The 60,948-nt window shown below is 38.6% G+C and overlaps 4 protein-coding genes across 4 annotated transcripts; 1 reads left to right on the forward strand and 3 right to left on the reverse strand.

The window, feature by feature from the left end:
* Positions 1-5,668: 5,668 nt before the first annotated feature.
* On the reverse strand, positions 5,669-9,865 carry LOC147528260 (uncharacterized). Its single transcript, XM_086616902.1, has 6 exons — positions 9,799-9,865; positions 9,401-9,480; positions 7,828-7,942; positions 7,037-7,143; positions 6,693-6,807; positions 5,669-5,856 (listed from the first exon to the last, which is right to left on the reverse strand). The coding sequence occupies exons 1-6, from the start codon at positions 9,863-9,865 to the stop codon at positions 5,669-5,671; spliced, it is 672 nt and encodes a 223-aa protein (XP_086473028.1).
* Positions 9,866-13,573: 3,708 nt separating this feature from the next.
* On the reverse strand, positions 13,574-31,565 carry MAT1A (methionine adenosyltransferase 1A). Its single transcript, XM_086616606.1, is given in 11 exon segments — positions 13,574-14,227; positions 14,671-14,804; positions 15,313-15,495; positions 18,471-18,493; positions 18,496-18,688; positions 19,383-19,526; positions 21,048-21,160; positions 22,889-23,011; positions 23,889-23,966; positions 31,180-31,289; positions 31,395-31,565. Coding segments are annotated over 10 exon segments (1,188 nt in total). The 5' UTR covers positions 31,274-31,289; positions 31,395-31,565; the 3' UTR covers positions 13,574-14,124.
* A 15,513-nt stretch (positions 31,566-47,078) lies between these two features.
* Positions 47,079-52,000, reverse strand: LOC104371516 (DPY30 domain-containing protein 1). The gene is made up of 5 exons (XM_009978282.1): positions 51,854-52,000; positions 51,634-51,756; positions 49,793-49,873; positions 48,763-48,855; positions 47,079-47,132 (listed from the first exon to the last, which is right to left on the reverse strand). The coding sequence occupies exons 1-5, from the start codon at positions 51,998-52,000 to the stop codon at positions 47,079-47,081; spliced, it is 498 nt and encodes a 165-aa protein (XP_009976584.1).
* Positions 52,001-55,505: 3,505 nt separating this feature from the next.
* EXOSC3 (exosome component 3) lies at positions 55,506-59,984 on the forward strand. Its single transcript, XM_086616943.1, has 4 exons — positions 55,506-55,784; positions 55,876-56,025; positions 56,896-57,047; positions 58,514-59,984. The coding sequence occupies exons 1-4, from the start codon at positions 55,506-55,508 to the stop codon at positions 58,713-58,715; spliced, it is 783 nt and encodes a 260-aa protein (XP_086473069.1). The 3' UTR covers positions 58,716-59,984.
* Positions 59,985-60,948: the final 964 nt, after the last annotated feature.

Below are 60,948 nucleotides of genomic sequence, written 5' to 3' on the forward strand. Positions count from 1 at the left end.
GAATTTCCTACGCAAACTATGACTGAATAGCTGCTTGTCCAAACAGGGAAATTGCAACAAACTGAAGAGGGGAACGAGGAAGAGAATGAAATAACAAAGAACAAGAATTGAAATGAAAGCTGGAGAAGGAAGCAAAAGTAGCAGCAGCAAAAGGTTAATAGAAAACGCCCAACAGAAAAAGGCAGGAACAAGAGATCACAAGGTCTGTCACAAATTAAGATATTTAAAGGAATTCATTGATGGACAAAGAAAATTGAATTAGAGGACAAGAGGCCCACTTCCAATATTCCCAGTGCAGCAATGAAGCAGCACAAGGCAGCTCCCTGAGCACCAACATCCCTTCTTCTCCTACAGCCATCTCCTCTGGCTGTGAGCAGCCCCACACTTACCTTCATCCACCAACTGAGGAGAAAGAAGAAAAAAAAATCAGAGCACCACAGGAAAGGTCAGAATATCACACAGCCTGACGAGCTCCATAGCACAGCCCCCACCCGTCAGAGCTGCAAGTCTCAGCAGACCAAAACCGAGCAGCTGTTTGCTCCTTGGAGGACACCCGGCACGGAGCACAGCCGGCTGCGGGGAGCAGACCTGGCAGGCAGCATTCCAGCACCGGCACCCCTCCGGCTGCAGGTATGTGGCTTAGCTGGCGGGCAGGCAGGGGGCCTGAGGACGCTCCAGGCTCTGAGCTAGGGCAGCTTCACCCGTATTCTCCGTACTTTTCCCTGGTTCACAAGACTTGACATTAATCTGAGCTGTAAAACTTGACACAGCCGTGCGAGAGCTGAGGCTCCTGCAAAGGTCTGGGCACTGCTGCAGCGCAGGCATGACTGAGGCTAGAGACAGAGTGTGTCTTCCACTGCCAAAGTCTGTGTCTCTCTCTGAAAAAGAGGCTGATCTGGTACCTCAGCAGCAAGCAGAGAAGGTAAGTGTACGATAAAGTTGGCACCAGAGAGCCAACGTTTGACTGAGTAGCAGAGTCCAGTTAATTCCGCAGCCAAGAGAAACTCCATCTAGAGTCTGCCTAACAGGTTGCTAGCTTTCATTAAGGAATATCATTATCTAAATGCTCCAGGATTTTTTACCAGACATCTGCTGCTTCTCCTCACAGGCCACAGCAAAAAACTCTGAGCTGAGAGCAGTTTTAGCACTATTAAGCCAGGTGCAAAATTGCTGGCAGCTCACTAGCTTCCCAAACATACTCACGTTCTCCTAGTCTCTCTAAATAAGCAATGTTGTACCAACCCTGTTTCGATCTCCTCCTTCACGTAAGGTCAGGATTCAGTGACAAAAGCCCAGCATACCACCCACTCTGAAAAGCAACAGACAAACCTGAGATCTCCTCTGGTGATATCTCTGCCAAATTCCCAGGCTGAAGGCAGCACTGCAGCCCCTCAGGACACCTCCTTAGTGCCAGGGCACAGGGGCAGAGGCTGGGGAGGAAAAAACCCTGCTCAGCCCTGGCCACCGCCTTTTATTCACCTTCCTTATGGCTTCATTATGGCTTTCAGGTGTGTGGCTCCTGTGCTGAAGGAATTGTATTGAGCCCTTAACTAGGACACATCTGTTAACAGTCCTGGCCTGGAGTCACAAAACCAAAATGATTTAACTCCTTCTTAACTGGTCTACTCTTTCTATCTTGCAAAAATAAAGACTTTAGACTTACTAGCTCTGCTTCTGCTCTGCATGTACACCCCACTGCCTGGCTGCTAAACCTCTCTGTATCAGAAGCTCATACTTGTTGGATTAAACCATTTCAAATAGAAATTAGTTTTCAACAGATTTAACAGTTTCATTACAATATATCTGTAGTCATTCGCAAAGCACATAATTCTTTACAGAGCATCCATTGAAGCACTGGCAAGCAAAAAGTTTCTAAAGCCTACATTATAAGTAAAAAAAAAAAACAAACATTCTAACGATGGATGACTTATAGTTCTCCTTTCCATCATATCCTTCTATTCTCAGCTTTAGCTTTGATACATTCCAGTGTATCGTTATTTGGTGTAAGAGGGAGGGACGGCCTTAAAAATCAAAATTTTAAAGAGAAGGTGACAAAGGCTTACCCAACAGTTGGGAGTGGCATTTTGTTGTGGACATAGTGTCTTACACCAGAATCAGCATCTGCAACTGAGCTAAAAGGGAGAGGCAGTCTGGTGCTCCATGGAGGCTCTCGAGGGGACAGAGGGAGAGAGAGCGGGAGCTCTTCTGGGACTTGCAGCTGGGAAACCAGCCCAAAGAGACTGACAGTTGTAAGCTGAGTAAAACAAACACATCTGTGCAATTGTAATACCTCTTTGCAAGAAAATAATGCAGTATATTTTTTCCTTTACAGCTTCAGACTCTTGACATGGAGGAAGTCATGGTGGAGACGATCCTAGCCCCATGGGAAATACTGCTGGTCATTTTTGCTGCGGTGTTGATAATGAGTTTTCTCATGTTTCTGCCCCCGGCTGCAGTGGTGATGTGGAGAATGAAGCGAGTGCCGCAGATCTCACTGCAGGGCTCCGTGTGAGCCAAACCTGGTATGAGCCGTAACAGCACCGATCCCTTTGAAGGATGGTTCAGAACAATAACATCTCTGAGGATGACTGTTACTGCCTAGGATTTATGCAAAAGTGATGGGTTTCCCAGTCGAATGCTGCTAAGTTTCTGTGAGAAAGAGAATGTGTGTAATTTTGTCTTCATGTACTACAGTTCTCAGCACTTTGCCTTCCATTTTTTGGCTACTGTAATAACTGTCGTTGGCTTTCTTCCTAGACTGACTTCTTCTCCTGCATTATAATGGACTAAAAACTAGACTGAAAGAGAAGCCCCGTGCTCAGACATGCCCGGCTAGACACTGAGTCAGAGTTAATGCAAACATACAGCAACTATTTGCCTGAATTACATTATGCAAATTTACTCTGGGAAATAATGCGATCAAGTTTACTTTAGTTTTTAACTGTGTCATATAGGCTTATTGGTGCAACTTCCCTTTCTCATATATAAATAATAACTTGGATGGTGGGAATAGAACAAAACTGCTTCTCTGCAAGTTTATTAAAAAAAATAAACCACAATCTCCATCTCAATGTCAAATTCATGCAACATCAAATTAAAGCTTTCCAGCCTAATTCTTCCACATTATGGAACATACATTAGCAGGATTTCTGATGCACAAATTTAACATTTTAGTTTACAAGAGCAATGAGTTTCTTTTCCTCATAAAATCGAATATTGGGTTTCTTTCTTTTTTTTGGTGGTTTTGGAAAGTCACTAGAATAGTTTAATATAACTGAGAGGAAAATGTTTTTTAGCACAGTAGAAAAATTATAATGGAAAGTGCTCAGTGCTTCAGATATTTTATTTGAGCATCAGCTGGTAATGAACTGGCTAGAAATCAAAGACTCAAAGACACTATAGTTTCATTTGATAGAGATTATATGTTTGCCAGAAATAAACAAACCCACCAGAGACTGGAAAAACGTTCCTTTTCTTTAAGACTACAGCACTTTTGTGTCCAACATGTGACTTAAGTTACTGCCTCATAGTTTATAAGCAGCCAAAGCAGACAACTCATCTTTTGTTGGTGTAATTGTCTGCTAAACTCATAGTCATATAACTGACTGGTTCTGGGCACAAAAGCAACTGATGTTTTTTTTGCTTGTAATAACTGGATTCTAAGTTGGAAAGATACTATGTAATTTTATATATATCAATCATTTAACTGATTAATGAGGTAAAAGTCAATTAGACGTCTTGTGCTGTGTAACTCTACAGTCTGTGTCTGAGAGATTCACAGGAATAGGGAAAAGGTAAAAAAGAGAAAAAAAAACACAAACATATGAGCTGGCTGTCTTCTGATCTATGGCATCAGTGTTTGCTCAACAGAAGAAAGTTAAAACAAAACCCCAAGCATGGATTCCACTGAAAACCAAGCAAGCAGTAACTAAGCTTTTTGTTTAGATTTTATAGTAATTCACATGCACATCTGTTCTGTAGCTACAGCTCCACAAATAAACTGGATCTACAGTGCTATGTTGTCTTTGGTCTTCACTTGCACCAGGTGCCAGGTGGCCAATGGCCTGGGCTTTCTGCTCTTTACACTTCGTACTCTATGGCTTTGGTTTTCCAGAGCACACACGTGCATGGGGGAGCATGTTAAAAAAGGGAGAAGGAAGGGATTTGGAGCAGGAACAAATTTTTGTGTTATTTCATGAGAAGAATCAACAACAAAAAAAATCACTTGCATATTTGTTCGTGTTTAAAGCTGCTACAAATTGAGATGACCAGCTAAATTTTTGCTAACGCAAACAGCCAAACCTGCCCCGACTTATAGCAAGTTTGGAAATAGAATGAAGAAGGAGGGGAAAAAATGGGGAGGACGACTAGCCAGAAGCTGTGGAAGTCTTGGGCTAGGACCAACAGCTGCCCTGGCACTACTGTACTGAGACCAGAGCATCTCAGCAGGTCAGCCCTGCGCTCAGCCCAAAGCCCTGGTCCTCTACCCCAAATATGGCCCATCCCAACTCTTTTACCAACCAGACGTTGTTTGCTTTTGTACTTTCCCTCTGAAGCTAAGCCATAGCTTGTGGTAACCACAACCTCTGCCTAAGGGAGGCCCCACAGGGGGGGTGTGTATGCTGCGTACGCCCAGGTTGTACGAGGAAGTGTGAGTGCCAAAGAGCACTTGCAGCCCTGGACCCTACAGAGTGGGCGCAGCTGCTGTTTGCTCTAGCAAACCAAGAGGCAATAGGACTTTCTTTCCAGAACCACCATAGTTTTGCCTCACAAGGTCTGAACAGAGGAGACCGAAGCTGATCCCTGGCACAATAACCAGAGCTTCTCATGCAGATCCCTCAACACCCTCCTCATTCATTTTTTTGGCAGAGAAGACATGATGCAAATATCTGCCGGTGTAGGCAAATCCCAGTTCTCACATTTTGTACTGGATCAAGACAGTACATTTTTCCTGCCATTTTGCCTGGTTATAGTAAGCATAAAGGGCACTTTTTGACTCCTCGAAGTACGTTGAAGTAACCTAAAGGCTTTGTCTCCCTGAGGGATGTCCTCAAGGTCATAAATAAGGAGAAACATTTGAGTTGTCCCACCAACAAACTGCAGTGCTTCAAATTTGTAGCTCTTGAAAACACAGCACCTTGAACAGCTGTATGTACAGCCTGATTTACCCCCTAATCAAGCAGGTGCATGAATAAAGAATTATACCCCTACAGCCAGTAACTGTTGTGACTTGCATTGCTTTAATGGTCATCAGAGCAACAATTGTGATTAACTGGCAAATGTAAAAGCAACTAAAAGTACAGCCCTTTCTCAGTAAAGATGACCCCTGATAGAAGGTGATTTCTGATAACAATTATTGTGTTTAACTAATGACTGCATCCATTAAACAACTCTAATTCTTACTTCATTCCATCTAGACAAATTTAAGCCATAAAAGTGATCTTCTTTCTTTGAAACATCTCTGCTGTGAGCTATGTGATTAGGTTTAGCCTATATATCTATACCCAAGAGCTGAGGTGAAATGATGACTATACTCTCTAGCACTTTAACAAATAAAAGCTGTATGTTTACATGTCTTAGCAATGATTTCACTTCTCCATTTCTCTTGTCAAAATACCCACGTCAAATTGTGGATGGCTGGTTGGTCTGTGGCATGAGTGTTTTGGTGCTAGTAACCACAGATGATACAATCAGCCTCCTCGTCACGGTTGGAGCTGTCGATGCCATGCTCACGAAGCTCTTTGAGGAAGATGTTTAGCTGCTCTGCCTGAGTTTCAGTGAAGGCTAATGTGTGCAGACAGGTGCTGTTGGTGGGGAAATAGGCAGATTTAGCTCCACTGATTTCCATCTCGGAGGCTGGAAAGATCAAAGATGACAACAAGAAAAGCAGCTGAATTACTTGCTTAGATTTTTCCCAATCTTTAAACAAGTGCCGGCGTGCCCATTTTCCAGACTAAAGACTTCAACTTGAAATAACAGTGCCTAGATGATTGCTTTTGGGAAGCCTTGAGAAGCAACTGCTCTAGCAAGATGGAACTGTCAACAGTAAAATATTTTCCATTAACCATAGGAGAGAGAGGTTGGCCCTTTTGTGTAAGTATATGCACATTTATTTTTAAATTAAGGCAATAACGACAGAATCAGACAGCCTGCTTCAGGTCACAGATTGCCCACTGGCAATGGGAGCAATCTTAAAACTCTTGAGTTGCCACATCAAAAAGGCATCATTGCTGGATGGGGCCCAGCTGCTAGGATTTATTGTATGTATATAAAGTAAATAGTGCAAATGTTGGCCAATTTTGCTGAGGCTCTTCAAGTACTGTTGCAAGATAAACAGCTGTTTTGTGTTCTACTGCTGTCTGTCCAGTGGGTCACACAGCCATTGTGCAACATAGGGTTTGTTTTAAGATGATACCCATTTGCTGTTTTAAGAAAAAAAGGGCATTTTCCCACAAACATTGCGTGCATGTCATATTTGCTATCCCAAGTTGAAATAGCGATGCTCATCAGCTCAGGCTTTCGTGCTAGTTTTAAATCTAATGTAATTGTTCTTTCAGCAGTTTGCCAACCCAACACTAGCTCTCACAATGTCACACATACCAAGAAAAGAGAAACTTTTCTCTCTTCCTTTTTCTAAACCAAACAGACCGAGCGCTCAACCCTGTGAGCAGATGTGTTTGAGAAATACTCACGGTTGCAAACAGCCAGTGCGTTCCCCCCAACAAGCTGCGTTGTCCAGGAAAACCCGGTGGCGTTGCCACATACTTCATACAGCCTACTTCTTCTGAGGAATTGAAAGTCATAACCCTTGGGAAACAAAGATGGGGAAAAACAAACAAACAGTGTCTTAGACTACATCATGGTAACTGTAAGATGAAGAAACATTCAGCCAGTGAAGGGCAAAACAAATGCTACAACCTCTCCCTGCCCTAAGGAAAAAAAAAGTATAAAAAGGAAAATTACTCATTGCACAATAAACACTTGTAAATTAATGAACAGATCCAGTGATAGAATTGCAGAAAAACATGAATATTACCTTGTTGCACATGGGTTTGCAGTACTGAGCATTGTCGATGATGACACACACCAGCCCACCATTTCTAGGGGCTGGTGGGAGTGGGCACGGAGGGAGCTGCTTGCAAACTTCCAAGTGGGTTAAAAAGAAAAAAATAAAGAGAATAAACAACACATCAGAGTGAAGTGAGTATAAAAGTCTCTCCCTTCTCAAGCAAACCATAGGCATACTCATTGACCTGAGCACAAGTGATAACTGACCCCACTAGCTGCCTTTATCAAAGTAAGCATTTTTGTTTAAAAACACTTATTTTTTTCCTGGCAACACTCAATTTTTCCATCACTTGTCACTGTGACAGCAAAGTCCCTGTTAGCCCCAGTTACACTTCAAAAATGGCTCAAAGCAGCACTCACATTCAGTACTACTGTGGCCAAAACTATCCAAATCTTTCTTGGAAAAATATGACTGGCATACCCGTTCCCAGGCACCAGAGGCATGTGCCAGAGGGCAGAGCAGGTCCTGTTGCCTCTGCGACTCTGCACTGCTTTTCAGCATCAGACACTGTGCTGCTGGGATGGCAAGACCCTGTGCATTGATGCTGCCGTGCCTCCCAGATGCCTGCCAGCGCAGTGGCTAAGCACCCTTGCTTTCTGTTTTATTACTGAAATGGTTTTTATCTTATTTTTTTTCCCCTAAAGAAATGCAGACTCTTAGCTCATTCTGGCTGTGGGTAAACTAATTTTCTTAGTACTTTTCCACTACAATTTTGTCCAACACAGCAAAGAAGAGCATCGGCTCAGGAAGGGCCTCACATTTCTCTTGAACAGGGCGCAGGAGATCAAGTGTTTCTTGCAGTGTCCAGGCAAGGAAATTGATTGATGCTTTTTCAGCCTTGGCGATCATTCCATGAAAGCATTTTGAATATTTCTGTGGAGTTGAGAGAGAAAAAGGCCAAGTTGAGAAGGAAAGGTCTTGGAATTAATTTATCAAAGTGCTCAATTTTTTATTTTTCTTTTAATGCAGGACAAGAACCATCTTGAAAATTTTATAGCTTTAAGTGACATTAATTTTCCCCCCAAAGTTTCTGGAAGAAATCCAGTAACTTTTTCTTGAAAACAGTGGCTAGATAGGGTTTTCCCATTATATTGAGTTCAAGAAGCAGGACTGGTATAGGTCAATTTTTTTGCTTATACATGAAAATGTGGCTTTATAAATAACAGTATGTTCCTTCCTTGTATACAAAACATTGGTTTGTTATTCTTGTCTCCTGAATGCTGGCATCTCACAGACTTTCTCTGTGCTTGCATGTGTGTAAAAATATATATTTGTGAATGTGTGTAAGCAAAGAAGTTCCTGCATTTTTTTTCTAGCCAGTGCTCTGTACACATATAAATAGCTTTCAGCCCTTACATGTGTGCCTATGCACATATGCAGATAGTGCAGAGCTGTGGTAAACTCCACAGCCAAAACACAAGTGCATACCAGCATTATAACAAGACATCAAATAATTTGAACTTACAGAGATGCAAGAAAAAGAGTAAGTCCAGTTTTCAGTGGTGGCTGCTGAAGCACTAGCCGGCAATGGCTAACTCTGCTTCTTGGGCTGAAGCTTTCAGAAACATTGTTGAAAGTGATGTTGAAAGTAATACAAAGAAAATAATATATCCAAATCTCTACGGGTAAAAAAAATCTCAAACAGTTGGAAGAATGCCTTCTCAGCAACTGCTGCAGTCTGCCTTTTTTTTTTTATCCCTCTTGTGATGAGAACAATACTCCAGGTAGAGGCTCACAGTATGTACTGATATGTGGAACCCACTCCAGCTATTAGTTCCATGTTATTGTTTTACAAACATGTCTCGACTGTGTGCGAAAAAAAATTTATAGGCTCTGCCCTGGTACTTCTTTAGTTATTTCTGTCATATTTTGCTTCTATTCTAGCCCGTAGAAGACAGAGGCACTAACTCACAAACCATAAGCTTTTACTTGACTGGCTTTACTGGTATTTAAAATATTTAGCACTTCATATTTGAAGGTGGGATTGAAAACAACATTATGCATGTAAGGCAAAAGCCATAATTGTTTATCTTCAAGCCACTTTATACACCTGGAGCAAAGTGAAACTGGAAACTACACCAACAAGTACTTTTTTAGACTAGCAGTAGCAAGATCAAAGACAAAGCAGGTCAAATTAATCTTTTTTTTGCTCATCCATCTCACCCTCGTCCTCACCATGTGCTTTTGTTTTGGGCCAGGCATTGCCAAAGCAATATGCAAGTTGTGCTCGCCCACTGCACAGGCACACGTGACAAGGCCCTGCTCCTCCCACCACCACAGAAGGTGTGCACAAAGCAGGTCCTGGGCTGGCCGATGCAGCCAACCTCTTACCTGAAGACTCTCATTCACATCATCTATGGTTGCACTTTTACATTCACTTGAACTGGCAAAAGCCCTGATTTCTGTAAAATCTAAAAGACAAACAGAAGCAGGTACATAGCTGGTTAATAATCCCTCCCGACACAAGAACAAACCCCAAATACGGCACAACAGTACTTGTTTATGGGAATTGTGCCACTATTCTGCAGTTCTAGTGCTGCCTTGTATACCTGACATGATCAGAGCTCAAATGTGAATAAGCTGTGCAGATACTGATTTATTCTAAACAGCGATCCGATCACCTGTTTGCGGCCATCCAGGGCTGAGTTCCCAAGTGGGATGCTTAATTTCTCTAAGACAGCCACTATTTAAATAATCATTAGTCGTACTCAAGAATGGCAATATCTTACCTGCAAGAAACACTGCTAAACTTATAAAAACCAGTGTTTTCCAGAGCAGGCAGGAGCTGAACAGCATTTTTTCTGCAGGAGAATGAGGACTAGTTACTTGTTGCTTGCAGAATCTAAGAGGTGAAGCACTGGAGTCAGGCACAAAGCTGCATGTCTGTGGGTCGCTAGTTGTTTACAGTGTGCCTCCCTCCGAGGGAGTGCTGTCGTAAGGCCAATTGTATGAAGGTCAACAAGGCTGAGTGCCAGGTCGTGCACTTGGGTCACAACAACCCCATACAATGCTACAGGCTTGGGCAAGAGTGGCTGGAAAGCTGCCCGGTGGAAAAGGACCTGGGGGTATTGGTCGATTGCTGGCTGAATATGAGCCAGCAGTGTGCCCAGGTGGCCAATAGGATCCTGGCTTGTATCAGAAATAGTGTGACCAGCAGGACTGGGGTAGTGATCATCTCCCTGTACTCGGCACTGGTGAGGCTGCACTTCAGATAGTGTGCGTGGTTTTGGGCCCCTCACTACAAAAAAGGCATTGAGGTGCTGGAGTGTGTCCAAAGAAAGGCTATGAAGGTGGTGAAGGGTCTAGAGCACCAGTCTCATGAGGAGCAGCTGAGGGAACTGGGGTTGTTTACCTGGAGAAAAGGAGGCTCAGGGGAAACCTCATCACTCTCTACAGCTATGTAAGAGGCAGTTGTAGTGAGGTGTAGTCAGGCTCTTCTCCTAAATAACATGCAATAAGACAGGACGAAATGACCTCAAGTTGCACAAGGGAAGGTTTAGATCGGATAGTAGGAAAAATTTCCTGACAAGGGCTGTCAAGCATTGGCACAGGCTGCCCCAGGATGTAGTTGAGTCATCATCCCTGGTGTAGATGCAGTGTTTAGGGACATGGTTTAGTGATGGACTTGGCAGTCTTAGGTTAACAGTTGGACTCGATGATCATAAAGGTCTTTTCCAACCTAAACGATTCTTTAAAAAAAAAAAAAATAAAGCATTAGGGGGATGCACATATTGCCCAACTTGCTGGGAAGCCAGAGGAGAGTTTGCCAGCACAGATTAGGGAGGGCAAAGGGGAGGTTTCTCATTACCATACTGAGGCTTCCCTGCTGCTGCCAACCCCACTGGGAAATTTTCAGGTTGACTGGTTTACTGTAAACACGTTTGTGTATGCACTTGCATACACTATGCGCATGCTTTTGCTCTCTTCCCACCCACTCTGTCTGTCTCTCACACACACATACATACATTTAGAAGACATACGTATGCCTTACCTACAGGGTTCAACCCTGTATCTCATGGTCCAAGAGAAAGCTCGGAACATCAGCTGATTGCTAAACTGATTTGGACCAAGGGATGTGCGCTATAGCCTGTAGCATCCAGAGGTTAGCTACTTGTTAAGGACAGCAAGTTATGGTTTCCAATTTCCAGCTTCTGGATTATTAAATACAGATTAAATAAAGCAGCAACAGCAGCAGGGGAAAAAAAAAAAAGGTCTCGAGAACATGAACCTGCTCTCTGTTCATATATTATATCAGCAACTGAATGGTATTTCTATTTGTAGTTTGTGTTTTTTTATTTTTAACAGAGCCATAAATCTCATATGCTTATATGCATTTACAGGAAAAGCTGAATAGCTAGCAAAACTGCCACAAAAGTTCAGTCATTTCTACCTTATACGTTTACTAGCAGATTAATCCAATTATCCAGATAATGCTCACATGCTAGAGGTGTGACTGACTGACCCCCATCTGTAAAATGCAAGTTTCAGTCACGGCCTTTCACCCAAGAGCCTGTTACACACATCCCCCCACTGCCAAGGACCTCACCTGCCCACCAAACCAGATGGACACACAGGCACTCCCTCTCCAACAACTCTGTAACGGTTGTTATCGTCATTGCCGGAGCAGAACTGTTCATTTTGTTTGCAGATGTTTGCTTTTGCTGAGACAGGGACATTCTGCTTTCATGTTATGTTATGCAACATATTTATTTATACAGCACTTTTTCAGGTTTCTTTTTATTTATTTTTCATTCACTTGCTCCTGCTAGTTATAACACATTTTGACTAGGAGATCCTGAAGAAGTGAAGCCAATGGCAAGGCCTCCGTCACGTTAAGAGAGATGTGCCTTCTTATGCCATCTCAGGGATGTCTCGATAAATAGGTGTGTCTAGGACTGTAACACTTCCATAAAACAGTTCTGCAACAGCATGAATGGCAACTTCCTTATCATTAGTAAAATGCCTTTGTACAAACTACTGATAGGTAAAAGTTCATTAGTAATACAAGTCTTTATTAATGAAAGCCAAAGTTTATGTTTCTAGGCAGACCAATAGGACCTGGCTCCAAACAGTTTACATTTTGGAGGCTGACACACACAACAATTTTCCTTGCAAGATGAGCAATACGCAGCTGGGAAAACAGTCCGTGGGAAATTTTCACCAATACATTCTTTAAGATGCAGCTGCACTTTCAGATATTTTCCCACCAAAATGTACCCAGGTATCCAACGAGGGCCATTAATTAATGCTCTTAAGTTCTCGGGAGATTGGGAGCTACACATAAACCTGCTTCTCGTTCCTCTCAGTTTACACAGTACATATAGCACATTGGCATAATTAATAAAGTGGAGAAACTTCTGGCTTGAACAGATAGAAGTTGTGTTTGTGACATACTTAAAGAGAATGAATGGCAGCTTTTCTTTATGATCATCATAGTCAGGTACTCTCTTTCCACCTCAACATCTGTTTGGGAGACACTGTACAAAGGAATTTAGTTAGGAGAAAAAGATGAGGTGGCAGCATTTCTCCAGTGCAGAAGATCTAACAGGATGCTGCTTAAACCACAAAGCTAGGATTAAGTGACTCTTGGGGGCCATACATAGGTAACCCTTGTCTTACAGGATTAAGTTCATCCTTGTTGCCTATTGACAAACAAAACTGATCACAGAGGATAAATCTGATCCCACACTCTCCCAAATTAAACAAACCTGGGATTAATCCACAGTCCTTTGCAAGAAGTAGTTTGTCACTTTATAGGACAATACAGCACATAAGCACAGAAACGTCCTTGTCCGCAGTGCAGATCACGTCCAACCCACCGCACACCCCAGCTACCCTGATCTGTCAGGAGAGGCTGTCACTGTCTCCAGCAGGAAGAACAGGGTAGCGGTGCTCAGACTTAGTAGCTGAGCGCTGGCGCAAACTGGGAAGTGCTTTCTGCACAGACTTGCGCCCGCAGCTGCGGAGGGACACACAGCCATCTAGTGGCTAGCTTTTCGGTGAGAGACTGCTGGGCAGGGTAGTGGTCCAAATTCTAACCTCATGCTATGTGTATTTGTTGATGTTTTGCAGGTATTTCTATGAATTTAATTTTATTCCAAAATTACATCAAGCCTAGTAAGCCATGCAACAAACCTAACATCTAGAAGCAAAAATTGTTAAAGAATACTTATAAGCACAAACCTGAGAGTTAAAAATAAAAATCTAATACTTTTTCACCAAGTTTCTGTTCACTACAAGTTTCACATGTAGTGAAAAATAAATTCATATCACAATTCCAAAATCTAATAACATTCATTTACATTGGTAAACTAAAATCCTACAAGAGTATAAGAGGCTGAGTTGAGATGGATCATTATACTGCAACATTAAAAAAAAACAGAATAAGAGGCGTCTTTACATACATGGTAGGAAAAAGCTTTTTATTCTATGATTGTTGTTTTATAGGAAACCACTTATGTTTCAAAACCACAGGTAATTGAAACACAATAGTAACAGCACATACCCAGTGAAGGTGATTTAAATATTATGTTAACATCTTCTACAAACAAGGCCGAGATACAGTTATGTGATATTCAGCCTTCCCCCATTAAAGCAATCCCCAGCTGTATGCAACACTAACTCCAGTAAGGAAATTGGACCCCAGAATTTCCTGTTGTCTAATTAGAAGCAAGAGATCTACTGATCCTTAGTCAGAATTGGGAAAGTCATTTTTGCCTTTGCCCATGAAAGGTTTGAGGTTCAGCTATTGGTCTGCGTACCTGAGTCATACTTTGCCTTATTAAAAGAACCATCAGAGCAGTAATGAAAAGTAAAGTGTATTTTGTTGTCTTACACTGATTAAAAAAAACAGACTCTGTCCTTTATATCTTAGGTACTGAAAGACACTGAAAGTTAAAAAAATCCATTTTCAAGAAAATATCCTTTTCTTTCTTTCCATTTAAAAGCTAAAATTCCTTTTGTTGAATACAAAGCTGTCAAATTTGATTTTTGGAAGCATCCTCATCATTAATGTACTTCTCTTCCTTTCTCTTTTTAAAGGGTGACTGCTAGTGTCAAAACACAAGTTTTCTGGGCACCTCCCATGAGAATTCATTTCTTCCAAAGTGACCATAACACGCAGTCTTCTGGTAAATGGGCTTTTTTAGGTCCAAATCCCTGTGTGTATAATAAAAAGAAGAGAAAATTCTTCATATTAAGATACTTCATGATAACTACCATTAAAATTCTGATGTTGATATCCATTTAATACCCTTAGTCAAGTAAGCATATTCTGGAGATGCAAGCATACCGGTGTACATGTCCAATGGAGAGCCATAAAAGTTGATAACTATATAAGGCCAAATGCTGAAAGTATATGCTTCATATGAAAATTGAAAAGTACATCTGTTATCTTAAAAGATTTGTCACACTGGTAGATCCATAAAAAGTATCAACTGTGAAGTCTGACAGAATGAGAGAAAGTGTCTTTTGTATTGCGTGGAACAATCCCATATTAGTTCAAGAGGTTGACTCTTACATTGTAACTTCTAATGGTTTTGCAAGAAATCATTTCTAGGATCTGATCACCAAGATATTTTCCTTTTTCTATGTTTCTATACCTGACAATGACTCCAGGCCGAAGATCAAAGTTTTTGTGCACAATGTCCAGCAGCTCTTTCTCGGTTTTTTGGGAAGTTCCGTAAGTGAACAGTGAAATGGACAGTGGATGAGCTACCCCAATGGCATAAGAAACCTATGGCAAGAAAGATGCCATAGTTAGCAAGTAAACATGGCACCTCAGTGGACAACAGTATGAAACAGAAGAAAGCATTCATTTATGAACCAACTTAGGAAAACGAAGGCCTCTCCTTCACTTCCCGTATTTGTGCAATTTGTATTTGTAGAAAAAAAGAGAAAACTTTGAAAATGCTGAGGTCTCTGGATAACTTTCTTCCCCATTATTCAGTCACCCCATGCACATTTCCATGATGGTAAGAGCCAGAGGGTTGAGGGCTCAATAAATGTCCAGGAAAACTGCCAATAAAATGAAAGCTAAATGAAAAGTTCTGGCTTCAAGAAGCTGATAGGCTATTAATGACATTACAGTGGTCTTGAACCAAGCAGATCAAGGTCTTCCTTTCTTCAGCCCCAAGCCATCACCAAGACTGCTTCTACTACAGTGTCTTGTACAAGATGTATTCAAGGTAAAGCTGAAAAGGAAAAATCTTTTTGAGAAAAGTAACATGCATAGCAAACCATACCTGAACCAGAACACGGCGACAGAGCCCAGCTTTCACAAGAGACTTGGCCACCCAACGGGCTGCGTATGCAGCTGATCGATCCACCTTCGTATAGTCCTTGCCAGAAAAGGCACCACCTCCATGGGCTCCCCAGCCACCATAAGTATCCACAATGATCTTTCGACCAGTAACACCAGCATCACCCTGAATCAGTGAAAAAATTTGTCTATTTTACAACCCATTTTAATGTAAGTCTCAAAGGAGGCTATGCATCCTTCAGAAGACTACAACAACATGTAAGTAAGTTCACCATATATGGATTGCTCTGTGTTAGCTTAAGGAATGAACCTGTCTCACTGAGCTACAACAGTGGCTATAAATGTTCTTTAAAGCCAGATTCATAAGATAAACCATTCACAAATAGTGTTTGGTAGTCAAGAAAGCAAATGGGTTTACACCCAGATAGCTAGATCATGCACTGCCTGTTTCAAAAGTAGATATTCCAGACTATATGGGAACTTTGGTTTAAAAGTAACCTATCTCCCACATCCAAACTGAATACAGAATATTGCTAACAAACTACGTGTTATATAGGAAACATTGAGAGATTTTACACTGTTTAAAAAAAAATAAATCAGGCTTTCATATCTTTTGGTCAAAATCATAAGTTGTGTGGATATTAAATAGTAGATGTCTTTTTCGTATTTACCATCATAAGGTATGCCAGGGCTACCTTATACACCACTACATGGAGACTGGCACCCAATGCTTCCAGTGTAGTATCATTACAGAGACGGTCATACAAATATGTACTAAAACCACATTTCCAAGCCCAAAATATTTATAGTCTCATTTAAACTGTACACAACAGTTATGGAGTAGTAGGCAGTTATAGGTAATTGAGAAAGAAGGATTACTTGTTTCTAAGAATAGATACTTCCAGATGAATATTCTAAAATATTAAATAAGGAAGTGCAGATAACCTTCTAGCTGCTTACACCGTTACCCTGATTGCTCCTCACAAGTACTTGATATTTTCATTTGATCTTGGTTAGCTGACTAATTGTCTGACCCATCAATTTACTAAACGCTTAAGCTTTCTGGTGTGAATAGAAACATGGTCAAATTTGAAATTCAATCTCCACCTGTGCAGGTAGGTTTGAAATTCTTTGTCTACAGAATATCATGTCAGTAAAATTCAACAGCTGGAATGTTTGCACAGCAAACACAAGTGGGGAGTCAAAGTTTTTCTTAGAAAGACTGTGCATATACACAGAAGAAAACCTTTGGCACTGTTTGTTCCATTCTGCTACAAAAGCAGTGAGATGTAAATCTGAATTACAGATAGCTGAGCTTGTCTAAAGCATCCTGTCCTCCTGGGGTTGTTCTGCTTGACTCAAATCTTAATTTCTGGTGGCACAGACAATTGCAATGAGAACGCTTTGTGTGCCATCATGACTAGGCTGCTGAACTAAGTGAGAGGAAGAGAATTGGACATGTGAAAGGAAAGAACCCCTTGTTTTAAAGGTGCTGGAAGAGCACGAATGTATTTGTGAAGTGTGTGGAAGTCACTTTTGCGACGAGCTGTAATGTCCTCACAGTACCAGTGGGTGTTGCTGTTAGGAAAACGGTGATAGCAGTAAAATTACTAATTTTGTCATAGCCAGAATTCAAGGAACCACCATGCTCGAAAACATAAGGTGAAAATCCCAAGTGCAATACATGTGTCTTCCTTAGATAAACTGAGCTGGAGATTAAGACAGCCTTCCGTAGCTAGCGTTGTTAAAAGTAAAATTCAGTAATATTCTTACAATAAGTAATCAGAAAGTTTGAAACATAAAAGATAAGGAAACAAATAGTTATTTTCTGATTCCTGTAATGCTATTGTAAATTGCACAAGTGATGATAGCAGTTGTAAGGCCACGGACACACCGTCAGATTGACCCATACTAAGTAAGCTTATCCCAGGTTTAAAATGCTTCAAACATGCTGCGAAGTGCCTGTGTTTGTATGTGCAAACACAAGCAATACTGTTCCACCACAAGCGTAGAAAATATATTCCTGGTTAGCTTATCAAATGTAACTATACTACATTTTAAAATGGATGCAGTTCAGTGAACACCTGAACACGTCATATGTGGAGCCTTCTTTTTGCACGTAGCTATGATTGCTGCATTGGTTCATTTGCTCCAAGTTACAGCTCAAGTTTGTCCCTCTATTTGTCCACAGTCTAGGATGTCAACAATACACAAAATTACAAAATTGCACAAAAATATTTTTTTTGTATAATAATTATTATAATGATTCATCTCAACGCCTTCCTAGCTGTTCCATGGCACTAATATAAAAAAGACATAGCACCTTAGAAATAATTCTGGCAAATTCTGGTAAATGAATGAATTTGAACAGCAAAGGAAAAACAGTGTTTACTTGGATTTGTTGTAAAATTGGCCCTGATTTCTTTCAGGAAGGAGCTTTGAAATTTTGCTGTGATAATTCTAAAGGGAACTGAAGACTAAAACATTGGGAACGGTGAATTTGTTTTCAAAAACTCTATCTCAAAAGTCTGATCCTACATAGAGTGGAAGTTATGCCTGACTTCTGTGAGCGAAGGATCAAATTACAAATCCCAGCTCCTGCATTGTGTGGATAAAGCAAAAGAGACATTTATTTTCTAACCAGGAGAAGCCTATCAGGAGCTGATTTTCAGAAGAGACTAACACCTTCAGCTCTCATTGATGTCAGGCCAAACAGTGCGAGCTATACAGATCTGAAAATCAGGTTCACTGTAAGAAGTTAATCTTCTCTTGTCCATCACTCTATAAGGCGTGCTTTCCATGAGAAATGACTGCATGTTTACCCCAGTGCTGGACTCGAGAGGGTTTGACGAAATCCAGAGCCGGGCTGTACGTTCCGCATGCAATATAAGATTCAGCTCAACTTGCCTGCCTAGTCACAACACATGTATGGTATCACCATGCCTTCAAAAGTTACTTTGGGACACAGCACATGAAACCCTCGGCGCTTCTCCCACGTACAACTACAGTTAAAACTTCCACTAGACAGCTTGCTTCTCACACCTTAGGACAGACATGCCAGAAAGCTGAGCATTTCTTCGAAGACACACATCCAATGACAAAGGTAAGCTGACAAAAGCGCCAAAATAACACAACACAAACCTGAGGCCCTCCAATAACAAACGTCCACTAGGTTGAAGGTGATAAATAGTTTTCTCATCCAAGTACTTCGCAGGGACAACAGCTTGAATCACACGATCCTTCAGGGTTCTGCGCATATTCTCCAGTGAAACTGTTTCATCATGCTGCACAGATATCACAATGGTGTGAACACGGACTGGGATGACAGCTCCATTCTCCTGGATATACTGAACTGTTACCTGAATAGAACAGGGGAGGGAGGAAGAAAAAACAAAGTTGCTATAAAATGTATTTCTGGTCTACAAACATCATTCCAAGTGTAAAATTGCAGCAAAATGTCAATGCTGCCATTATAATGATTGCTGCTCATGTTGTTGCCAAGGTATGAGAAATGAAGCCTACTTTCTCATTCTTCTATTTTTGCAGTGGCGAGAAAAAACACAAAGTCTCCATATGGACAATCTGATTTTCTATGAAATTGTCCAAAATTTGTCTTTTGGTTGGGATTTCCAGCTAAACTCCCAAGCCTCAGAAACTTACGTTTTCAGTGTATTTTCAAAAGGGCCAGCCCAAATCCCTAAATACCAATAAAGCCTTTGGATTTCCTGTCACTTTTTGAACGAGCACAGACCACTTAGGTCTGAAGGGTTCAATACTTCTTGACTGGTAGGTGGTTAAGTGCTCCTAGCACTCTGATACAGGTTAACTGTTTTCCAACTGTCAAGGAGACAGTATCATAAGCAGTGGAAATGCTTTATCTGATACTTGTAGGTTATCCTGATACTCTGAACACCATCAATTGTTGTCTTTAAAGATATTTAAGATTTCTGAAAATTAAAAAGTGGTAGTTTTCAACCATCTGGACTATCCGCAAGTGACTGAAATGCTATTGTGTTAGTAAAACCAAAATACTGGAATAAAATCAGTATTTACCTGTGTTTTAGAGTCAGGCCTCAGCCAAGGAAGTTCTCCATTACGCCTCAGCTCTGCTAGCCTGGCATTCAGTTTATGAGCAAGAATAATTGTTAAAGGCATACATTCTTCTGTCTCATCTGTTGCATAACCAAACATCAAACCCTATAGGAAGAGAAGAGATACTTCAATCACTGTTAAAAGCACCACAATCAAAGACAATGAGATTTCATCTGTAGCAGTGTGTACAATACCCTCAGGTATACTTTCTACCATTTTACTTTACAGTCCAAGAAGCTTAAACTTAGATCAGGCTCCAACATGTTATAGTGAAATGAGAAACAAATTACATTCCTAGAATTTTTCACTGAAAGCCTGATGGTTTACATGCTGAGTTCGAAACCTGGACAGAAATAGAGATGTTGTTGCAAAGAAAAACAGGTTCTTTCATACGAAAAAAAAAGTCTGTTTGAGTAAAACAATTTCAGGACTATTCTGTCATATGAAAGCTGTTCTTATTAGCCCACACAGATTGTGGAAGCTTTTATGTATGTATACTGGAGCTCATATCTGACATTTCAGAGGAAAAGGATTTGAATATTACATAAAGGATGTATCATTCAACAGTTTAAGGCACCTGCCTCAGATTTGCAGTGCCACACACTTCTAGACACAGCTTCTCATGTTATTCAGTCATGTTCCCTGCATCAGATCATTATTTGTTAAAAATAGAGTTAGTAGCATTTTCTTTCTCCTTATCTAGTGTAATCTGTGATACCAAAAAAAAATGAAGACAGGAAGGTACTTTGATACAATGGGAAGAGAGGCCATCAAAGTGTCAAAGAAAGTCAGATATCTTTTCCTTTTCATCTCATGTAGTATTATGTCCCCATGAGAGCATACAAGCGTTTTAATTTAGTCCTCAAGGGTTTTTGAACAATAGTAGCTTGGCTCCTGGACTCTGATATCTCCACTTATGGTTCTCAACAGCATTGCTATAAACTAGATATTGCTACTAATGATAACTGCTGTAAATGTTAAACTTACTCATACTGGCATCAGTCAGATTATGGAGTTTTTACGTTAGCATCTTTCTCTTGGGAACATACCATAATTATCTACATGTGTTATTTAGCTCACAGAAATGCAGCTTGGACAGCCTTAATTATGTGGGACACCTATTAAAATAGCTGCCTGTGGGAAATAAGTGAGAATTGAAAGTACTCTGGCATATTTGCTGTCATTGTACTAATGTTCCAGACTTTTGAAACCACATAAATTTTTGCTGTGTAAAATCTCAAGAGATCTGAAAAGATCCTTTGTTTATTTCACGTTAAAAGACAAGTCTGGCTGCAAGATGAATGGTCTAATGAATCTAAAGCTACTCAAGAAAACCATGAAATATATAAGCAAAAAAACTTCGCTAAGTTCCAAAGGATACATCCTCAGCTACTACGAACTGCCAGAGCTCTCCTGACTTGCACTGAGTGCTATAACAAACACCAGGCAAAAGTCTGCCCTCAAAGAAATTCTGTTTTAATAACAGTATGGTTTTTATTCTGGGCTAGCCCAAAATGGAAGTGTGGAAATCTTCACATGGGTTTTTATTCAGAAAACAGGGCAATGAGATGCGGTAAACTTTCAATTCAAACAGCCTTGATGTTTTTGATGTGATGTCATGTCTACCTGATCTCCAGCACCAACATCCTCTTCATCCCTGTGTAAATGCACACCTTGGGCAATATCAGGTGACTGCTGTTCCAGTGCTACTAAAACATTACAAGTCTTGTAGTCAAAGCCTATTTGGAAAAAAGAATAGCAGCAAATTAGCTTTTTAGGTCACAATTAAGGAAAGTAATATGGAACCATATGACAAAAGTTTCATTTCTGAAGGATAACGTATTCAGAACTCACAACCTAACTGCTATTTTTAGGTGGTTTTTTTTTTGTCAATATAACACTTGAAACCTTTTTTGGGAGGGAGTGGGGCACATAAGGCTGCCATAACTGCTTGTTACTGGTTGTTTTCTCTTGCATTGGCACCCTGTGTCAGATTATGAATTGTTAACTGCAGAAAACTAGTCAAAAAGTAAATAATCAGCCTCTCCCAAATAAATAGTATTAAAAACCTCTGTGTGAATTTCTAGGAGCTGTTTTCAGCAACTGAAGGCTCTGCTCTCTGATAGATTATTTGTAATACATGTAAAGTAGTGTCTGTACATAAATATCTTGTGGGAGTTTGTGTAAGAGCCACAAACAGAAAAAAACCCCAACAAATTCAAGTCTCACAGCAAATCTGGAAGTGAGATTTACTCTACATTATTTTCAAAGACCAAAAGGAAGGTTTTAAAAAGAAATTCAAAGACTTACAGAAGATTGTGGCAAAATTTTCCACCTGTTCCTAGGTATGTTAATAGTAACTTGCTTCTTTCCAAATTCAATCTTTCCTAGAACTGTAGCTACTGGCAGCTGCTGACCAAACTCATGTTCAGTCAATACATCATATATACATGTCCATATGCATATGATCTATTTGAATAATGCTCTTTGCCCTCCTTTATGTCAGCTATGTAAAGAAGAAAATTATGTTTCTGTGTGTAATTGTTTGGTTTAGCTTTTTGGTTTACTTCTGCATGGAAATTGTTTTTTACTGGATCACTGCATCTCCTCTTACCATTTTTGGCATTTAGGATAAAAAGAAGATTTATGACCTACTAGATTTGCCAGCATTTTCTGAAAGCACTGCTGTTATGTGATGGTGGAGATAACCTGCAGATGTGCTTCTATAATATTCTCCCACCACAATCTCCCTGTAAATTCGTTAGCAATTAAAGGACTGCAGTAAAGGACAATTTTTTTAACCCAAAAGCTCTTAAAAGATGAACTTCACTGTAGTAGTATACTTGGAATATTTGTAATGTATAAACAGATACAAGGCAAATCAGAAAGTGAAATGTGTCTGGTATATAAAGCATTTTGTCCTTTTTATGATTTGTACACTACACAAACCAGATTTGGACTGCACAATCCTCAGTGTAGGAGGAGCTGGTCAGAGCTAGCAGAGCACCTTGCACAATGAAAACCTGCTTTACACCCAAGAATTCTAGATAGTACCACAGTGCAAATATATAATGGTACAACGAAATGAAATAGGTTTCTTTTTCCCTCTGTTTCACACCTAGATGCATCAATTGGCTTGCCAAATGAATAACCGAGAGTCGAGTTCTCACAGGTTTGGAGGAGTGGTAGATTCTGCGGCTTAAGTTGCAGTTAACTATCTGGCCGAATACCACAGTTCAAAGTACATTCTTCCTACTCCCTTTCAGTTTTAACTAATATACGATGTTTTTTCTACTTATTGAGATAAAGCCAGAAAGTGTATCATGTAGCACCATGTAAGCAGCTTTCACGCAGGATATTCAATTTTTGTCAGGCTTGCTAAAGCTCATATATGGAAGTGGTGACAGACCTGTTTTGCAGTTGCCTATTGCTTCCTCTGCAAAGATTTTATGAGTTTTTCCACCAACCTTTAGCTGAATCATCATAGCCAATATGTCTAATTGCATCTCGGACAACTCGTTGATAATCCACAATAGCATGAGATGTGATCTCCCCACAGAGCAACACCATTCCTGTCTTACATACTGTCTCTGAAAAGAGAGATGAAAACAGGATAACAATAGCAGAATAACCCAGCCCACTAAGACAAATAACTATGTGTGTGATGATGGTGATTTTGAGAGATCTACTGGGTATGTATAAGGTAAATCCTTTCTACCTATGTTTTTAGCAATATTAGCTAAATTCTAGCTCCTTCTACAACAAATTATTTTCATCTTCACCACATGTCTGAAAGTAAGGAAAAGACTAATATGTCCAATTTACAAATGGGAGAGTCAAAACACTGAGCATGTTTCAGTGATATGCACGGATTTTAGGGAAATGTAGTATTAAGCTGTGATTTCTAAATCTCCTTAATTCTTAATCACTCTAAGATAGGTACTGAGGCTAAAAAACTCATCAGTGATCAACCATTTTGAAAACTTGTCTCCAGTCCCAGGAGGAAGAACCTGAATATGGGTTTTAGTTACATATACGTGCATTAGAGTAATGACCTGAGGGTTGATGGTACAACTCTTTCTGAAGAGATTTCAAAAAACAAGCAGTTATGGGGACTTGGACTGAAAAATTAGTACTTCATTAAATATAGTAAATGAACTTTCAACAAAACATTCAAGTATTATTTCAAAAATCCACTGTAATGAAACCCAATCTGTTTCTCCTGGGAAAATTCAGTCCACATACAAAATTAACTATCCTACCATTCTACAGCCTGCTTAGGCTTCAATCTTTACAAAAACTTTCACTGTTTCTTTTCATCTCTCCTCCTCTTGAAGGCTGCAATTATTATGTAATTTTTTGAGAGTAAAATGAGTCAGCAAATGATAGCATCAAGCTCTATTGATATTCCATAAAAATAGATTGGTGACTGGGTGATGACTTAAAACAAAGCAGCAAACAACTTACCACAAGCAACCTTGGCATTCGGGTCCTGTTTGAGATGGGCATCTAGTACAGCATCGCTGATCTGGTCGCAGATTTTATCTGCAAGGCATCAAAGTTGTGACTGAAAACCATAGCACTCAATACAAAAAATGGACTGTTTGCATTACTTTGAATAGGTAGATGTTTCAGCAAGGAATTCTTTTGTTGCTTATTACAAGAGTATTTAAGCTAACTAAATAGAAAGTCATATGAAACATTCTACAAGCAAAGCCAGAAGATACAATAGGGAATTTACTTGCTGCTGTAAACTGACTACAATGTTAGCCATAGTTTTCTGCGCCTGTGTGAAACAAGCTTTACTCCCAGCCTCCTCCTTCTCTAACAGCTCAAGCCAACACAGCATGCACTCCACTTCAGTGGTATTCTAACATAGAGGTAATATTCCACCATCAACTTCCATCCTCCAAACAGAAAGTTAGAACAAACCTGAACACCACTGCTGGTAAAGCCTGAGAAAGAGTTTAGACCACTACAGATAATGCACAGTTCAGAGTCAAGTGTCTGTTTCAGGTTTACTTCTCACTGCTTCCTACCATCCTGCAATACCATTTACTAATAATCCCTGCAACTCACCTAAGACAGGGGAGTGAGTAGTGCACACAGAAGCGACAAGGGGTTACCAACTGAAGTTTGCCTGAGGTAAATCTGAAGTATATCTTCAGTTACATTCCAAATAGAAAGGTTTCTGCTCAGATTTATCATAGTAATTTTTTATCTTTTCTTTCTTTTCTTACCTTTTTAATGAATAATGAATCCTAATCAATGTAGTTAATCTAATGAACAAAAAAAGGACAGCACCCATAACAATGCCTTCCACATGAAAATGGCAATTGTTCTTGTACATTTTAATTTTATTTTTCTTTTTCTTTAAAAATGTCTAATATTGCATACTGTGTTCAGATGTTGTCATAATATGCTGTACAGCAAAATAAATTAATCTTCTGCCTTGCCACTCACAAGACAATCTGTTGGAAAGCAATGTTTTGTAAGAGTATGTCATTAGAGACTTTTAATACATTTAACCTGAAGTCAAAATAAATTCTCATTGTTTTTCATAAGGAAGGTGAACATATAGCTAAGAGGGACAAACCAAAGACTAGAGGATTAACATGATTCTGACAGTTATCTCCCATATTAAACACTTCAACACAAAAAGAACGAACACAAAATACAATTAGCAAATGTAGGCTGCATTGGAACTTTTAGCCTTGCAAGAACTGTACATGGATTACTAACTTTAGGACAATTATTACCAAACAGGAATCAGACATCATTCTTGCAATTTACTTAGAAGTCCAACTGAACCTTGTTTAGCAAGACTGGGGACAAAGGTGACAGGAGTGATTAAAAATGTATCTCTGCTTGTTCTCTTCAAAGTTTCCATTTTTATAAGGAAATACAGTCATATTTTCAAGCATAAAAGCAAATGTTATTGACAAAAGTATGTAATATTTTATTACCTGGGTAGGACAACAGAGCAACTGGAATAGGATGACCGTCTTAGTGCAGGTCCAATGCCTTGCAGTAAGCTCCTAGTTACTGGGACTGCTTTGTAGTCTGATTTTCACCACCTGGAGTTTCTATGTCGGGAACAACCTTTTTCCCTGTCCTTGTTTCCACATGAAACATATCTCACTTGCATTAGATACCAATGTCTCAAAGTTTGTCTAAGTTCCCTATATGGCACATATAGAGATATTATATGCATTCTTTCCAAAACATTCAAGAAGAGTACAGGTAACCCCATATGACTAATTCATCCTCATTTCTCCTTGTGGCACCTATCTGGTACAAAGAAGCTTATGTTGGTTTTGTATGCTGTGGTTGAAATTCATTTATGAACTAAAACTTTCATGAGATGTTTCAAGGGAGCATTAGCCATAGTAAGCAGTGAAATCAGTAAGTGAAGATTTAATAGGATGTTTTCATGGATTTTTTTTTTGTTTTGGTTTTAGGTTTTTTTGTATGAACAATATCATGAGTATCTACAGTATTTCATGGATATTGGTAGGTAGAAAAGCAGCTCTTTTGCTTCTCTTTCAGAGAAATAACACAGCAAACATTCATGAACAAAAACATAGTCCACATTTACAGAAGGGGAGAGTTTGTCTTACAAAACTATTGCTCTGAAAAGATCATGATATAAAACCAGATGAACAGTCATCCTTAGAAATGAAATTATCTCCATACAATAGCACTAGTGAGACTGCTAGAGAAATACTAGATTTTGGTGGTAGTATTTCAAAGATTACGTTAAGAAGATGCAGGAGGGTTTAGGACAGACTGGGAAGAACGCCCCAAATCAGAAAAGTATATCATACAAGATGAAATCAATCAAGCTCAGTCTAGTTTTGAAAGGCTGAAGGAAAGGCAACCTACCAGAGGAAATCCTAATAGGCATTGGGGTCACAGTCTCTGAACGTAAAAAAAATATGCTGAGAGAAGAGTTTTTGTCTGATGGACAATAATGTAACTACGGTTAATAGCTGGAAATTAAAGACAGACAGACAAAGATTCAAAAAGGAAAATATTAAAAGAGTGTGAGTCATTTAAATTATTCATCTAGAGGTATGCAGAATTCCTTGTTCCTTCAAATCTCTAGATGAAAATTGGGAATCTTTTTAAAAGGTATGTATGAATTTCAACCATCATTAACTAGCATGTTTGAAGAATTCTTGCACAAAATATTGTTGCCTGTGTATGAAGGTCAGACCAGACTATATATCAGAAGTCCCTTCTGGTCTTTCAAATCTATGTGAGAACTTAATCAATTAAAATAATAAATTAGTATAATTTAATCTACTATGCTGATAGCATGCCTTTAGATTAAAATACACTGAGACAAATCAGTTTGACAATTCCTGTAGTATCTGATTGTTGGTGGAAGAACCAACAGTTCTAGTGCAACTAGATCCAAATACGAATACAGATACATCTATCAAGACTGGAAAGAGAAATCTAGCTGGACGATTGGCTGATTACTGCATTAAATTAAAGGCATGTCTATTAGTAAATGTCTCTGGTGTAAAATAAAACCAGGCATTCCATTTTTAGCAATGCTTAGCAGGCTTTGTGCATCCTTCGTTGTTATTTAAATCTCTCATCTCAACCATCCCATTTCTCATATTAGCTGCTAAATGTGACAGAATATGTTTTTCCATTATTTTCTTCTTTTTTTTTTTCTTTCATTCTTTTGTGGAAACAAGGAAAGCATAATGAACTACCTCTGGTGACACGTCTTAAAAAATGATGTAATAGGTTATAATTGAGTTCATGCATACCTTCATGTAGTGGACTACTATCCAATAGGATAAATATTGCAAAAGGGACATCTAGGTTGAGGTTTTCTTGACTGAGCATCAAAGTATTAGATAACCATGAACTCTTTTAATGAAATCAAATCATCCCACAGACCCAGCCTTATGGTGGAGATGCCAATTAGCCATAAACCAGCTCTTGCTAACTATAAAAGGAATGAATGAGTCTAGGGAAGCTGATGATAAACCCTACTCAAATGTCCAGTTGTCAAATGATGAAGTAAAAAAGGCATTCAACAACAAAAATGATCTCCAATAATTAAAAGAAGCTTCATAATTTTCCAGAGAGTTGGAGAGCCTAACATGAGCTGTGACATTTCACAGATTCACCACATGCATACAAAAAAAAACCATAATCTATGAACAGCAGTTACAACTGAAAATTTAATTCGAAAAAGCTCCACCCTTTTAAGTACAACAGGTACAACCACACTTTTGGCTTTGGTGGTGCAGTTTGAATATTTCAAAAGATAAGGTTGATTTTCTTAAAAATCTGTGATCATTAAAATAACTTTTGGTATTTTTAACGACACAACATTATTTATATCAACAGAAAAAATAATTTTAAACTAGAATATGGAATCATATATTAAAAATATAGTCTCAGTTTCCTGGCAAAAAATTAAAACTGTCAATAATTGCAGATACTTATTACAACTACGTCATCAAAAAATAAGCTTTCCACAAAAAAAAAATTCACTAGAAAGACTTTCAATAGCTGAATTGTGCTGTATTACATTTTTCCTATTTAAAAGGCTCTTGAGGAGTGCTAATTGATAACTGCAGTGGTACTTCAATATTAACACTACACTGTTTAAATATCTTGTACATCTGTTCTCTTTGTTCAATACACAGTTTACTGAAGTGTTATGTAAATTGTTAAGTATATACAATGTTAGATATTGTTAAATATATATAATGTTAGATACAAGACATGCAAGCATCAACTTGCTAGAAAGATCTGCATTTTCTGGGTTTTTTTGGGTTTTTTTCTTTTGTGATTTTTTTTTCTGTGAATATCCAGAAGATAAATGCATATTTTTAATATGGTTGAAAATCTGAGGGTGCTTTTAGCAGATGTTTTCCCTTATGTTTTTAAAGACATTCCTTGATACTTACTGGAAAACTGAATGACATTCTGTTTGCAGGCAATTCCACCTGAAGTCACACCAGATAAGGGAAGGAATTAATCCTAAGTGGTTTGGCACCTGTAAGACATTGTGGGTCAGAGAAACACACAATGCCTTTCAAAGCACAGTGAAATCATTGTGCAGCACGGACAGACGCTACTGGACAAAGCAAAATGGAGCAGTGACAAAAAATATCTAAAAAATATATATATTTTTCTTACCCATGCTGCTATCTATGTGCTTTTATTATATTGAAATGAAGAAGTCACATGTAAGTATTCAGAGAGTTTGGAATTTACCCCACTAAATGCCAGGATTAAATACCCTCTGGAAGGAAGTCTCAAATTTTATATCCAAGTAATTTTGAAAAATTTGGACTGAGAAGATGAGATAAACAGAGTCTTCTATAAAGTCTTTGGGGAGCATAGGTAATACCTGTACGTTAATTATTGCCAGCTATGACTTGCTTGTATGAAGTCTGGGCTTCTTAGTGACAAACAACTCCTAGGTATTGCACGGGTATAAGGCAGTTCTCTATATACCCAAAAAAATAAGCATGTAATTTCTCCTACTTCATTTATTAAAAAGGAGGTCTCCGTTAAAGCATTCATGCTCAGCTAATATAATCAAAACAATTCAAATTTCCACCAGACAAAGATCTGGTTCAGGATATTTACTTCACATAATGCCCTCTAGCAAAATTATACTATCACATACAGAAGAGAACTAATCAAGAACACACAAATTATCCATCTGGTATCAAATAGAGGAACTCAAAACTCACAATAAAATTCTAGCACTACTGATAATGTCGGAAGCCCAACTACAGACTTAGACACCAGGCCTCATTTTAGGAAACAGCCAAGATTTTCCTGGGTGATAAAAACCTAATGGCATGTCTGCACCTCTCATGTAAAACCAGACAGGGAAAAGGGGGGTTGGCCAGGATGTAAGGGTGACCCATTTGCTGTCAGAAAATAGAGCTATTGCTGAGATGATTAAGACCTATTGCTGGGACATGTTCAGAAAGAAGAATTTGCAGGACCACCCAGGGTTACTTACTGTCAACCTGTCCTCCCTTGGTCTGGAAAATGTGGATCTTTCCGTGTCATACGTGTTTGGGTTTTCAGTACCCTACATGAAGACCTAGGCTGTTTAAGAAAGTGTAAGTATCACAGTTTTGAAAATATCAGTAAATTTCAGCTTTCCACTCCCTCTACAAGTCCCTTGGTTTCTCACTTTGCATCTCACAGTACCCAGAGATATGGCAACCTTTGCCAGATGAGAGGCTGTACATGAATCTAACAAGTGGCAATACTGTTCCTCAAAGGTCTGCTATTTCAGTGCAGCAGGAAAATAATGTTCACGGGGCTTAAAAGAAGACCTACTGAGGGCCAATACAGTTTTTGGAAATAAAGAAAGGAATGTGAGTAAGAACTGAACAGGCCAAATTCTAAAACAAGACACAAGATAAAAAGAGAATTGGTAGAGGCAGGAAACCAAGGGACAAAGCTAAACCTTGGGATTCAGTTGAACTCGTCCTGTTCTGAGACTTATGTATGATTGCCCCAAAGAGACTAAAAATAATTATTAGAGTAGCATAAATTGTGATCTGTCATCTTTGGAAATACCATCATCAATTTAAAATTACCATATTGTATAATTTTATATTTCGTATGAAACCACATTGCGCTACAGACGCTGGATGTAATTATATATAAATTTGAGACGGGACCTATGTTCCAAGGACTGAATGTGGTTGTCATTTTCTGACTGTGTTACATCAGAAAGAACCCTAACTGGCTTAACTTGATGTAGCTGCCTTGACATTGACAGAGATGTACTCAATTGCATCAGCCATGGATTTGATTTGCAGTAATAAGTTAATATTATAGAACAGTATCAGAATTAGAGACATAAAATTCTCACTGCTCACCTTTTTATTCTCTGTTATGTCATTCCATTCATTTATGATTTACTCACATAGCACAAGTACAGACCTGAAAAAGCCTTATTACAGCAAAAGGTACAGGACGCCAAATCGGCTTCTAAAATAAATAAACTTTTCAGGACATCAAACAGTCTATTGTCCCCTGGCCTCATTTGGGGGAACACTTGCTGTTGACATAAGGTCCATGTTTACGGCAGATGAACATTTGTTTTCAATAAAATTGAACTAAGCTCTGCTGACCATACATAAAGTTTAGCAAATAACTGTCCACTATTTGCTTAAGCAATTCCATATATTGCATCAGATGATGGAATGGGGGAAAAAATCAGCAACTTTGCTGTGTACAGCTGCTGGGACCATTGAGTTTTAAAGGCTTTAAAATAGCCTTTTGAAATATCTCTTTGCTTAGAGATATTCCTGTCATGGGTGACAGTTTTAGAACATAGCATATATGCAGGACAGTTTCACAGGGCCCATAAAGATATGGAACTTGAGAAGCAAGCTATGCATTCTTATCCATATGTGAAACTTGAGTCTAACAGAGATACAGTAGTGTCTTCACAGTAATACTAAAACAAATTCAGATGAAAAGGAAGAAGCAGCAACCGTAAACCCCACTGCCCTCCTCAGTGTAACACACACTCTGCAAAGGCACATAAATTCCTATTGGAAGCACCCAAGTTATAGTGGTTCTATAGTCTATATGGGCAAGGTCCAATATAAAGTAAAAAACGCCTTGTTAAAAATAACTTCTATAATAAGATTAATAGCAGGTGAATTATTCTTCAGACTTTTAAAACATTTTAAATGAAAATATTACCCTTTTTACACATTTACTAGAGCTGGTTCCTTACCTGGATGTCCTTCTCCCACTGACTCCGATGTGAACATGAAAGTCCCTTCATCATCCAGCGTGTAATCACATAAACCATCCACTGGCCCATTCATGATTGTGATGCTTTTCCTGATGGATTATTATAAACAGTGGTTAAAGTGCTCTACCTTTAGTGCCTTCTCGTAAAGGAGAAGGTTCTTTATTGGCAGGACTATCACTGTCTTCACTTATTACCTCTTGCACTAACTTGAAATTCAGTGTGTGAAATCAGCATGCGCTTGCATCCGTGTACACATGCAAGGAGTATGCATGTGCCTGAAGTCTGTATCCCTACCTACCCAGCCTGATCTGTCAGTCTCTGAGCTGCTCCTGAAGTCTGTATCCCTACCTAGCCTGATCTGTCAGTCTCTGAGCTGCTCCTATATATGGAAAAGTGAAAGTGCCTCTATAATCATGTGAGGAAAATGGAAGAGCCCATTTCTTGGCAGGGGAGTTAGTTAACTTTACGATGTTTCACTAATTAACTCAGTTCTTGGAAACTTTCTGGATCCAAGCTGTGCAAGATTGGTTATCTTAGCAACTCGACCGAGCATGAAGTAATCCAGGAGTACTGGTGACAGTTCAGGTCAGCTGCTTCTTCAGCTTGTCTCTCCCTTAGTTCTAGGATCTATGTTGTGCTTCCAACTGTGTGTTGTGGTTTTACAGAGATAGATGAAAAACCTGTGAATGCATGTCTTTCCTAGCAAGAGTCTGGAAGAAGTTTGCTCTGCATCATATAACTGTATTTTCCTTTTACATTTTCATATCTTGAAAAGTAGAATTCTCTCCTGAATTTTTTTTTTCATTTTCATTCATTCCTCGTACATTTGATAAGAGCTAGCATGATGAGTGTTTCTCATTTATGCAGACCTCTCCCTTCAGCCTTTGCTTTTCTTTTCCTCTGCCCTCTCTTCTATTAATTCAGATCCATCTTCTCTTTTTGTACCATATTCTCATATTATATTCCATAACCCTTAGAAAGACACTAACTGCCACGTCTGAGTACTCAGTGCTCAGTTCTGCTACTAGAAAATTTCTTCTACAGTCAGATGGCTCATATCTGGAATAAGCTGATGGTATGATAGGTATGAAGACAGATGGCATTTTGTGGGTATACATGTCATTAAGTTAGTATACAAAAAAACAAGCAAACATACCCATGGGAGAGATCCAGAAAACGCCCAGCACTACTGCACCATTATAAAAAAGTGTAATCATTCTTAATTCCTTTACAGAAACCTTTCTCGTCTCAATCTCTGATGAAATCATTGGTCTACCAAAATAAAAATTTCCCTTTACATCAGTGAACACTGAATCATACTCTCTCAATCATTCAATTAGATGTAACAGTAAAGTACCTGATGCTTGGACAGGAACAAGTAACATACTGCTTGTCCCATAGCCCTTGCACTTTTGACAGCAACGAAATCCTTATCACTCTTCAGTTTAAAAACTGACCTAGTTTACTTCAACCCTTGGTCAGTATTATTTTAAAAGATTGCTTTATATGGCCCCTTGGATTCCAATTTCTGCATTGCTATATATTTATGTAAGAATTCATTACAATTTTCACTTCCAGCCTACTTTCCTGAAAACAATAACCAATGCCTGTCAATGTTCACCAGTAATCTGCTGTAGCATTGGCCCTTCTCTAAATATCATTGACATGGAATCAATTTCAAAGACATTCTCTTGTTTTTCTGTTGTATAGAATTCATTTAACAGAATAAAAAGCACTGGTTGCACTTAAAAATGCAGAATTCACACATCAGATACATGTTCTGAAGCATAGCTTTTTCTAGATTAAACTGCCATCGCCCCACTGACACAAGGATTCTATCCCAGCCTGAATAAATTACACATTAACACCACCTTGAAAAATAGAATTTGTAGAAAAATAGAAGACCAAAGAGTAACTAATTATATTAACCCTAGTTAATGGGTAACATTAAAAAATTGTATTAACTTTTAAAGTAAAATAACACCCGTGATAAGCATTAATTTGTAAATGCAAATGTGTTTTTTTTCCTCTATGGAAGCACAAAAAGACACAATGGGAATGATCAAAACACCTCTGACAAAAATTCTTTTTGTATCTGTAAGAGTTTTCATTCTAATTCTACAAACAATGCTCCAGTAAAAGCAGACAAGATTGAATATTGTCAGTCTGTGAGTTCCACTCTTTCTTGATTCTAGTTTTGCTTTTTCTTGGTTTTTAATGCCACCGAAGGACAGAAATTGTAGTTTGGGAATCAGCATTCCTTTCTTTAAGGTAACAACCAAAATGCAGGAACAGGCCTCTCACATAAACCTCTTATCCCATATAAAAATAAAAAAACACAAGCTCTTAAAATGCTGAAGAGTGCAAGTAATTTGACATACATGAGCAATGAGCTTGCAGGCCCATCGTTTCTTTTGCTTTTACAGTTCCTTTTTTGAGCTCGCTTCTGGCTAGTTAAATGCATTGGTCCTCGGGACCTTTGGAGGGTCATCCTTCGTTAAAATAGTCTCTCTGTAAACAGTATTCTAGAAATGCTACAGAGCTGCATTTCACATAACTTGTGTAAAACCTCCAGTCTGAATTGCTTCCAGGTGTAGTTTTACTATGAAGAGCAACACATATGCTTTATGGCCATGAAGCATCTCAGCATGTTCTCTTCTAGTACATCTGTGACCAACTCTAAACCACTGTAGAGTTAGGTAATGTTTAATTTGGCTTCTCTTCCCAGACAATTTGACTTGTTAAATATTTGTAAAAAGGTAAGATAGTGCTCTACCATCATGTCTTTTTGGCACAGATCTTCTGCCTATGCAGAAAAAAAAAAAGAAAAGAAAAAAGAACAAAAAGGAACAAAAAAGGAAAAAAAGAAAAAAGAAAAAAGAAAAAAGAAAAAAAAATAAAAAAAAAAAGAAAAAAAGAAAAAAGAGAAGATGATAGTAAAATACTGATCATCAATCAATGTAACACACTTCCAAATTTTATGTTAACTTTATTGCCATACTCAATAGCTTTATGGCACTAAGCCTTAAGAAAATCAGTTTCTCTGCAAATCTCTTTATAATTTCTACATAACCCATCATTGTATTAAATATCTTTTGACTATATTCTATGACCTTTACTCAGAAGATATCTAATGGCAAAATCCTCTCAATCAGTATGACTCCTGTGCTTTGAAATTAGGCTACAGATGGGAAAATAACGATCTAAAAATAACACTGTTCTTCTGTATTGCTCTTAGTACTTATTCATATTGCGTACCCTGTCGATTCCAACCACTGGAATAGCAATGTGAATCTTTCTAGTCACTGTAAGAGTCTTCATATTTGGCACCATCCTATGTTTCTGCTACTTTTACTCAGAGCAGTTCTGCAAAACTATCCCCCTTCTAGTTCATATAACACTTAACAGCTGTCAGAAGGCGCGGTTTTACTGCAGCCTTGAGAAAAACTTGAAATTAATGAAGTGAACAAGATATAACTGATAAAAGAATTTTATGAATTATTTCTATTGATGCTGCTGATTCTCTAGATAGGTATGACTGATAAATCTTCTTGACTCTAGACCTCTCATGACATAGTCTCATCAGATCATTTTACTTGCTCACCTTCTCCTTTCCTACTCTAATCTGCTTTGCTTCTCTACTCCCATTCCCTCATCTTGTCTTGCTTATATCCTTTTGGTTAAAACACATTTCCCTTTCTTCTTTTTATTCCCTTTTATTTGCTTTTTCCATCTCCCTACCTGTCTCTACTGATGTCCCATTTATCTTATAAACCACTGAGAATGGAGCCTATGTTGATGAATGATAGCTGTAGAAATGAGAAAACAAGTTTGAGCTAACAGCTTACAGATAGAACACTTTTAACTATCACAGCAGAAGGGGAAGGAAGAAAGTGGGTATCCTTAAGACCTAGTCATCCTCACTCCAGCTGCAGAAGAATCATGTTTTCCCTGGAAGCAGTACTGGTTTAGACTCATTCAGTACGGTAACTTTTAGGTGACTTCTTTTGAGTGAGGAGAAAATCATATCAAGACCTCTGAAAAACATCTACATAAGTGGAATCAGTCATGGGAAAACCGTTGCTTAAGCTACGTAATTTGTCTCTCTCACCACAACTTTCTAATGTGAAGGACAATAACTTGATTTGTAGAGAGCACACACTTCACAGTAACTTAAAATTACAATTCCATTCTCATTAAAGGACTCAAACATGCTTAACAATATACAGAAATACTTAATGCATGCAAATAATACATAGGAAAGCATTTTCCTAAATACTTCTGGTTTGTTCTCTCAACTTTATCATCAGATAATACTTTATTTTACTGAAGTTAACAGGCTAACGGTTTAAGTTTCTTGTCTTGCTATTTTATTCTCACTTTACAAAATCATTCAAGGACTTTACTCCTAATTTATGCCCATGGAAATAAAACAGTTTTCTAGGTGTTTATGAAAACAACTTTAAGATTAGTTTCATTTCTGATATCTACTAGGAGTAGTTCATACAATCAAAATAGTGTGTTTTCAAGAAATTACTGCAGTTCATCTTTTTTTCTATTGGAAATAAGCACTAAATTACAGAAGCATCACGGGGATGTCTGATGTTTTTTTGGTGAAAAGACTTGACTTAGTATGTACACTTTGGTTCGGGGGAGGTGGATGTTTTGGTTTGGTTTTAAAGTTAACATAAGGAAGATTTGTTTAGCTGGGTTTATTTCTTTGTGTTTATGGAGAGTGACAAGCCTTGTCAGAGCAATAGTGCTTGAACATCAGGAACTCAACCCAGAACTCCCACCTGCTTCAGAACTCTCACCTCTATCTCTTATTACCTGAAAATGAGAGTTGCTCAAGGCCTCTCCAATGTGCAGGTGTAGAATTTCACTGGCTTATAAACATTCAGGGTAAAATAAATATTGTGAGGCGGAAAAAAAAACAGTTGTGATTGTAGAAGGAAAGGAGGTAGTACATATTCTGAGGTGGGTGTTTATCACCCAGCATTTTTCTTTCATTTCACCTTTCTCCTTCTCTGGCGTATGGGATCTGCTGCAACCTCGGCACACTGCCATAAGCAATTCAGCTCCTTCATTCTAGAGTTTTCTACTAGTGAATACCAATTCCACTCACACCAATTTCTTGGTGTGCGTTCTGCGTAACTTATTCCACAGTTACTTCAGCTTTAGAGAGATCCTCTGTTGTATCTCCCATCTGCTTCCCTTCCACTTCCTAAGAAATCTTTCCAGGTTCTTCCATTACTAACATCAAAGAAAATAATCAATTTTGCACATCTCCTATGTGCTTGTCCTCTTTGCATTTGTTTGACCTCAAATTCTCTATTCTGGCACATCACTGAATCATAGAATGTTTGAGGCTAGACAGTCTCTAGTCCAATCCTCTGCTCAAAGCATGACCAACCTGAACAGGTTGCTCATGGCCATGTCATGAAGTAACATGTGCCAGGGCCTTATACATGAAGTAGTAACTTTCAGTTGCTTCTTAGGAAATAAATAAAGCTACTTTGGGGGCTAAATTCGGGTTTCATTAAAATCACCTGCAGTCTTGGTACTAATTTCACTGAATTATTTCCTTAGAACAGGGACACTAGGCAGAATTGAATACAACTTAATTTTGTGTTTATTCACTTAATAAAAGTCCTAGCTCTTTATATCTCAACCCTGAGATCATTTCTCAAGGCACTGTAAACTAAACACCTGTTTACAAACAGGCATTTTTAACACATCATAGACAGACACCTCAGTTTCTTATAGAATAATGATAAATTAAAAAGTCTCTCTTTTCTAATCAGTCTTCATAAATTAGCATTTTTGTACTAGAAATGCAAGATTAGTTAAAGTTTAAGGTTTCCCTCAGACTGATTGTATTTTATTGCTTCATTTAAACAGCATTAAACCATACTAGTATATAATTAGTTCTGCCTTTAGCCTTTGGCATTTTTTCCTGTTTAAGTTATAATCTCTACAGAGCAATGTACAAGCATTTGTTTGTGTATGTCCTTACATGGAGCCCTGTTACACCAGAACCACAAATTCTCTGGGTCCTCCATAAATGATGACGTAGTAGATGAGAAAGAATGGAGCCCTATTCCATCTTTGTCTCACACAGCAAGAAGTTTTTTCAGTTTGCAAACGTAAAAGCATATAACTTATAAAATTTAACATTTTGCTCATAAGCTATTATGCTAAATTTAATAAATTAACTCATTCATTGTTAAAGTTATGTCTTGGACAGGAATGAAAAAGCCTTCAACTAGAAATGGTCTCCCTTTAACCTTACAGAAAGCCATCTATGTATTTTCCCTGGATGTTTTTTTCCAGTTGCTATGGTCAGTTGTTTGGCTAGGGAAGGGTTGTCATCTGATGCGTAACAAAGCACAACCCCTAATTTCATTTGCGTGGGATGTGAGCACACATCAGATACACACACAGCCACAATTCTTTTTGAGAGGAATAGCTAGGAGTCCTTGCTGTTGATGACAGGTCCAATCACCTGTCCAGACTAAACCCCATTAGAGCCAAAGATCTAGATCTAGATCTCAAAATCAATTTGGCTAGGGAACTTCAGCTGTCTTCCAGCAGCTTGGGATCTGTATGATCTTCTGCTTTCACATCTTGTGACATTTTTAGTGTATATATGTAAGCCATTAGGATTTCCTCAGTGCCTTAGAAAACAGTCATTTGATGCATTTAAACAGCCATTACCCAAGAGTTTTTGCTGCAGCGTTTCATAGATGTTTACAGTACAGGTGGTCTTTGGACTTTGAAACAAATATTGACTCTAGTACATGAAGTCAGGTCTCAGGATCCTATCTGCAAGAACTGCTGTGGAATTCGTAAATTCTGGCTTTCCGACAAGGAACATCAGGTTAAATTCAGACACTTTCGACTTTTTCTAACATATATAATGTCAGAAGATACTTTTCTTTCATGCAGTATAGGACTGTAATTACTTTTCTGAAGCATTTAGTGATCAAAAATCTTCATATAAGTCTACCCCATATGCATAGTGTATGTGAAACAATAACTGGTATTTGCAGATATATCTCTTATGCTTACAATGAAAATATTTACATACTTGAACTGCTTGATACAGGCAAACACATCTACTTACACTCTCAGTACTAATCTAGTCAATAATGCATAGCAGAATTTTACATTCATTTTGCATGACTGAAAATGACTGCACAATCTTGTGAGCTCCAGAATCAGGCTCGTGTGGCTATCTGGAGAAAAAGATACAACATACATCCAGCAACTGTTTTAGTCATGGTTCTTATCCATGGGTTATTCACAGCCTCTTCAGAAATGCTCCCACCATCATTGCTACAGAGCTCAAATACACTACTGGTGCTCTAAAGTCTGCAGGAAACTGCTAACTAAATATTCTGACTGGTCACATCTTTCAGAAATCCCCCAACCTGACCTTTTTACCACAGTTGGTTCAGCCAGGGAAGGTTGCCATTCAAGTAGCAATTTCACATACTTCACCTGGGCAAATACACTAGCAAACACCATTATATTTCATCTATGTCTGAAAGATTTCATTGCAACTAGTCATTTAGCAAGTCTGAAATAAAACATAGCCTAAAAAATATTCTTAGATGTCTGTCTAAACAGAGGATGTTAGATACTGGATGAGGGGTATGTAGCATCAACCAACACAAGTGTATAAATGGTACTAGAGCAAAATGCATACAGTAACCAGAGCACACAAACATTTCTACAGATTCTCATTCATAGATAGAATATGGAATAGAAAATTTCAGTCTCACCAAAAGATCTGCAGGCTTCTAGACATAGATGCAATCTCATAGTTTCATTATGATACTTTTTTTTTTTTTCAAGTCCTTTGCCCTGAAACAAACTAAAAGTCTCAGGTTTTTTTCCAGATTTATAAATAAATAAATTTGGTTTCTTAAGGCAAATAAGAGTCCAACATCTATTACTGTGTGCTATTGACATTGTAAATAGCATTCTGGAAATGCTGCCTTGCAATTTTTTGAATTAGTTTTGAAACTGTGTAGAGGAAACTGGAGAATGTCACCAAAAACTCACAAGATGTGCAGTGAAGGATATCACTACACCTTGCCCTCCCCCATCTTTGTTTTGGCTTTATTGCCCAAAAATTATTAAAATTATTAGGGTAAGAATTGATTCATAACTAACTAGAAAGGAACAATAAGGGTCAACAGGTTTCTGCAAACCTGTATATGCAAACCTGTATATAAGTTCGCATATATACACATTTGTCCACATACTTTTTCTACAGCATAAGGAACCTTTCCTATTACTTTCTCCATCTCTAAACAAATATTTTGACATCACAGGATGCTTGAAAGCACTTAATCATGATGATACCTTGAAATGAGATAGATGAGTTGAAGGTCCTTAGAATAATTTGGCTTTCAAGACAGTATTGTGGAGCTTGTTACAATTATTGTTATAAACTTTCATATATACCAGGCTAAGTGCACAACTGAGCCATGTTACCTATGCAATTGTTTTTGCAACTGAATGCTTATCATGAGAGAGAAATGTAAGTAATATCCTTTTTAAAATCAATTTTTTAAAAGTCACATGCAGGATTATTGAAGTTTAAAAATAGAAAAGAGAGAATCTTTTAATGATCCTTCCAAAATGATTAGTAATAAAGACGTATGCACCCACTGTTTTTTTTTTTATTCCCTATGTTCTTTGTGACTGACAGCCCACTCACTCTCTATTGGAAAATGCAGAAGAACCACCAAAGAATGTTAAACCAACCCAGGCACTTCTGCTAGAAGTAGATGTTTAACAATTTTGTCTTTTCTGTGAGGGCAAATTTTTACCCTTCTGCCAAATGGCACTAGGTCTACTAAGAACTAAAGTGGGACTTGCAAGGTGTAATAAGCTTATTTTGACCCTTAGCAACAAGAACACCTTTAGCAAAGATAAATGTCAGGACTAAGAATGTCAAACTTTACCTATTGGACTGAAACATGAAAAAAGGACTGAAACTAACAAAAATCTCCTGAATATGATCTGGTGTCAGTGTTTGCAATGTGAACTAAGACTATAAAATAAAAAAATTGGTTCTTAAGGATTAAGATCAATAATTTTGTTACCTCTCCACCTCTGCAGTACCATAAAATATGTCACTGGGATTCTGTAAGTCTTTAGAAGCAAGGTCAGCAAAGTGATTGCAATGTGTAATTATTTTTAAGACACATACAGATATTTCCACACAGCTGGCATGAACGTTTTGCCAGGACTCAAGTGGGAGTCCTGCCAGTAAGTGCAGTAAGCACAGACCTGATCTTAGAAACTAAAATACTCTCTACATGGACAGAAAACTAGAATACAAAATTAATTTCCAGATTTTGAATGCATAAATATTTGAACCTATTCAAAGCTGCAGGTTTCATTTTTACAATGTTTACAACATTGAAATACTGTAAGTGATAACATTCTGTTTTCTTCTACTAGGAACTTACTTATCCTACCAAACAAAGCAAAATACAGACTAGTCAATGGATCTTTTTTTAGAGGATAAATGGTCCTTTGATTTAAAGAAGCATGAAAAAGAATATTGGTGTATTGTTCCCTACTACAGGAGCCTATCATACACGCAAGTGGCAACTTTCTTGTAGTCACAGAATAATGAGACAGTTGTAGCTGCTGGAGAAACATTTGAAGAAACTGCAGGAAAAAAAAAAAAAAGGAAACCTGCCTTTACAGTACTCTATGTCAAGAGTCAGAACAAGTACATAGAAATGTATAGGTCTGGCAGTATTCCCCTGACTTTTTGTGCCAAGCAAAGCTTGGGCGAATTCTAAGACAAATTCATACACCATGTTAACTATGCTCAGCTTCCAAGTGATAGTTTAAAAAACAAACAAACAAACAAACTAGAAAAGTCACATAAAAAGGGTAAGGGGAATATGTGTTTGAGTTAACAGTAGCCTATATCTGAGCAGTGGTGAAAAAATTTTTCCTAAGGATATTAAGAGATCAGTGTCTATAAAAACATGATCTATTGAAATAAGAGAATAGCTCGTGTTTCAGAGGGATGACTGATCATAGTTCTTGCCAGGAAACGTGACTAAATAGTTTTAAAATACAAGCAAATGCAATAACACAACTCAAGCTCGAGTGAGAAACAAAATAGTGGTGCATTTTTTCTATACGTTCCACTGAGATAGATACATATGCCCACTGAAAAAATGTTGAAGAACAGCTGCCTCAGAACTTCACAGCAGTCCCAGCCCTAGAAATCTTCAGCTGTCAGTGCCTAAGGGTAACTTTTCAGTGCAGCTGGGTTTACAATGAAACAAACAGATCCTGTTTCCAGGGTTACAATTATCAGTTAAATAAATAGCATTTTTTAAACTTATCTACTAAACACATCGGTGGCAAAACCACAATTGCTCAAGATAATAATGAACCAAATACAGGTGTGTCTACTTGCAGCCAGTCATTTCTGGAAGAAAGCACATTCAGGAGGTGGAGCAGAAATGAAGCAGAATGATTGGAGAATCTCAACACACTCCCAGGAATGTGACTTGAAACTGAGCAAAGAGGAGCTCCGGTGTCCCTTTGCTGCAATGGGAATTAGTTATTATCTGAATGTTTCTTCTCTTTCACTCTCTCTGCAACAATTAACCTGTTTTCTTCTGCAGTATCTTTCCCTGCATGTAGTTTAAGTCAAACAATTCTCTCATGTTCGAATATTAAGTATATTAAAAGCTTAATAATTAGGAGACTGCTTCTCAGAGGTAGAACCCATGCTTATGTTAGCAGAGAGCTCAATCCTCTCATGATTTCAATTACAGCTTTTTCAGTAACTTCAATGAGAACAAAACTGAGATCCTTGGAAGACTACTTCCTCAATACACCAAAAAATGTTTTGCTTCAAAGTTTTTTTGGAAACAAAACAACAAGAATGATCTCCATTATAGAGCTGAAAATATTATTTAGTTCATTAAGAAAAACAGACTAACAAAGGTACTGATCAAGTTCAGACATACTTCCTCCTCCTCCCCCAGAAAAAGCTAATTTCTTTATCTGGAATCTGCTAGACCACATCTAAACTATAGAGGAACCACTGAATAAAATAATTTCTTTTGTCCAGAATACAATTTGTTGAACTCAAACACCAATGGGTTCTTGCATCAAACTAAAATCACATATTTTCACACTTAGTTTCCCAAGATTATGGGGGAAAAAAAATAATCCTCTGTAATAGCAACTTCTGTTGAGATCCATGAATCACTACATGCACAAAGTGGCAAAATCTCCTTGGAGAGTGTTAAAAGATTCCTAAACATTCTAAATACCCCTTAGAGATAGTAAGATTACTCCTAAATATTAGATATTCCTAAATATTAATATTTTTTTCTAAATCAAACCCAAGCTTCACATCATCATTTAAAGTACACTGAAATGTTGAATTATGACAGATGCAAAATGATGGGGAGGATTTTTGGCTTTTAGTGAAGTATGTATTTCTGTGTCAGAAGAGACATCAATACAGCCTTTGTAATAGATAACAACTCAAATAAGATTAAGCAACAAGAAGGAAATGGCAACCGTCCCTCCTTATTACATTACTTGACCATTTACCTGTGGATTTGCTTTCAAAATACAGGTGATAATACAAACATGTTTGGTATTAATAATGAAATGGTTTAACATAATCACTTTTTTTTTTTTTTACGTCCTCCTCAATTAACTCATGTCAATACTGTCAAAGGACTAACCTAAGGAAATGGTCATATCAATTTTTTTCAAAGTGGCCATTGATTTTGGGTGCCCTACAACTAAAGATAAAATGGAAGCACCTAGCATCTCTACACAGGCCTCAGTGAACATAACATCTCATGATGTAGCATCTTCTAGAGTAACTTATTTCAAATAAAATGTAGTTTAAACAACAACAATTCTGATCTCTGATCTAAGTTAAACACTGATTTTGGTTTATGATAATGATTCTGAAGCGCAGGTTAACAGGGAAGATCCACAGCTTTTAAGTCAGATATACATCTGAGAGCTCTCAAATTGTGTGAATCAGTCTTCTGCTTCTTAAAAAGTTTGCTACACTGCAACAGCTCAATTAAATGACACATTCCTCTACCTTGCCTTTCTTCCACTACTATTAGCCCCAAAATACCTATATAAATGCTTATAATAGAATAGCTTCTTCCATCCTACGAATTGAAACAAATACGCAAGTAAAATGCATAAAGACTGTATAAGAGTTTATAATGGTAATGCCAAAAAAACAAAGTAAAAAAAAAAAAAATCAAACAAGCGTATTGGTAAGATATTTTAAAAAGTAGGATAGTCCTTATCAGCAAATAACAGGATCAGACTCTCTTTTCTAGCTGTAGTTAATAGACTGTTCTTTATTTAACTTAAGTACAGGAAAAACTTCACAGAAATAAAGCAAATAGTGGGTGACTTCAAATACGAATAAAATGTCTTAGCAAAGTTCAGAGGAATTATATTTTACATTTAATCCAGACTAATTCTTCTGACTCTCATTACCATTAGCAAATTACTGTATAAAGCTTTTGCTTACAAAAAGATAATTAGTTCATTTAGATTGGGAAGGAAAATCATCCACCGTAAGAAAGAGGACTGCAGACTTAAAAAAGCCTATTCTGTTAAAAGACTACACTAAAATGTGCTTGCTGATACATACGTATCTCCTTCTAGGAGAAAAGCTTCTCACATTGCAGAGCTGAGTTTCCATCCTTCTGAGCAGACCGATGGTTATCTGATTCATATTGTCCTATTCTAGGCTTCGTATCTATTTTCATCCTTACGCTTCAGTATTGCTGGAATGAGAACAGCTGTGAATGGGCACGTTACTATCCGCACGTTCTTTGGGAGATCTGTACATGGGGTCTGATAGCAGCCTAAATAAGTCTGCTTCTATTCTGAAGAAATTAAAAATTACAATTTCACGAATCTTCTGTCAGTATTTAGCATCTTATTTTCAGCAACATTTTCCATCATCTGCCTCTGAATTCCATCTTCCTCATTCCACAAAAATGTATTCAAAGGGAACGCAAACTGTAGCATAAATTAAATTAGGTAATTGCATTTTTTTTTCCACTATACAACTTTAGATTTTATGCAGAGGTTAAACTGTATTTATACTTCTGGAATCACATCACGTGCAGTAAAAACAAAACAGTATCTTCTCTGCTGTTCTCTTCATGTACCAGGTTCTAGCTTGCCATACTCCAAAGAAGGTTAAAGTTCAGAAGGAGAAGGGAAAGATTAAGCTGCCTTATTTTCCCTCCAGGCTTAGACACCCAAGCAGAAGACATCTTTGTTTTGAACTACATCTCCAAGTTATCTACAGGCTGCTTTGCACCTTAAGAAAGCACTGAGCCAAGAACCATTTACCCCTCTGGTCTCATATCCAACACAAGGATTCCTATAAAGCGGTACAAGGCGATCAATGCACTAGGTCTAGGCACATCAAATCCTGAAGAAACGGCAATTCCTATAAATAACATTTGAACAACTTCTATCTCTTGTACATAATATCAAAGCAAAGGAATAGGTAAATAGCAATCTACCATTTTATTTTCACTCTTGCTAAGCAATTTTCTGACAAGACTTTCCATCCAAAAATTTAGTTCTTATCTAGAAAGACAAGGAGGAATATAAACTGTAGGGTCACAAAGAAAAAGTCACAGTTAAAAATAAGCTGAAATAAAACGAAAAACAAAAGTTGCAGTTTTCATGGGTTGTAACTGACAGAGCCACTAGTGTGTTTATTTAGGATGCACTCTAGTGGACATACACATAACAAAATCAAAGATAGATACAAATGTTATGAAAATATTGTAGAAAATGAAAGCCATGTGTTGGAAGTAGTAATTAGAATTACTTACTAGCATGTTTTAAAATATTGTCTTATAACTTGAACATATTTCCTAATCAAATATGAAGGCTGAAATTTTCATAGTCAACATGATTTAACATAAAATTTAAGTGGACACAAGTTACTTATCAACTTTTTAAAATTTTAATCTAAATAACAAGATTCAGTTATACATACTGGCTCAAAAGAGAAAATCTATTTATCCAATTACTTCATCCCTTTGAGATTGACACAAGAAACTGCTTGCTGTGCATAGTGTTAATAAACTGTAGTATCCTAAAAGGCGGCCTCAAAATGATACTATTTTAACTATTATAATCATAAACTGTGACAAAATCAGTTTACTGGAATATCAGCCATAAAGGCACATTCATTCCACAGAAAAGGTTCTTGACAGTCATAGAAATTGCAAACCTATAGCGATGCAGAATAAGTTTAGATAGCAAAGCTTGACCACCTAGCCACAAAAGTTGTTCCATTTTTCATTACTTAAAAAAGTTACATAAATATTTCTAGTTATTTGTACCTGGAAAGTGACATTTTTCTTTTTTGATTTTAAAGATGTTCATGTAAGTCAAGCAATATGGCAATAAAGAGGGCAACAGGATTTTTTTCATAAACATACTTTATTATTTTTAAGGGAAAAATAATATATTACTATAACAGAAATCAATAGTGCTTACCTTTTTAAAAATTGATAAGATTATGCCAAGTATGAACAACATGAACAGCACAAATTATTTAGATCTAGAACATGATTGACCTTTGCCTATTGGGTGTAAAGATATTTCTAACAGCTTGCCAAAGATAACAAAACTTTTAAAGCTAGCTACAATATAAACAAATTAAAATGAAGTTATCCCAAAAATCTCTTTCATCTCAAAACTGAAGAACGCAGTGAATGCACTAACTATGCCCATAATTTGTAAGGAAGAGTATTTTCATTACACGATATTGGCAATGTCTTCATGTTAATTGTCCAACTAACCTGTATTATTGGAAGACACTGAGATGCAAAGGCACGTTCTAACCAAGAAGCATAGGATTTCTTAATGCTGGTGTCTTTTCCAGTTATAATGAACAGACACGGAACATTCTTGACAACCTGTACCAAGATATCAGTGATCACAGAAATTTGTTCTTATAAAAATTAGTGCAATCTTTAAGGATTATAAAACTTGTTTTTACAGATAAAGATGGATTAAGCTAAATATTCTTCAAATCTTTTAGAAGTGAAGCTTTGAGAATTAATAATGATATTTAGTAAAGACATCACAATTTTTTGATTTGCAAATTCAAGACAAAAGCAGGAAAGATTATTTTAAGACTTGATTAATCGAAACTGATATGCAGACACATGCAGCTCACCTAACATCAGGTTATTATAAAGCCTAGAGCAAACACCTAGTGTTACAAACAGTACCTCCTGATTTCTAAGACAGACAATATGGAGTCACAGAGTTCAATTTATCTCTTCCAGATAAATCGGAAAATCTGCTGTGATATTTGCATCTAGTTTGATGTGCAGAACTCTCCATCTTCTAACCTATACAGCATTCCCTCTTTCTATCAGAAATCATTCAAATGCTTGGAAAATCCTTTTTCAATAATCTTTTATTCTTTTAATACTGATTCAAATTATCATACTGTAGCCTCTACTCCAAAATAATCTTGACACATTAATCATATCTATAATTATTAAGTTGTTACACTTCAAGAATCAATGGGCAACAAATAGAAAATGTATTTACTGCTTTCATTTCAATTGCAGTTTTCTTCCTCTAAGTCAGCCATGCTAGCTACAATGGTTTAAGAACAGAAAGGAAGCATCATATGCCAGAATTAACAAACTTTATACAAACACCTAGAAAGCACAGAAACTGAAACAACAGGTATGTAAATCAGTTCTATATATAAAATACATAAATTAAGATATTACACTTCAGGATCAGCAAGTAAGGAGTAGAAAATATATTTACTGCTTTCAGATCAGCTGGGAACTTTCTTGTTCTGATTCTGCCATGGGGTCTGTTATATTCTAAAAACAAAAAAGAAATCCTATCAGTTGCCAGCTTTGCAAAAAGAAAAAAGCAGAAAAAAAGAAAAAAACACGACAGCAAGCCGGTATTCATCAATGTAATTAAGTATTCTTCCATTCAGTGAACTATGATGAAGTTTATCACCCAACTTTTTTTATAAAATCCACCAAGTCTGTATGAAGTACTACGATTCTGAGAACAGAATAGTTTCAAAAGTACAAGTCTATATATTTTAATTTCATTGATCTGTTCTTAATTTGTAGTTTAATTCAACAAATGTATTACTGCAAAACCTGAAACGTCACCAAAGGCCAATGTAATCCAGCTTAAAACGACTTTTGCCATGAAAATTTGGATGATGGCACGTATAAGGAGAAGTAGATAAACTTATCACTCATATTCACTTCTGGTTTTGCAATTCACTAATTTAAGAACATATAAAATATGTCTGAAACCTGAAGAATACTTTTTAATATGTAATAAACAGAAAAATATAAAAATTGGGGCTATATGAGCCCTTGAAAAGTCTTCTGATTTACCTTAGTGAAAAAAAGACCTGTGATAACCTGATCCTAAGAATAGTTATAAGTATGTTCATAAATATATTTACAGAACACTTATAAAACAGGCTGCTATTAAAGTAACCTTAAGCATAAAGTATATTAATATCATAATATAAATTCTGAGCCAGAACTACACTACCGATACAAGAAATTAAGTGAGCAAATTATTAAGCCTAATAAAAGGAAAAAGGGTTCTGGTAAAGGAGTACTAAAACTAGTATATCAAAATCTCAAGTCACTTGGAATACTCTAACCAAAAAAAGTCAGATAGATATCAGTATCTATAACCAGTGAATACTCATAACGCTGAGTGATCTTGCAGGAGTTGGCAGTATCTGTTAAATGTACTGCCATGCCTTACAATGAATGAAGGCTGATTTATGGCCTCTCATTTCCCTGGACTGTCTAGTATAAAAGGATTGGGAAAAAAAAACAAACACAAAACAACAAATAAAACATTGGTCATAGAAGATATCTGAGGATCACAATATAGAGCCATAGTTGTAGCACTGAAAGCAGTACATTCATGTTGGCACAGGGCTCAGATAATGTGATTCTCAGCAGGTCCTAGCCTCAGTGAGCAGTGTCCTTAGTATCTGGTCTTTTATGTTAAATGCTTGCTCAGATATCTCTGCACAAGAGTACATTCTGCTGCACAAAAAGTATACTTCACATCAACCAGAAAAATATAAATAACTTCACTCACTCAAAACCGAGTCATCTTTAGTGATTTATATGACTATCTCTTCAGATGGCAAAGGAAGGCTGCCTCCTTTCTGAGAATATTCATACTTTCATTTGTACCATATCTGAATACAAAAAGGCATTTTAAATCTTGAAGATCTAGTCAGCCAACACCACAGTCTTTTATAACGATTTAGCTTGTATCAGAGAACAGGCTAAGGACAGTTTGGGGGTTGTGGCCAAAATATCATCTCTTAAAAACATAAGAGAGAACCAGCACAGTCTTAACTACAACAGTTTTAACCTTTGATATGTCGGCATAGAAAAGCAAATCTGTAAGAATCAATAATTTATAATCTCCTCGTTCTTTCTAAACACTTACCTCAAACTGTCCATTCTCATCTAGCTCCTCAACGCTGGTCATATTAGGTGTTCCAGATCTATCTGGAAGTTCAGCTATTGTCTTTTCATTTTCCTATGGTTAATGAAAATCAATTTTCAGTTAAAGTATTCCATGTCATGAATAATTATCCATAGAGAATACTTCAGGTGTGTTAAAATGACATTATGTATTAGTATAAAGATAATACTTGAGACGAGTGCTATACAAACGTGTTAGTATGTGAATATGGTCTTTGTACGCTCATTAACACTGTTTTTATCATTTTTTTTTAAATAACAGGAGCTGGCTTAGATTTTGACATATTAATTTTTCCTGTCAGTTTCATACTGCTATCTTTCTACAATTATGTTCTGTCAGTATTTTAAGAGTGCTCTAAAAAGTACGTATCTAAAATATGACATGCTCCACGTAAATTTAAGAGATACTGACACTTAAAAACTTTATTGAGATAAACATGCCAATTATCAGTGTATGTTTGAATGAAACAGCACTAAAAGACCATACACTTACACAAATGTCTGTATACGCACTCTTCTGTTAGCATAAATTCCTGTGTATCAGGAGGATTTCAGAATCTAGAGGCATCCCAATTCCAAACCACAGTTCCTTTTCCAGGTACAGAAAATGGACTTAGCACTGAGATATGGTAAAACATTACTGTCCAGACACTTACATTAGACATGCTTAAGCTACAATAGTTTCTCATAAATACTGTCAAGAAATGTGAAAGCATCAATTAAAATGACCTTACGCTAAATTTTGCAATAAATTTATGCTCTGTTCTGAATATAAACTAAATAAACCTAATAGGACAGACCAAAATTCAAGTATAAAACTCAGACTGGAAGATGTTAGACATTCTTCCCTCATTTTCACTTTTTTTTTTTTAAATTATGTGTTAATTCAACACCCATGGGCTTCTGCCTTGTGTTTCATATTTAGTGCCTGCATCTGGAAAAGACAGCTGACTAACAGTATTTTCAACTACTGACTAAGCTTTGGCTTAAACCTCTTGATCTTTCTGCTGCAACGGTATTTCGTCTTCTTCATTCTGCTGTTCCAACTCATCACATTCTTGTTCCAACTGACCCTGCAGTCAGTTTAAGAAAGGACAAATTAGAAGGAAAAAACCCCACATTCATCCTTCCCACTCCATTGCTTACAATTTATTTCATGATTGAAACCTTTAAAAAAAAATAAAAAGGAAGCATAAAACATAACTGCAATGTTAATAACACAAAGCCCTTTCAGTATCATCTAACTTAACATTGTCACAGGTTTTAGACTTGCACGGATAGAAAGGCTTTACTACCAAGAAGAAGGAGAAACAGACAACCGAAGTTAGAGTATGCACTTCAGATACTGTCTCATTCCTCATGCTCTTTATCAGTCTATATTCATTATCTCCTACACTTTGGACAAAGCTCTGATACTTCCTATAGTATCTAGCACAGACAGATGAATCCACACAGAATCGAATCTATAGAAAAGACTGGTAAGCAATGCCATTAACATTAATCATCTTCATCATCAACCTTTATTATTTCCAACTGGAAGTATCTAATACAAAGTGTTTATTCTTTGTGAGCCTAAGTCCTATTGGATCAAAACTTCAGAAACTCCTAATCTAAGCATTCACATTCAACAAAACTAGGGCCTAGAGAATATTGTTTGCTGTAGTATTTTGTGAGCAGTTACTACAAATGTTGCCATACTATAGTAACTAGTTTTCACATTCCTTTTTGGTGCATATAATTCAAACATGCCTGAGTACGTGACTATAGGCACAATTGTGAGTTAGGTTAACAAAAGTCTAATATGAGTATTGTCCAACATCTTTCCTTTAGCTTACATTAAATAATTAATTTCATTCCTGTAAGTTATCTCTAGACACAATCTCATATTCTTGATTCCATTTACTATTTTAAATGACTCATGAAATCCTTAAGCATATAACTTTTGGTCTGCAAATTAGTAAATTCCAAATTTAAAAAGTGCAGGTGAAATAGAATTAATGCATCTTGCACTAGAATTGGGCTTAAAAAGATCAGCATAGATTCGAAATTATACTTTTGATTTTAACATAGTGAAAGTCAGCCATGTAAAAAAATGCCATCAGACAACGTCAACACTACCACAGCAACAAGAAGCTGTTACACACGTGGTCAAATTTGTGAGACTTCTTTATAAAGGATAGCTTGAAACACAGATGTTATCTTTATTTCTCATATTTCAAGTCCACATAGTATAGGATTCAAATTGCTTCATGCCAACAGAATGCTCAGTTAGCTAAGGAAAGAAAAAAGCACCTCATGGGATCAGGCTATACATACCGCTTGAACAGGCAATCTTCATTCACTGATTCCCAACCATTTACAGGAATCTATAATTGTGTATACATTCTCATTACCTGTTTTTATCTTACTGATATTACATTGAAGTAGCTTGAGACAATAACCGGTTATTACTCCCAGGCCTCCTAGCAGGCCTGTCAAAAATTTTTGCAATGATTTCTAGCTCTAAAAGCATCAGCTCTTGTTCATAATTAACTACAGAAGACAGTCTACTTCTTTTAAGTTACTGCTCACATAAGCGTTAAATTGCTTGCTTTTTACCTTAGGTAGGCTCCTTCATTTTTTTTAATAAATAAATTTTTAATAGTATTTAAGTTTTGCTTCCCATGTGCTGACTAACCATTTCAGTTATTATCTAGAAAAGTGAGATTAAAATATTTGGTTTATGCTACCTTTTATCAAAATCATTACACAGACATTAGAAGTATACAGAGTGCTAAAAGATGCCACAGCATCATACACTATTTATAAATATCTATTATTAAGTATTATTAACCTGATGTTGTTCTTCAAGTTTCTGCTGGATCATTAGCTCTTCTTCCTTCATTTTTCTTAACATTTCCAGTTCTACCAGGGCTGCCTCCCGTTCTTGTTCTTGCTCAATCCTCTCCAACATTCTCTATTAGAGATAACACAGAATCAATTAAAAAAAAATAGAGATATTAAATAGTGTGAATTCTATTATCACGATTTTTTTTTGCCCAAGATGGATCCACCTTTTTTTCTTCATCTAAGATTCTTCTGTAATTGTAAATCCAGTGTGCCAGATACTCTATTGGATCTGCGGGCCGATGCTCTACAACCTCTGCCAGTCCCTTTTTCAAGCAACTCCCCAGGCATCTCTTCAGATACTGAGACTCCATTCACATCTACTAACAACAGACAGACAGACATACATTAGCCATCAATGTCAGAATTACATTAGGGGTTTTAAGAATTATTGCCTCAGGCATCAAATACTGAATATGACATTACTCTTTTTATTAATCTGGCAATTAGAAGAAAGTGATTTAAATTTAATATTGGGCTAGTTCTTAAAAGCTCCAGTGACAGATCAGTTATACCAAGTGCTGCAGAAAAAAATGCTCAAAACCTGCCTTACTGTTTTTGGCACATATAATTCAGAAACCGCTTGGAAATACACCGGTAATTCTAGGTCAGCATGATAGCAAAAAAAAGTCAAAACCACAACAGGATATAGAAAACTTCTATATAGATATTTGAAGAACAGCAAAGTAGTTCTGTGAACGATTCAGGATATAGATTTTAGTTTGAACTAGCAAAGCTATCTTTAAGACATGTGTGCAAGACCAGGGCCTGAAGCAATCACTCTATGCAGTGATGAAAGGCACAAATCCCTGTGCACACGCAAGGTTTTACCGGCCCTGTGCCAGCAAGCACATAACACATCTGAAACCCGATTTCTGCAATGCGGAAACACCCTGCCTTGGCTGTCAACGGGACTGAACCCGTCTCGCGCAGCCCTGGCCTGGAGGAGGCAGCGGATCCCTCGCTGGGAAGGGCGCCCGTCGAGTAGCAGGTCCCCCTAAAGACGCCGGGCAGCTCCGCGCCGCACGGCCCGTCGGCACTAGACCCGCTGTCAGGGCCCCGAAGGCACTAGCAGGCTTGATTGACCCAACCGTTTTCACCTGGAGCCTCCGCCCACGTCCTCCACCCCGCGCTCCATTTAAGCACAGCCTGGGACCTTCACCCCTCCCCTGCGCTACACGCCGGGCGGGCCCGTTCCTTAGCCCGGCTCCTCTGGTGCTCTGCGGCTTCCTTGCGTGGACCTGGCACGTCACCCTGCCTCGCCCGGTGCTCCGTGGACCGCCACTAGGACCCGGTGCGGTCACCACGCTGCCGCCGAGGTAACTACCCGGCCTCGGCTTCCCTCAGAGCAGCCCCGCTCCTGCTGCTCGCCGACACCAGCTCCCGGCGCCCCGAGCGCAGCCCCGGGACGGCAGCCCCCACCACCCCCTTGCTCTCACCGACCGCCCGTCTCCGGTCCAACGGCTGCTGGGCGCCTCCCCACCGGCTCCAACGCCGCAGCGGCGCCCAGCGCAGAGGGACCACGGCGGGGCGCGCACCGCCCGGAACGCTCTGGGTTGCTAAGCGACACCGCTCGCGAGCGCAGCGTGACCCCCACGTGCCCAGCAGGAGGCGCGTGATTGGAGGAAGGGCGCAGCGGGGCGGTGCCAGCCGCTGCCGCCGCGCGCCGGTCCCGCCCGCCGCCTCGTACGGATGCGGCGGCGGCGGCGGTGAGGCCCGGGCGGCGCCCGGCAGCCGCGTCTTTCACGGGAGCGCGGGGTGAACCACGGACACAGCAGAAACGGGGCGTCCGCTACCGCTCCTTGGGGTCGCGGTGCGGTGTTCCCAGGGACAAGGGCGTTTCAAATGCGTTCAACTCCATCTCTCCACGAAGTTTCCTTTCATACCTGAAGAGGTTTCCACAAAAGCATCTTAAATCAATCCTGATGCAATCTACTGGCAACTTCCTTATCCTTCCTGTTTTATTTAGCGATTAAATCATTCTATGCATGTGTGCGCATGAATACGTATGCGCATGTAGATAAAGACTAAAATGCAATTTAGGAAAGAAAATATTCTTGGAATGTTAGCGTAAGGAACCTGAGCTAACGCGGAATAAAGATTTTGTAGCCAAGTAGGAGCTGTGATCTCCCGTGCTTCAAGTGAGACTTCCTGCATTGAAGCAGACCCATCTTTTGTCCTCATTGACAGACGTCTTGGCCGATGTTCACCTCAGATTTGGCCGCCTGTTTCTTTTGCTGCCAACTTTTAGTTGGGCATTAAAGAACCCTGCGAGTAACCACTGCTGAAAGAACTGGTTCAGGTCTCTATTAATTCTGAGGCTTAATCACACAAACGTTATCTTGATCTTTCCCTGGCAGAAATGAAAGATTGTAGAAAAAATTCTTTCCAGAATGAAAAATTGCATCGGAGCGATGGAGCATGCAGCTGATAAAGCTGTCTTTCGGAAGGTAAGGAGCTGGCTGTGGTATTTCTGGAAGAACTGGGTTTAACTGGTTTAACTGGGTTAAAAACTGGTTGGATGGCTGGGCCCAAAAAGTGGTGGTAAACAGGACTAAATCTGGCTGGAGGCTGGTCACCAGTGGGGTTCCCCAGGGCTCAGTGCTGGGTCTGGTTCTGTTTAACATCTTTGTCAATGACCTGGATGAGGAGATTGAATGTACCCTCAGTAAATCTGTGGATGACACCAAGCTGGGAGGCTGTGTCGATCTGCTCGAGGGTAGGGAGGCCCTTCAGAGGGATTTGAACAGACTGGATCGTTGGGCTGAGGCCAATGGCATGAGCTTTAATAAGGCCAAGTGCAGAGTCCTTCACTTGGGGTATAAAAACCCCAAGCATCGCTATGGGCTTGGGGGAGAGTGGCTGGAGAGCTGCCTGGCGGAGAAGGACCTGGGGGTGTTGGTTGATTACCGGCTTGATATGAGCCAGCAGTGTGCCCAGGTGGCCAAAAAGGCCAATGGGATACTGGCGTGTATCAAGAATAGTGTAACCAGCAGGAATAGGGAAGTGATCCTGCCCCTGTACTCGGCACTGGTGAGGCCACACCTGGAATATTGTGTCCAGTTTTGGGCCCCTCGCTTTGAGAGATATTGAGCTCCTAGAGCGAGTCCAAAGAAGGGCGACTAAACTGGTCAAGGGGCTGGAAAATAAAACTTATGGGGAGCGGCTGAGGGAGTTGGGGCTGTTTAGCCTGGAGAAGAGGAGGCTGAGGGGAGACCTGATTACAGCCTACAAATACTTGAGAAGGGATGGTGGGGAGGTGGGGGAAGGGCTCTTTACATTAGTGTTGGGTGATAGAACAAGAGGAAATGGGTATAAGCTTAGTCAGGGGAGATTCAGGTTGGATGTTAGGAAGTATTTCTTCTCTGAAAGGGTTGTCAGCCACTGGAATAGGCTGCCCAGGGAGGTGGTTCAGTCCCCATCCCTGGATGTGTTTAAGAAAAGGGTGGATGAACTGCTTAAGGATATAGTTTAATGGGGATTAGGGACGGTTGGACTGGATGATCTCTAAGGTCTTTTCCAACCGTGAAATCTATGAATCTATGAACACCGGCCGGGAGCGGGTATTACAGCTCCGGCCGGAGGATGCCGCTGGCGCTCTGCGAACACGTTTCACGGGGCGCTAAAGGCGCAGCCCCCTTCACCCCCGGGGCTGAGGGGAGAAGCGCACCGCCGGCCCGCGGCTGCCCCTTTCACAGCGGCCGGTGGCGTGTCCCGCCCCCGCGGCGGGGCCGCCGTCCCACGCGGCGTGGTGCCCGTCTCGGCCGGGCCCCCCCGCGCATGCGCGGCGCTTCGCGGCGCTCCGGCGCCTGCGCAGCGATGGCGGCGGGGGCGCGCGGCGCGGCGGCCGAGGCCTGCGTGGGGCAGGTGGTGCTGCCCGGGGACGTGCTGCTCCTCCCCGGGCACCCCGACGAGGACGGGGAGCGGCTGCGGCTGGGCGCCGGCACGGCCCCGCGGGGCCGGCTGCTCTGCGGGCCGGGGCTGCGGCGGTGCGCCGCCGGCCTGCTGGTGACCAAGTGCGGCCTGCTGCGGCACCGCCAGGCGGGCGGCGGCGCGGCGGCGGGGGGCGCCTACTGGGTGGACTCGCAGCAGAAGCGGGTGGGTCCCTCCGGCCGGGCAGGGGGGCGGGGGGCGGCGCCCGTCTCGGCCGCTCTTCACTGACGTGTTTGTCCGCGGACCCCGTTTGCAGTATGTGCCGGTCAAGGGCGACCACGTCATAGGCATCGTGACGGCCAAAGCGGGAGACGTGTTTAAGCTGGACGTCGGTGGGAGCGAGCAGGCGTCGCTGTCCTACCTGGCCTTCGAAGGCGCCACGAAGAGGAACAGGCCAAATGTGCAGGTAATACTTCTGTTTATTGGGGGTGACGCTTTAGTGATGTCATTTGATGCTTCTGTTACGTTTTAGTAGCTTTTCCTCAATAAAAGGTATTTTATAAGTCAGACGTAAGAGGAGTGCAGGTTTATATGCAGTGGTTGTGCTTTGGAGATTTTTGCATGATTACATTGTGAGGTTTCTGAGGCTCTTTAAGAGCACATGTAACGAGTGTGGCTTGGTATCTGTCAGGTGGCAGGCTTTTTCACTCCTTACGTTTTGGCTTCCCATAATACTGTCAGCAGTACATGCAGTTTATCACTAATGTGCATCCAAAGGGACACAGTTAAGGTTCTAAACCAAGGTTTTACATTATCTGATACTGGTAGAAAACAGGTTTTTTAATAACACTGTTATAAACAGTCGTGTGGCACATGCATGCCACAGCTGCTGCATTGAACTGAAACACTATCACCAGAATGTAAAACTAAACTGTTAACAAAAGCAAAATAGGTTCACGTGATTTTTGTTATTGTTGTCCTGATAAATGATCACAAGAGCAGATTGCTTACTTTTCATACCCTTAAAGTCTGAAGAAAGAGGAATTCATGTTTGGTCTTTAAAAAAGAAAAGAGGAATACTCCATGAAATACAATTCTGTACTTCTTTGTATCTTTCAAGTTCCAGTAGTGATACAAGAGAATTGTTCCTAGAGGATATTTGCTTTAGTAGAAAAAGAGAAAATGAAAATTCCTATTACACTTGTTAATTTTTCTGTCACCAATATTTTAAAACTATTTTGGCCTCATGGGAGGGTCTTTATCAACTAAGTATACCTTACAAGTGTGCAGTATGATCTTCTTTAATACTTCTGCTTTTTGACACTGCTTTGTTTAGGTGGGAGATCTTATTTATGGTCAGTTCCTTGTAGCAAATAAAGACATGGAACCAGAGATGGTCTGTATTGACAGCAGTGGAAGATCAAGTGGAATGGGAATAATTGGACAAGATGGCTTCCTCTTTAAAGTTTCCTTAGGTCTAATAAGAAAGTAAGTACTAAGAAAAATAACTAGTCACTCATAACATGTAATATGGTGGGTAGGTTTCGCACTATTTCCTCTGAACTGTGTGGACAATTTGATAATCAGTGTGTAATTGTTTTAGTGCATTTATACCAGTTTTACTGGATAGAGTATGGATATTGAGCTAGAAGGAGCATGCCTTTTCCCCCTTAAGAGATTTAGATGCTCTTCTGTATGGTGTTTTGTGATCTGTTTCAAAAAAGTGATGTAGTTGCCATGGCAGTATGGAATATAAAACCATTGATGTGGGGAAATCAAACTTTCAAGCTGGGGTTTCAGGTACATACCTACTACCTTGGAGTTTCGAATTTGGAAATGCTTGCTGTATTTTTTTTTCTACCTAGTAGAGTAGTGGGAGATATAAATTTGGCTGACAGCTGATTAAAGGGGTCTTTCCACATCAATACACAGTATTTTCTGACTTAAAAAGAAAAATTGTATTGAAATAAGGCTACAGATGAAAAAATATTGGGATTTCCATTTAAAACTACCTTGTTAATCCAGGAACTGTCATAAGCGTTTAAATGTACTGTGGACTTTGGAGTTACTTGTGCTGATGTAAAGATGAGATTTTTGTGACTGACAAAGAATACTGCCTTATATGGATAAATGATAGTCAAGCTGCTTTGTTGCTTTTGGGTGAGTTTTTTTGTGGTTTTTTTTGTTCTTTGGAAAAGCAATCTGGACATTCAGAGCAGCTATTTCATACCTGTTTTTTAAGTAATGATTTGTCTGGTTTACATGTCCCATCAGAAGTCAGTGTGAACTGTTACAAAATGTTTTTGCAACTATTGTGTTTCTTTTCCAAATTTTATCTATATGCAAGTAAAGAAATAACAGTATATTACAAGTAAACTGCTACATCCTGACTTGTTTGTTTCTTCTTTGAAAAAGCCTGTTGAAGCTTGATTTAATCCTAGATGTATGACAATGTTCTTGACACTTTTATTTTTCAGTATGCTGTCACCTAATAAAAACAAAAGATTTGGTTTACTGCTGTTAATATTGTCTCTTGAAGGAGAAGTTGTCTTTTTCAAAAGGCATATTGTTAACTCCAGTGTCAAATTTATAAATAGCAGCACTTAAAACACTTTGTCAAACAGTGTAGTTTTAGAAATTTATTAAATCATAGAATTGTTACAAAAGTATCAATTCACTTTAAATTTGTCAGGTATTACTTCCAAATCTAATTAGAAAAAAGCAATTAAATTCAGGTGCTGTATTATTTAGGTGCATATATTAGAGGAGAATTAAAAATCTGGTCCTGCATTGCTATTTTGGATGTGTAGACAACTTGATCATGTTACCGTTTGGTGTTGCTTTAATAGCTCCCAAAACACCAGTACTGCAGTTTAGTTATTGATTAATAATGTGGTATCTATCAAATGCGAGCACTTAATTCTTATTCTGACTTTTTTAAATCTTGTTTGCAGGCTCTTGGCTCCCAAATGTGAAATCATTCAGGAGTTGTCACAATTGTACCCATTTGAGCTGGTGCTGGGAATGAATGGAAGAATATGGGTAAAAGCCAAAACAGTTCAACAGACTTTAATTATAGTAAATATTTTGGAAGCCTGTGAGTATATGACTGCAGAACAGAGAAAACAAGCGCTTGCCAAATTGTCAGGGAATTGATAAGAGAAAACCCCAAGGATGTGTTTGAGATGACTGTAGGATGTTGGTTATTTTTATATTCAGATTTATATTAAAAGCCATTTTTTAAATGAAGTACTAGACTTTTGTTGCTCTTCATTTCCCTTTATCATCCATTCAGCTTGTTTTGTCTTGTTTAGGAACTTTGTTTTTACTTACTTTTGTGATTATGAAACCCCATTTATGAATTTTCTGACTGATCTGGAGGCAACCTTTAAAAGTTTCCATTACTCTGAGTTTTGAGTTCTAACTAAGTCTTCTGTAAGAAAACTAGTCAATTAGTAAACTGCATATATTTGATTTTTTAGTCAATATTAAAACTTCAAACAATACATGTTTACTTGAGGTAGCAGAGAGTATCCTATAGGTCATTCATTCTGGTCAGGTGCTCTATTTATACAGTGACAAGAAGTGATTATTTAATATTTTACAAAATTTGGAAATAAAAATGCAGGTGGAGAATACCAGAGGAAAAAAAATGACAATGTAGCATAAAATAACCATAGTATGGTTAAGATGAATGATCAGGTAAGACCTAACATATGGTCCCAGTGACCTTACTACTTTTCCCTAGAAGATAACCTGTAGTAGTCTTAAGGAAATACTGATTAGGACATAAAATCAGTGTGAACATTCAGGAGTCTTGATGGCTTACTGGAGGTAAAAAAAAATATACTTAATGGCAATGCTATTTGAAGTCACTTGCAACTTTTCTTAAGTGCTTTTTAACTAGAGATTAGGTAAAGCAGCAATTCTAGACATTTTACATCTGTTTTGTTTAGTTATGGCGCAAAGATTCCATGTAACTTTGCTTCATGTTTAACAAAATCAGTATATCTGAAAAAAGCTGGTTTAGGCTTCATTGTGTAGTAGTTCCTCACATGCATACAGAAATGCTGTCCTAGGAAGGATGAGCTGTCAATCTATTTTAGTATGTGAATTGCTTGCTACTGTTCTTTTGAGAGGAGAACCTTGGAGTAATGGAAGGGGAATTACTGATGCCTGCTTCCTGTGGGAGAGAAGTTTGACTGTATGTATCCAATGAACAGCATTGGAGCTGTTTAAGCAGTTACTTAGATCCATTATTTTTCATGGTTATTAATAAGCTCAGTAATTTGATAGCAACAGTTAAATTAGAAAAAATGGACTAATTAGAGTAAGCCTGAATACTACCTTAATTCCAAGTGGAAATTAAATTCTTCCTCTTTATTCTGTATTTCATCCAAAGTTCAGCCTGTGGTATTCAATACACTTTTCTTTGGCATCTCTCATTTAGAAATTGCCTCAGTTCAGAGCCACTCCTCTGACTCAACTTTAATGAGCTTACCTAGGGCTTCCCCTGATTCAATAAAAACAACTCTAATGGTTTCCACATGAGTCTAATGGCTGCAATTCAGAATTCTTTCTGGGTTTCACTGGCTTCCCTATTTAGCATTTAGAGTATTGCTTATCTGCCTTGGTAGGTCTTTAGTCATCTTTTTTCACCTGCCTTCTCCCAGCTGAAGTGACTTTCATTCACATCCTGTAAGTCCTTTAGGCCTATGATCTGTCTCTTACTACACATGAAAGGCTGTAATTTAATAAGGATTTCACTAACTCTGCTCTTCTCCAGTGTTTTTTCAGCTTTAGCTAACTAGAGCCTCTGCAGATTGTCTTAGTAGAAAAGTAGCTGGCGTAAGCAGAAAAGCACTTGCCAAATCATCTCAGGTTGCTATCTTTGTTTTCTGTGAATGTTCTTGGATCGTAATAGTAAAACCACAGGAATGGGGAATGACATGGATCATTTCCTGAAGAGTTGTGGCTTGAATGCAATTAGCTTTAACACTCCCCCTTTTACCTGTCTAAGCAATCTCCCTTCCCTCCCAAGCGTCTGAGTTTTAAGCCTAACCTGCAAGAAACATGGACAGTCCCTGACTTAAAAATGCTGTTTTGGTGATGCAGCATAGCAAATGGTGACCTTGAAAGTTTTCAGCATCATCAGTGCCCTATTTCACAGCACCCATTATTTTGTCCAGCTGTCAACTGCTTATCACCTAAATACAACCTTAGCTAAATCAAGAGCAAGAACCAAAATGCATTAAAATTGTTCTTGTTTTTAATTTAACAAAGTAGTGTATCCACAAGGTACTTCAGTTTTACCCCCTACACAATAATTTTAAGTATGTACTACTCTTAAATTTGCTTGACAACTTAAGCAGTGGCAAAAATGACAGTG

The sequence above is a fragment of the Tauraco erythrolophus genome, chromosome 9, assembly GCF_009769465.1.
Source record: "Tauraco erythrolophus isolate bTauEry1 chromosome 9, bTauEry1.pri, whole genome shotgun sequence".
Taxonomy (NCBI): domain Eukaryota; kingdom Metazoa; phylum Chordata; class Aves; order Musophagiformes; family Musophagidae; genus Tauraco; species Tauraco erythrolophus.

What these genes read in the sequence shown, in the direction of transcription:
- LOC147528260 (XM_086616902.1), bottom strand. Translation starts at nt 9,865, where the DNA reads ATGCTGTTCAGCTCCTGCCTGCTCTGGAAAACACTGGTTTTTATAAGT. An exon ending in GCAAACCCATGTGCAACAAG is followed by an intron (nt 6,808 to 7,036) that starts GTAATATTCATG and finishes TTGTTTCCCAAG; the next exon opens with GGTTATGACTTTCAATTCCT. An exon ending in CGCACTGGCTGTTTGCAACC is followed by an intron (nt 5,857 to 6,692) that starts GTGAGTATTTCT and finishes TGATCTTTCCAG; the next exon opens with CCTCCGAGATGGAAATCAGT.
- LOC104371516 (XM_009978282.1), bottom strand. Translation starts at nt 52,000, where the DNA reads ATGGAGTCTCAGTATCTGAAGAGATGCCTGGGGAGTTGCTTGAAAAAG. An exon ending in TCTTAGATGAAGAAAAAAAG is followed by an intron (nt 51,757 to 51,853) that starts GTGGATCCATCT and finishes TATCTCTAATAG; the next exon opens with AGAATGTTGGAGAGGATTGA. An exon ending in TGCAGCAGAAAGATCAAGAG is followed by an intron (nt 48,856 to 49,792) that starts GTTTAAGCCAAA and finishes CATTAACCATAG; the next exon opens with GAAAATGAAAAGACAATAGC.
- EXOSC3 (XM_086616943.1), top strand. Translation starts at nt 55,506, where the DNA reads ATGGCGGCGGGGGCGCGCGGCGCGGCGGCCGAGGCCTGCGTGGGGCAG. An exon ending in TGGACTCGCAGCAGAAGCGG is followed by an intron (nt 55,785 to 55,875) that starts GTGGGTCCCTCC and finishes CCCCGTTTGCAG; the next exon opens with TATGTGCCGGTCAAGGGCGA. An exon ending in TCCTTAGGTCTAATAAGAAA is followed by an intron (nt 57,048 to 58,513) that starts GTAAGTACTAAG and finishes TCTTGTTTGCAG; the next exon opens with GCTCTTGGCTCCCAAATGTG.